Source organism: Cydia splendana, chromosome Z (genome assembly GCF_910591565.1).
Source record: "Cydia splendana chromosome Z, ilCydSple1.2, whole genome shotgun sequence".
NCBI classification, from domain to species: Eukaryota; Metazoa; Arthropoda; class Insecta; order Lepidoptera; family Tortricidae; genus Cydia; species Cydia splendana.
In genome coordinates, this window is record NC_085987.1 from 47,302,726 (window position 1) to 47,374,814 (window position 72,089).

Below are 72,089 nucleotides of genomic sequence, written 5' to 3' on the forward strand. Positions count from 1 at the left end.
AAATTCGAACATAAAATTAACATACTAGAGTCCATCAAATCTAACTCTGCAAGCGACATAGTGTATGTGAAAATATGAAATGTATAATAGTATTTCCGCACTTTGTCGCTGCAAAGTTGATACAGAGTTTAGACCAGTGGCTCTTCCTTTTATTGATAAAGCTAGGGATACACTGGGAGACAAACGTCCTGCGGCAACTCACGAGTTCGCGAAACTTCACCTGACATTTCTGGCGACATCCCACGACTCGTGTCCCGCGAAGTTGCCAGACACGACGAGTGAAGTGCGGCAACGTCGCGCCACTTTATCCGACGTCACTGGAGACACGTGGCCACAGTCGCTTTTCCCTGCATACGCGTTTTCCAATGTTACCGGTTACGCTCGTAGCGCGTAGCACGCGAAGGCACTGAATGTGTTTAGGGACCAAATGACTTGTTTTTTACCAGGGACCATCAACTGTTAGGTCGAATAAATTCAACAAAAGGCGATTCTGTGTACATCCGCTGTTAGGTCACAGAATAAATAATAGTACTGGGTACAGAAGGTTCACTCTCTAACAAAACGCGTCTATTACGACATATATGAGTTATGACAAGGTGGCGCAAGCGCGAGCAGGCGTCCGTTCCGTAGCGGTGCGCGGCAATTACTACTCCTAGGCACCAAAATTGGTGTGGGCCGCATGTACTTGTAGCGACGCACTGATTTAAATGGACCCTATCAAAATATTCAAGTGATGGGGTACAGTGTACTAACATAGTTAGTGTGAACCTAGTCGGCGCTCTTGAACTCCGTGTCAATGCGCCGCGCGAGCGCCTCGAGCTCCTCTTCCAATTCCTGCTAAAAACAAAAGATTTGAGTACAAAAACCGGGCAAGTGCGTGTCGGACTCGCGCACGAAGGGTTCCGTACCATAATGCAAAAAACGGCAAAAAAAACGGTCACCCATCCAAGTACCTCGCCCGACTTAACTTCAGTCAAAAATCACGTTTGTTGTATGGGAGCCCCACTTAAATCTTTATTTTATTCTGTTTTTAGTATTTGTTGCTATAGCGGCAACAGAAATACATCATCTGTGAAAATTTCAACACGGTTCGTGAGATACAGCCTGGTGACAGACGGACGGACGGACAGCGGAGTCTTGGTAATAGGGTCCCGTTTTACCCTTTGGGTACGGAACCCTAAAAAGCAACACTCTTAACTGTCCATCGGTGAACATTAGTACAAAAGGCATATGGTCTACCGATGGACAGTTACGAGTGCGGGCGATGGTACAAACGTAACAGAAACCATTGACATATCCGTTTAGAAACAAATCCACGTTGAAAAACATGTTGCGGCATGAATGGGTCAGCATTCTTTTCGTTGTAAAAGAATTTTGACCCAAATAGACAACCGGTATTTCGAATATTCTCAAGTGGAGATTTTACTTTTCCCAAAAAGCTCAAATGACGGGCAAAGTTAAAAGCGTGGGCAATGTTGCATTTGTTTTCAGGATTTAAAAGGGCCACTTAATTTTTTAATATTAATATTTGGGGACAATCTTATACAAATCGACCTAGCCCCAAACTAAGCAAAGCTTGTACTAGTAGGTAGGTACAGTCTACGTCAAAAATATGTTTACATTTTTTGCCTTATTACAAAGGAGTAAGGTGCAAAAGTGTAAACATATCTTTGACCTCGACTGTACTAGACGACGATATACATACGTATATAGATAAATACATACTTATATACATAGAAAACAGCCATGACTCAGGAACAAATATCTATGTTCATCACATAAATAAATGCCCTTACCGGGATTCGAACCCGGGACCATCGGCTTCATAGGCACCCACTAGGCCAGACCGGTCGTCAAACTTAAGACTATTATTGCGGTAGTTTCGGAACGAAGTTTGTAAGAACTTTTAAATGTTTAGGGCGAACACTAACGTCCCGTCATCTACACATTAGACTCATACAAAATATGTACAGTCGCCATCAGATATATCGGAGCGGCCAAGGCGCCCACAAATATCTGAACACGCCTCTATTTTCAAGTGCGTGTTCAGATGTTTTTGAGCACCTCGGCCGCTCCGATATATCTGATGGCGACTGCGGCTGTTTCAAAGCCTGGCTGCCTATACTTACTTCGTCTGCGCGGCAGTAGGCAGTAGAGTTCCGGTCGGGGTTGGCGAGACGGTCCGCGCCCACCACCCTGCGGTCTCCCGGACCGAACATCTGCCATATATACACGAGAATCAATAAAACGGTCGATGTCATCAAGCAAGCGCGGATATATCACAATACTATACTGCCGTGCTAACTCAAAAGGACGAAAAATCGAATTATACTTTTTAGCCTTTTTCGATAGATCAGATGTTAACACATTCAGTGCCGAAAACCCGACTATCGGGTATTTTATTTTATTTATTTAATATATTTATTAGTTTTATTACGGATAACAAGATCCATACATTGCAATAATTACATTACATACATAATTAATACAATAAATTAAATTAAACTAAAACTATTTCTTAAATAACTTTCCTAGCAGCACCTCTATGGTCCATGTGCATAGCGTTCCATTTGAGCACTATTGGACACTGTAAATTATCAATAACAGTGTTCAGAAGGCTGCTGGGGCTGTCCCTAACACGGCGCATCAGGGAGGCCACCCTCTTGCGCATTATGGCTTGGGAGCCATCCACGCGAGCTTCGGCAAACATCCCCGACGCACTGCAAAATCGAAGCAACCCCAACAACACTCTGAAACCGTTATCATACTGAAAGGCATTGTGAGATCTCTGCGTACACTTGACCCACAGGCTGCACGTATAAAAAGACTGACAAAACGCCTTAAAGAGAGTTATTTTGACGGCCTACGTGCAACGTGCAAACCTGCGAGCCAACATGTTGCTTCTCACCGCCTGTACTGACATTTTTTAACTCAATCCCTCCAAGTTTTAGTGGTGGTATGTACTTCGATTTATTTTATGATTTCGTTCCCAGGCCGGACGACTCGATAGTCGGGATCGTGGTACTACTGCTTTATATGACGACATTGTTGTGGCCTGGCGCGGACGTCTTGTTTGGCTGGGTGACAGCTTGCATCTTAAGTGACAACTTGCATCTTAAGCCCTCGTATGCCGGAGCGCGGATCCGCGTACGAGGAAAATATTAGAACAAAATAATCACGGCACACGAGAGGTTAAGTGACAACTTGCATCTTAAGTGATAAGTGATAACTTACATCTTCCGTGTTATTAGCAAACGGCTGCATCACATTGGTGACGCCCTCGAAGAACGCCTGGAACACAATTTACAATAAAATGAATATATGTATATATAATCCGCAATCCGCCGAAATCCGCATCAATATATATATATATATATATGCCGATGATACGACGGACGACTTGATATATATATATCAACAGAATGCGTCCAAGTCGTCCCGTCAGCTCCTTTTCGGTCTGCCTGAACCCCGGTCTGCACCGTCTATAGTGTTCCGTGGGTCCCACTCAGTAACCATATTTAAATACTTAATTAATTTTGAGCAAACCTAACCTATCTATAGAGTAACCTTACGAAAATCCTGAAAAGTTAACGGTTTCAGTTTTAGGACTAATGATAATATGACAAACAAAACAATACATTATGAGATTATGACTTAAAACTTTTTGTCAAACAAAGGGACCCCTATGCCTAAATTTTGATTTTTTTGCATCACACGAAACTATCCCGTCATATTTTGCATGTGCCTTAACAGTTCCCTCGTGAAACAAACGAGAAGTTCAAAAGGGCTATTTATTTCCAATATAAACTTTAATCGAAAAAACGAGAAAAACCTAAAACCTTATTTCCGGGTGTGTAATGATCGCTATAACAATAAATGATCTATTTTCATTCGATATAACAACATATGGTATAATAAAGCTCAATAAGGCTTGTGTTGTGGGTACTAGACGACGATATATATAATATACACACATGTATAAATACTTATATACATAGAAAACATCCATAACTCAGGAACAAATATTTGTGATGAACACAAATAAATGCCCTTACCAGGATTCGAACCCGGGACCTCCTACTTCGTAGGCAGGGTCACTACCGACTAGGCTAAGAGGTCGTTAAATATAAAATAAAATACGTTTTTGGCAAAAATTTCATTTTTGGTACAAGCTTTTATCGCTGACTGTACTTTTCTTACGACAGACAACTAATACTCATCGAGACAATTCTAAAAACCCGTAACACAATTAGGTTGCATTGTTTCATCACAGAGTTCCTATGGCCACCTCCTGTCTCCATCATCAGATCAGTTCGACAGTACCATATTATTGTCTTGTCATCAGAACTACATACAGCTGCCAATTTTCATGACGCTACGATCCTTGGAAGATGGTTAAATTAGTTACCTTAGATTCCATTACATAGTTAGTTACATACAGGTCGACCTAATAAAAGCTTGTTAATAAGCGTTTTGGTATACATCTGTAAGCTTGTGTGTTTGTATGAATGAACAATAAAACACGCCACTGTGTTCAAGGAGTTAAGAGTGCAAATTCGTGTGATGTTAAATGTGATAATACCTCGTTGACCGGCGGCCACGTCTCGAGCCTCCTCTGCTCCCTGTTCACCAGCACGTAGTTGGAGTCCATCCGGAAATCCGGACGTGGCTCTGGCGGCACTGTCAACAAAATTACATTTAATATCAAGCAAAGATAATTTGAAATAGAGAGTTACTGTCATGGTAAATTATGTAGCTACAGTACATTTACTGCCATCTTTCGACAGAAGATAAAACTGTTAGAACGCCATTTGACTTTGATCATTATTCTTTCACGGATATGTGTTAACTTGTTAAATATTAATTTAACGCCATCTACTCGAAAATAGGCTGAAGGTTATGGCGCCATCGCTCGAAAAGATTGCGCCATACCTTTGGCCTACAGTCGAGTAGATGACGTTAATATTAATATTTAATAAGTTAACACATATCCGTGAAAGAATAAGGATCAAAGTCAAATGGCGTTCCAACAGTTTTATCTTCTGTCGAAAGATGGCAGTAAATTTACAGTGGCTACAATTTACTTTGACAATCCGCCTCTATACACTCTTTGTTATCAAGCGTTTTTCTCAAAAAAAAATGTTTAACCATTTGACCGTCATAGACGTCATCTAACGCGCGCGGCTACAACCCAATATCAACCTTCGTGCATTTGGACAAGGTTCACGATGGCGATGGCGTTCAAAGTGCTAACTCTAGTGTCTACAACACTCTGAGTTTAGTAACACTCTTTAATCCATCCATCCATCGGTGGACCTTATGCCATTTGTAATAAGGTCCACCGATCGACAGTTAACAGTGTGGACGACGGTAGTTTTCCTTCAACATCTACAGTGACGACTTTAATAAACGAATACTCAATGAGTTCGAGTTGTTTTATCACCTACTCCCTACCTTTGGTTATCTTTGGTCTCCTTAATTCGACTCGACCTCATAATAAAACATTGTCCCTTATTCATAAACCTCAATTAGCTAATAATATATAGTATAATAGCAGATAGGGAATCTGTCATTTTGACTTGTAAGAAAGGGATAAAACATAATTTAACTAAGTAAATCAGGCCCGTAAAGTTTTATGAATAAGGGGTTATGTAATAGCTACGGGGGTGTGACAATAAGTACTCAAGCAGGCGTTGGCGAACACGGGCTCCGGGTACCCGGCCCGGTACACGGGCAGGTACTCGCGGTAGCACGTTGCGCGGGTAGTACTGCCGGTCGGTCATCAGTTGGTGGTACATCAACGAGTACTCACGCTCCCTTTGATCCGCGACGTTGTAGTTGGCGTTGTCGAACACGGGCTCCGGGTACCCGGCCCGGTACACGGGCAGGTACTCGCGGAACTCCGCGGGCGGTAGCACGTTGCGCGGGTAGTACTGCCGGTCGGGTAGCATCAGTTGCTGGTTGTGCATGTGATTGAAGTTTCTAGAAGGTTAAAACAGGCTAAGTTATTTTATTAATTTTATAACAATTTTAAAACGTCTACATTAATGCTGTGGAGGCGGTGCAGAAGCGTTTTCTTAGAGCCCTCCACTACAGACTCGAACATACAACAATGTCATATGACAAACTACTTGACAGGTATAAAGTGAAGACGCTGGCAAGCAGACGCCACGCCCAAGATGCCACAGTGTTATACAATATATGTGCAGGTCATTATAACTGCCCTGAGCTACTTGAGGCTATTAGTCTCCGAGCTTCTACCTATAGGACACGAAATCTGTCCCTATTCGCGGTCCCGATAGCTGCCACTAATGCTGGGGTGCGAGCCCCGCTGCGTAGGATATGTAATAATTACAACAAACGCCTAGTCTCGGTTGACATATTCAATAATACTAGAGTTAAATTTAAACGCAAAGTCAGCTCGTTACTATAACTTTAATTTTAAGCTTCTATTATATTGTGTAGCCTTGTTTCCTTTGTTTCTTTGATTGTTTCTTTTGTATCTCATATAGTACCTAATAGCTGTAATTTATATTTATGATAAAACTATGCGTTCACATATTTATACTTGGAACGTGTTAAGTGTCGTTATGTAAATTTTTAGTGTAAGTATAGTATAAGTCTGTTTAGTCCCGATCACACTGCTATCCTAAAACTATTGTCGTACATCCTAGTGGGAATTGTCTTAGGATGTAGGCTAGATCTAAATTTAGTAATTTTGCCTGTAAATATTATTGGCCTGTATCTGTTTTTTTCCCCAATAAAGAAAATAAAATAAAATAAAAACACTTACATTAAAAACGTATTAGGGTCATTCCACCGTTTCGGGTGTTACACTTGAACTCTTAAAATAAGGTTTTATTCGATATTGTAACAGGAACTAGGAGGTTATAACTATTGATTCATCTACTACTTTGATAATATTTTCTTTTCCTGTCCACACATAATTAAAGTATAAGAGCAATAACGAGAGAATCACTAAAAAGTAGCTGTTTCGGGCGTTACAGGAATTGGCCTATACCTTCTGACCATCAGTACCAAAATGCATAATTTAGCGAATTTTGTCAAGTAACCTCCAGTTTTATTTATGTCAAGGCATAATAGTTAGTATAGTCTACTGAAACACTGAAGTAACACTTAGTATCACTTTTCAATTAATTTTAATAAAATAAATTACCTGTTTCGGGTGTTACTCATGGTTCGTTTCGGGTGTTACGAGTACGAAATTAAGACAGATTTATACGAAATTATGGCTCATTTTATTGAAATTATTGTCGTTTTAATAAATTCGATGAAAAACATAAGTAATAAATGCTGAATTATTATAAAATACATTAATCTTAACAATAAAAACTGTTTCTCGAAGATATCATAATTATTTTTCTTTCGATGCGAATATTACCGAAAATATTCACTTAATCAAAAAATGGTTGATGGTGACACCTATTCATTTTGAAAGATCTATCCAACGACACCCCACATCACAGGATTAAAGTCGCAAAAAAATTAAAAATATTTTGTACAGGAGCAAACCTAAAAAAAAATTCTTTTTGTAGTTTTTGTGTTACTACTTTGTCGCCATGATTGATTTATGTATCCATGCCAAATTGCAGCTTTCTAGCACTAACCATCACGGAGAAAAGCCGGGGAATGACAGGCGGACGATCAACACGTTTCGGGTGTTACACAACTTCAAACTTTAAAACATACGACTAAAGCAGACGCTAAAACAACAACTATTACACATTTGCATAGGTTCACATCATAGCCTTTCTTTGGCAAAACATGTTTGGCTATAGTTAATTACGGGAAAAGTTACACATACTTTTATCTCTTTTTCGTTTCGGGTGTTACTTTGAGACCACAGTCTAGAATACTCTTCTAAAAACCGATTAATCCATGCTTTTTAATATTTTTAAAGACAAATTATAAAATTACGATATTTTACCTGAAATAACTGCGGGAAATTTGTAACAGTTTACAGTTACTTTCTTTTTAATTAGTCTTGCCAATATCGCTGTATAAAATTAGTTTTACGCCTATCATTTAAACGTTGCGATCAAGTACATGAAAAATATGTAAAAATTGATTTTTTTCCGGTTTTTTTTTCTGACATGAAGGTTTGGTATGTTTTCTATGGAAATAGGTTAGTGTTGACTTCTTAAACTATTTTTCATTTTTGAACCCTTGGTAGCGTTTATTATGGAATGACCCATTAATGAAAAATTTGACCAAAGTCGTAGTCGCTCGGTAGGCATTGCCCCGCCGTAATGATAACAGTTGATACGGTTTGTTTTGAGGGTCAAATATCTACATGGGTCCCGTGGCATTGAGGCGCTCGGTAATCCAGCTACCGAATTCTTCCTTTGCCGGATTATTAGAACTGCCGGATTAGTTATTTGTAGTCTCAGTATATGATAAGGGATTTTAAATATGGGTTTTGCCGTCGAGCAACAGCGACAAGGGAGTCAGCATTCGCACTATTTCCCCTCTGCCGAAGCACATGCCCAACTGGGAATGCACACAACTAGCGCGATGCGTGTTGTGACTCATCCGTACACAATAAGAGATTGAAGTGTGCAAGATTTGTCTTTGACGTGTTTCATTTTCTATTTATATTTGTAGTCGTCGTCCACGTGTCCCCCCGCAAAAATAGCACGACGTGGCTCACGTATCGGACCCCGATGTTGCTCGAAGACTTTTGCTGTTGATGGTTATTGTATAGAGTAACTCACGAAGGTTGCCCGGGCTCCCCGTGCGCGTTCTCCTGGTTATACTCGGCATTGGCCAGAATCTCGGGCTGCAAGTTTTGAGGCGGCATCGAAGGCATAGCTGGAACAAAGTCATCAATTATACTCCGGCAAACCCACTTTGTAAGTAGAAAAAGGCGCGAAAAACAAATTTTATTTTAACATGCCTACATATTTTAAATTTGCCCCCTTTTTGTACTGGCGGAAATGGCTTGCCAAACTATATTTAAGTGTTTTTTTCCGATTATTGGGATAAATTATTCTACAAATGAGGTAATTTATCTCATTTCATATCTTATTTTCAGGGTCATCACAGGCCTTTCCGTCTATTGCAGACGATTTATGCATTGCTGTTTAGACAACTGGTTTGGTGACTGTGGAGGCCGAAGCGTGAGCGGCACGACCTCCCACATAATCTTTGACATAGAAAGCTCATGCCACCTGAGCTTCCAGTACCGGTTTGTTTTCTGCGACACCTTCTGCTATCTAACGTATTAAACCAGGCTTGGTCGCATAGCCTTCTCCCCTCCAAAACATCATCAGTAATTATACAAGCGGTGTACAATACATGTGCATTTCTTGTTTAATCCACATACACAAATGAAAATAGTACAGGTCTGTTGATCACAAATATAAAAACCATAGTAAAATATTACTTCCAGAAGTAGTTTATGGAGGTTACCATTGCAGTTTAATTTTCCTGAGAACGGGATAATCTCCCGATTTTTTAATTATTTATTAGTGACCCGCCAAATGTGGTAATAAAAGGTGCAATTTTAAAAACAGACCTAAAAGAGGCACAATTGCCCCATTTTGTGCAAATCCCCAAATTTTCTCGGGTGATTTCTCTACTTTTACATTATAAAATCCACAATTAGGGTAATCCAATTGCATTTACAATAAACTTTGCGGATTCCAGGTAAAAATACTCCTTTTCGGGTAAGTTCCCCACTAATCGGGTAATCTCCCGAAACTCGGGTAATTTCACTCACTTGGCACGTAGGGCGCGGGGTGGTAGGGCGGGTAGACAGCCTGCGCGGGGAGCGCGGGGGGCAGCGCGGCCGGCGCGAGGAACAGCCCGTTGCCGTTCGTGCCCGGCGCGGAGCTCAGGTAGGCGCGGTACCTAGAAAATTTTAACAACAAAATAGTTATTTACGATACAAGTGCGGAAAAGAGGAAATTCGAAACGAGTGTCGATAAATAAAAAACACGACCGAAGGGAGTGTTTTAAATCGACACGAGTTGCGAATTACCTATTCGCACGTGTATCGTACAACGTTTTACAGTACATATGGCCCTTTAAACTTTTGACATCGCACGAAAAGTGCTATTTTACGCACTAGTGCGGGAAAATAGGACCATATGTACTGTAAAATTATTTTCATTTCTCATGCTCTGAAAGAGGGTCATTGTAGTTCTAAAAGGTGTGCTGAAAATGATACGTTTCTGCACTACATAGGGGCTATTCATAAATTACGTCATTTCAAATTAGGGGGGGGGGGGGTCTGGACATCGGATGACGGTAGCATGAAGTAGGAGGATTTGAAGCATGATTTTTGGAGGGGGGGGGGTCCAAAATCGTCAAAAATCGATGACGTAATTTATGGACAGCCCCATAGAGCATTTTACGTTCCAAGTAAGATTTCGATAAGCAATTGAAATTTGGGTTGAAATGGATTTGTTATACAATTTCCATTGTGATACTTTTGCCTAAATTGTTAATTGAAAGTAATACCCTCAAGAAAAACGATAAAAAATATGCTTTTCACCTCAGCAGCTCGAACAACGGTACTTAGCTATTTAAAACCAGTGAGCAAAATGCGATTTACTGAGTGAGACAAAATTACATTCAAATGACCTTCATATTCATATGCCATTTCAACATGCGGGGCCTAATACAAGTTCGAAATAATTGGATTCTATTCTCTCTGTCCCTATAACGTCGTTAGGAAAACGAAAGAGACAAAAAATAGTTCAAACGACATTCAACGGTACATTGCAGGTTTATAAATTATAATTTTAGACCCCTGAAAAACGTCATAACGCGTCGTTCCAGAACACTTACGAGGTCATTCTGGATTTTAAAATAACTGACAAATAGTTTTGATACTTTGCCATTTTAGACATGTAGGTATAATTTATTTTCAGCCTGCATATTATGGATGGTTTTATCCACGTGATAAAATAACCGTCACTTTTTAATACCGCGGGATTGAAAGTGTCATACACCGTTTTATCACGCCGTCACGTTGACAAGAACGACCATCATATCCGTGCAGGACTAAGTAAAAGTACCTACAGTATCTCGAATAAAATACCATTTATTAGATGAAATGCAATTATTTGTAATCCACATGTCAGATTCAAACACATCATCCAGCTTAGAAGAAGATAGTTCGATGAGTGTCTCTGGTTATTTTGAATCTAGCTCAATCATAAGTTACGCTGATTATTTTAGATTCAGACATAAGTTTTCATATAAATATTTCCTTATTTTTAAATTCGTATTGGACTGGGTTTTGTTGGTTACGAAATATTATTTCATATTTACCAGTGACTTTCGACGAAGTATACTCGTAATATCGGTACGGTACAGTAGGTACGGGCAGATTCTTAACTAATTTTAGTCGTTTTTTCAACCGAACTGTGACTGTGGTATCTGAGTCATAAAAACAAGAGTTGATTTTAACCTTTGGGTAGAAGGTGAAATGGCAGTCACTTACTAGTGCCTGTACTAATTCATAGGATTAGGTTGCCGAGGCGACACCGGGCTCCTTTAGTGAGATGTCGCAATAGCCGGAACAAAGGGATCAAGTATCCATGACCTTAGTGTCGTACTATAATTACGTGACAGTGTTGTCAGCATAACAAAAACCATAAAATAAAATAGCACTGGCACGCCCTCAAATCCCACGACTCTTCTCTTTCCGCACAGACTCTAAAGTACAGTACTTATTAAGTACTGATTCCCTAAGTAACCTAAGATCAGGCTGCAGTAAAAAACCCGGCTCAATTTTTTGCAAGCTTTCTAATGGTTACCCCTCACGATTCGTACAAATAATAAAAAATCAGCTTACCCCTCGCAACTCCCTAAATTTCCTCCTAAAATAAGAAACAAGCGGTTTTGACTTACTTACAATATAAGTGGTGGTAATTATTTTGCTATAACTGTTCCAAATTTTAGGTATCCACGTCAAACGGTCTCTGAGAAAAACGCATCTGATTTGCAAGACCGAAGTGATCCCATAAGTGTTCCGTGAACAAAGTTTTGTACGGAACACTAACAACACTTGCATTTCGTCGTATTCGCAATAAAAAGTAGTGTTTAACTCGGGTGAAAGGCATCATTTCAGCCTCGGACTATTGGCGCTCTCTCGGCTTAACACTTAAAACTTCGCGCCAATAAACAGGGACTCCTGTGCTGCCCCTTACAGTTCGCGCACGGACCTATTAAATCGAAATTATTTTTGTTGTCTGGTTCTGTCCCTAAAACATGTCCGGACTTATGGTGAAGGAAAACATCGTGGGGATACTTGCATATAATAAGAAAGATCTGCATCGAGCTTAGAGCGAGAACTACATTTGGCAGTATTAAAAAAAACCGAAGTGAAGTGCGAGTCGGACTCGCCCACCGAGGGTACGTCCGCCGTACATTTTAGTATTTGTTGTTATAGCGGCAACAGAAATACATCATCTGTGAAAATTTCAACTGTCTAGCTATCACGGTTCGTGAGATACAGCCTGGTGACAGACGGACGGACGGACAGCGGAGTCTTAGTAATAGGGTCCCGTTTTACCCTTTGGGTACGGAACCCTAAAAAATCACTAATAATGGATTCTTAAATATCAAATGATAATTCGTACATGACCTTCGTGAAAGAGATACATAATTTGTTTATTTGTTTGCCACAATACACACAGAATATTCGAATACAAAAATGACATACCAAAAAATTATCCAGAAAACAATAACAGGAAATACAAAAACAAATAAGAGTCGCACATCGCACAGATTTTTACAAAATAGGGGTCGTCCAGAAATCATGTGATCGTTTAGAGGGGGGTGGGGGTAAGAAAAATATCACAAACAATCACGATGGGGGAGGGGGGGTCAGAGAAGATATCACGTATTTTTTTTTTTTCAAAGCGGGAATGCCAAAAACAACAATATTACCTAATCAAAAATTTAATCAGATCAAACAATCCGCTCTATTTTATTTATATGCGTATTTACCTAATTAAAAACATTTATCGCACCAAGTTTAAAACATTAATAATAAAAGTTCGCATCGGCGCCATGGCATTGATTGCTTAGCGTCTAAAGGTACCCGCATCACGTGAACTTGTGGCAGGGGGGGGGTCCGTTTAATCACCAAATATCACCAAGGGGGAGGGGGGATAGGCCAAATATGATCACATGATTTCTGGACGACCCCATAGAAAAAGAAAGAAAAAATACATATAAATACCGTTTCATACAAATAAAAATGTAGTGCGCGTCGCAGCAAAACAATAGGGTTTGGCTCAGTAGTTATTACGCTTGACCCATTATTAGGAGAAGCACTGATATTCATGTCTATTATAAACTGAAATAAATGTCATATACTAAGAAAAAGTGACCAAGGCCTCTAGTGCCCCAGGCTGGAATCGAACCAGCGTCCTCTGCTATCGCGGCAGGTGCCTAAGCCACTCGGCCACCGGGTCACAGCGGCATAGGTCAAATTTTCCAAGTATATGCACTTCTTACTGAAGGCTTATGGCGCCCCCTAGGCTTAGGACGCTGGTTCGATTCCAGCCTGGGGCACTAGAGGCCTTGGTCACTTTTTCTTAGTATATGACATTTATTTCAGTTTATAATTTATATAGTAGTGTTTCTACTTGATAAAAACAAATTAAAATATTTTTCAGAAATAATTCGATTTGTTCAAATACTTTAGTATGTCTATTATACTCGCCGTTCTCATATTATGTGCATGGCCTATGTTGCGTAGTTTATATGCCCTTTACATATAAAGATATCAATGCGATGTGTACAGGTACGCATAATATGTCAATACCGGGCACGGCCTTTCAAGGTTAAGCTACGATATTTATGAACCACCAGGCGAGTAGCGAGTCATACGCCTATATGCTTGTGTACAAGTAAAATTATTACACGGATCCAAAAATATTCGCCTTTGCACATTTATCGCATTTTTCAAACTCGATGGATACGATATCATTTTTAGGGTTCCGTACCCAAAGGGTAAAACGGGACCCTATTACTAAGACTCCGCTGTCCGTCCGTCCGTCCGTCTGTCACCAGGCTGTATCTCACGAACCGTGATAGTCTAGACAGTTGAAATTTTCACAGATGATGTATTTCGGTTGCCGCTATAACAACAAATACTAAAAAGTATGGAACCCTCGGTGGGCGAGTCCGACTCGCACTTGACCGGTTTTAATACAATTTTGCGAAATTTGGCGTTTTTAGGGTATACATTACTAGCGACCCGCCCCGGCTTCGCACGGGTGAGCTTTTACAAAGATATACCTAAACCTACCTCAAGAATCACTCTATCGATAGGTGATAACCACATGAAAATAGTTTTTGAGTTAATCGCGAACATACAGACAGACAGAGGCGGCGGAGTACTTTGTTTTATAAGATATATGGAGATAACACCTGGAGTTAATTTGAAAAATACTATAATATTTGTTTTCAAAAATTGTAATCGCAGTTTACCGGAATCAGCAACAGATTGGATAACATTTCGCAAGCCAAGCATTATGAAAGGAAAGTCTAAACTTATAAGATAATATAATAGTTATTTACGATACAAGTGCGGAAAAGTGGAAATTCGAAACGAATGGCGATAAATCAAAACACGACGGAAAGGAGTGTTTTAAATCAACACGCGTTACGATTACCTATTCGCACGTGTATCGTACAACGTTTTACAGTACATATGGCCCTTTAAACTTTTGACATCGCACGAAAAGTGCTATTTTACGCACGAGTGCGGGAAAATAGGACCATATGTACTGTAAAGATAGTTTATTATTCAAGTAGGCATATTACAATGCGTTTATGAACGACAAATATAGGTACACCGGCTTTCACTCTACACAACTGCCTCGAGAAGAATTTAGCCAAATTAACCGCTATGTTACCAATTCCTATTAATACTTAATTTAATTATTTAGGAGTAATCTAATTGTTATTTTGTATCTGTGTAACTTTTACTAGTTTACGAGTAAAGCGTAGTACATACATACCTTTACATAAATAATTACGTTCGTTCTTCTCTACAGTTCTTTCAATATCCATTGTAGTTGTTTAGGGCTAAAAATTATATTTTATTAACAAAAGATATTATGCTGTTCAGTTTTATTGACTAGCCCCCTTATTAATAAAACTTTACGGGCCTGATTTAGTTAAATTATGTTTTATCCCTTTCTTACAAATACATAAGTCAAAATAACAGATAAGGAGAAACGATTATTAGCTAATTGAGGTTTAGCGCGTTTATGAATGAGGAGGTAAATTTATACCTACCCCCCACACTAATAAACAAAAAAAACATTACTTTAAACATAGGCTCGTCCCTCCATTTTTATTATGTAGGTAATTGTTCTCAAAACATAAACGTAAAGAAATAATACTGTAGGTATAAATTAAATATATACCTTAATGTAAAAATAATACATCGATTAAATTTCGAGTGCAATTCGCTGTAACTGGTACCTACTTAAACTTTTTCTTGTTTTATCCAGATATTTTTGTAACAACTCTTATATAGGTACTATGGTCCGCATTAGCATACCAACTATACAGACACGTCCAAGAAAGTTTTTTTAGCATTCGGAGTTGAAACTCTAGGTCCGTGGGGTCGCGAAGCGTCTAGCTGACGTAACGGTGACCGAAGAGCTGGAGCCCATTTTTCGAACGGTATTAGACTCATATTATTAGTCCACAAACTGTCAATACGTATGGGTTGCTATGACAACACACTAGATAAAAGATAAAAGATAAAAAATAGTTTATTCAAGTAGGCATATTACAATGCGCTTATGAACGTCAAATAAACCTTTACCGGCTCCAACCGTACACCTCTGCCCCGAGAAGATTTAAATCCCCCCTCAATTGGAGGAGGGTATCCCAATATGGGACCGGCAACAAACTCGGCGGGACACATCTTTTCAAAACATTATTACATCTTATAATTAACATGCATTACGAGTAATTAAGAAAAATACAATTTAAATTACTATAGAATTCATGCAATTATACTCAGTGAGTACATAACTTTATACAAATACGTATAATATTATCACTAATAATATTAGACTAATATCGTTCGAAAAATGGGCTCCTGGCGGCGTCCTAGCACAACGTATCAGCATTGCGATACAGCGAGGAAAAGCCGCCAGCATCCTTGATACAATGCCTCAAGGGCCTATTTTAGATTTAAGCTAGTTATCAATTTAGTATTTGTACAGTTACTTACCTCTGTATATATCTATTATATAAATAAATGATTTTATTATTATAAGTTGAACCAACTCACCATTTCAGAAAATGTTCATTGATTTCCAAAACGCTCAGACACCGCCACTCGGTGTTATATGATAGTGTACGATAGTACATCATTTTCAACATTGTAATAAACTTTGAAAACAAAAACTTAACAAACATTAACAAACAATGATGCGACGCGGCGCAAGTCAGTCAGGGAATTGGACGAAGAAAAAATTAATATGTCGGTAGGTCGATTTATTCGCTTAAGTATCAAAATAGGGTAGATAGTTATTTAGTGCCATAACAGACGGTCAAGCGCAACTTGCCGAAGTTGTAACAGATGATCAAACTTGACGGGCAACGGATTTTATCCGTTCCGGATCAAATCATAACGCCTCAATAGTAAATACAATGCCATTTAAATATGTATAAAGAAGCACGCAGAGCACAGCGCAGCGCATAGGTTAGTGGGGTTATGGTACTGTTAGCCACTTGTTGCCACTTGCACCATTCCACTATCCCGGGGTTAACCGGTTAAACCTGGAGTGACCATGGTTACCAGTACAATTTGACACTAGGTTAACGGTTTAACCGCTTAACCCCGGGATAGTGGGATGGTGCAAGTGGGCCTTAGTATACTCGTACACCAATTTATACTGTGTAATCCAACTTCGAAGAAAAAAAGTGAGCGGATCTCGGGTAAAAACAAGTGACGAGATTGTGCGCAGGTTTAAACAGGCTTTCTTCCTTCCCACTTACCCTGGGTTAACCGCTTAAAACTGGAGTTACCATGGTTACCAGTACAATATGACACTGGGTTAACGGTTTAACGGATTAACCCCGGGTTAGTGGAATGGTGAACGCCCGGGCGGACCATCACGCGCAAGCAAAAGAATTCGAGATTTTGAATTTCGAACGAGAATTATAAATTGTTCGAAGTTGGACTACTGGGTCTAAACTAAACTAAAAGACGACATCCTTATACTGTGGTACTGTTGTTATAATAAAATATGTCTTCTATGCCCAAATAAAAAACCGGCCAAGTGCGAGTTGGACTCGAGCACGAAGGGTTCCGTACCATTATCAAAAAATTTGTTGTATGGGAGCCCCACTTAAATATATTTTATTTTATTCTGTTTTTAGTATTTGTTGTTATAGCGGCAACAGAAATATATCATCTATGAAAATTTCTCACATTACGGTTCTTGGGATACAGCCTGGTGACAGACAGACAGGCGGACAGTGTAGTTTTAGTAATAGGGTCCTGTTTTTACCCTTTGGGTACGTTAAAATCAGTTAACCTAATCCAAGCGGTCTGTCATTCTCATTTTAGTAAAAAACCGGACAAGTGCGAGTCGGACTCGCCCACCGAGGGTTCCGTACTTTTTAGTATTTGTTGTTATAGCGGCAACGGAAATACATCATCTGTGAAAATTTCAACTGCCTAGCTATCACGGTTCATGAGATACAGCCTGGTGACAGACGGACGGACGGACGGCCGGACAGCGGAGTCTTAGTAATAGGGTAGGGTAGTTTTTACCCTTTGGGTACGGAACCCTAAAAAGTGGTACAGTCACCTCGAATAAAATGTTACTCTTCTAAGGTCGCAAAAATATGTGACACGTTCTTATGGCTTACAAATAAGATCGAGTCAGATATTTTTGTACAATTGATAACATTGTGCAATTACTGTAATATAATATATATAATTAAGGACTGTACAATTGGCCAATCCATCTGTACGTTTAGTATAGGATATAATATAACAATACCGTTTTGTACTATTCATGCTGTGTAGAAAATATATTTAGACACAAAGGCTATGGCAGAAACATTGTAAAGAACACGCATAGATCATTAATACCTAATCTTAATTAAAAATTCGCTGCAGCAAATAACTGTATAATTGTATATCGTGGAATTAAAACACATTTATTAATAGGGAATATTACGCAAAACACTGCGTAGAGGGCGTCACAGGGCCAATCACAGGGCCTACCGTGAAACACGACAATCGAAAACTCGGTTTCTGCCCCTCTATCACTCTTGCCTATTCGATCGATAGAGAGGCAAATAAAGACATTTCGATTTTCGCGTTTCGCGGTAGGCCACCTGTAAACAAATCGCCTTGATGCATCAATGTCATAGTGAAAACTTGTCAAAAAACTCTTTAAGGCCTAGTATGTTTAAGTTACTCTATGGTTTACTAAACAAATTAGTGCTGCACTCTGGCGGCAGAATATTGCAGCAATACTCCCTATTCGTTCATAATTCACAGTATTCTAGCAATTATTTATACTCTATGAAAGGTCGTAGCAAGAGTGAAAGAATTAAAATAAAATATTAAATCTATCAATCAATCAATCGTTAATCATTTTCTTTAAATCCCCTGACGACACTTACAGCAAAGACATATGTAACTTCGTATAAGATGAATAAACTCGAAGGATAGAACGTGCCTCGGAAATCAAGAACAAGTCATTCTATGATAGATGGCGCACACACCTTTGGCCTATGCTCGGCTAGATGGCGTGACGACACCGTTTCATATTTAACAATTTTAACACATAGATATCAGTGAATAAACATGGGTCAAAATGATATAAAAATAATAAAATCATTTATCCATATATATACATTTTTTTGGTAATTTTATACGTTTTCATTATGAGTTTTAGTCGTGTGTCGATAGATGGCAGTTAATTTACTGTGACTACAAAATTTACTACGACAGGACCCCTCTATACTATCTATTCTCTTTGCTTATAGGGAGCGTGCTTGAACTATAGGGGGCACCATAGGAGCCATCAGATTATTGGCGCGAGGCGTAAATGTGAAGTTTGTGCTTCCAGTGTAGCCCGCAAGATGGCAGAACCAACTATGCACAAGAAAACGTACGAGAGCGGCAGATGGTAGCACTCCCAAGTAGCACAAATTAGCTGTATAGCAGCCGCATAATGAAGTACGAATACGCTTGAAGCTGGAATATAAAAGCTGCATAAGAGCTGTATAAGCGTCTTTTCAGCTTTTATAACTCTTAAATGGGCACAAATTAGGCAGCCTTAAGTTCACATAGCTACTTAAGAGCGTTGTAGCAGCAATTTAACTGAATTATAAGGGGTAACAGGAGTTATAAGACGTGTATATTGACTGGGTAAGAGACCACCAGTTACCCTTTATTCAGCTAATATGTCACATGTGCGCCCTAATACCGGGAAAGATTGACGTTGGGCTGAATAAAAGATAATTAATAACATACTTTTACACCTCTGCCTTAAAAATCAGCTATTATATTTAGTATAGTGACGACGAACGCAGAGGTGAACATATTTATATTGAAGCAAAAACGTTAAGCGCAACGACACCATAAGTCATTTTGTTAAAGTGTTTAGTTAAATGTTTGTACATGATCTTTTATATATTAATGCGAGAAAGATGTTTGGGAATGCAAGTTTATTGACATTATATATATACATTATCTAAGAAAATTTCAGTGCGCCACGAAAATAATCAGTATTTATTTAAATTAATGATATAAATAAGCTATGTGTAAAAACTAGTTCAGTGGTTTGGACAGAATTATGAGATAAAAAGTTAATAATACGTTATAGCAAGTACTAAACTAATGATTTAGGTTAAGAACTCAGGCACAAAACCTTATTGTTACCCTTAAAAGTTGGAAAAGCAATTTCAATTTTGTAGGTTATATACAATAAAATGGCGGTCAATGTTAAAAAGCAACGTGAACCGTTAAAATTCTTATATGCAGCATACGACTGTTATATATCTGATAAAGATACTTAAGTGAACCACTATAAAGTCCAAGTCGTTATTTCGATACACTAGTGAAACTCTAAACAGTTATAAGGCATCTTGTGAACGTCTTAACAGCCGCTATGCAGACAGTCCCAATGGTAGTATAATAGGCTGCTTAGCGGTAAATATGTTCAGCGCTAAGCCGTATTATGCGCCACATGTGTTCGATTATACGTCTATTGGTTTCATAATAGTTCACTCGTCCTCCCTTATAATAAGTTAGCGAAATAAAAGCTGCTTTAGCGGTAAACATGTTCAGCGATAAGCTGTATTATGCGCCCCATGTGTTCCATTATACGTCTATTGGCTTCATAATAGTTCATTCGTGCTTCCTCAAAAAGTCAGAATAATAAAAGCTGCTTAGCGGTTAACATGTTCAGCTATAAGCTGTATTATGCGCCCCATGTGTTCCATTTATACGTCTATTGGCTTCATATTAGTTCACTCGTGCTCCCTTAAAAGACAGCGTAATAAAAGCTGCTTAGCGGTAAACATGTTCAACGATAGGCTGTATTATGCGCCACGTGTGTTCCATTATACGTCTATTGGCTTCTTAATAGTTCATTCGTGCTTCCTTAAAAAGTCAGCGTAATAAAAGCTGCTTAGCGGTAAACATGTTCAGCGATACGCTGTATTATGCGCCACGTGTGTTCCATTATACGTCTATTGGCTTCATATTAGTTCACTCGTGCTCCCTTAAAAGTCAGTGTAATAAAAGCTGCTTAGCGGTAAACATATTAAGCGACAAGCTGTATTATGTGCCACATGTGTTCCATTATACGTCTATTAGCTTCATAATAGATCACTTGTGCTCCCTTAATAAGTCAACGTAATAAAAGTCCACAATTACCTCCTTATACAGAACATGGCGTAATTTTATCCACTAAACAGACCTTATAACGGTTAAAGCATTTGATAACCCTTAAAGCTGTATAGGGTCGTAGCAAATATACCTTTATATCACTCTTTGCGTATTAATGGTAGTTTTCAGAGCCGTAATGCAGCTTTTAATCAGCCCTAAGCTGTATAAATATCACTGAGATCTATTATACAGCTGTAGGACCACGAGTGTGCACTTATAAGTGTCTTAATACGCACAGAGCGTTAGATAGAACTAAAAGTGAGTAGTTATAGAGCTATCTGTGCTACTTGGGACTTGCTTTGGCAATGTACCATCACGCTCCGCGATTGTTGCGCCATTCAGGGTCCTTGCTAAATCGGTTGTTCAATACTTACCCCCTTGTTCATTAACGCGCTACAAACCTCAATAGGGAATATTAGGCATAGCTCGGCGTAGGTGACACCTTTGTGGCACATACAGTAAACAAACCACATTGACACATCACACGTCACGTCAATCACATGGCCTACCGCGAAACAAGAAAATCGAAATTTCGTTATCTAATCTCTCTATCACTCTTGCATATTCGAGCGATAAAGAGGCAGATAACTAAATTTCAATTTTCGCGTTTACCGGTAGGCCCTTGTTAACAAACCGCCTTGATGCATCAATGTCATATTTTATTGTCTGTGAAAACTTGTCAAAAAACAGTTTAAGGCACAGTATGTATAAGTTAGTCTATGAATTTACTGAGTCGGTAGTGCTGCACTCTGGCGGCAGAACATTGCAGTAATATCCCCTATTAGGTAATAATTAGCCTCATGCATTAAGTTAATATTTAAACGAAATATTTTTTATTCGGATGTTTGTCGCCGTTATATCATGTTACAAATGCATTTCCGTAATTAAATTATGATTTAATTGCTTAAAATAATAAATAAAACCCGGCCAAGAGTCGGACTCGCGCACGAAGGGTTCCGCACCATGACGCAAAAACGGCAAAAAATATCACGTTTGTTGTATGGGAGCCCCACTTAAATATTTATTATATTCTGTTTTTAGTATTTGTTGTTATAGTGGCAACAGAAATACATCATCTGTGTAGATTTAAACTGCCTAGCTATCACGGTTCATGGAATACAGCCTGGTGACAGACAGACAAACGGACCGGACAGCGGAGTCTTGCCCTTTGGGAACGGAACCCTAAAAAGTGCAATAATTTGCCCGCGAAAAGCTAGTGAGCGAAACGCAACGCCATTAGTCGAAACGTCACGTGACGTCACTCGTTGTAGCAAACGTCAGTTGCGTTCACACCGAGTGACGTTATCATGCTCTGTAGAAATCGCGCCAAAAAATATGAGCGTTTCAACCGCTCAAAATTGTTCAACATTTTAAATATTTTGTTTTGTATTATCGGTGTTCAAACGATATGAATAATGATTTAAAGAATTAAAAAAAAGTCATGCATGAGGCTAAATGTCTTTATCTATCATTTGACTTATGCATTTGTAAGGGGTAATACATAATTTAACTAAATCAGGCCCGCAAAGTTTTATGAATTAAGGAGTTTAATTGCACTATAGAATTTACAATTTAGCAAGAACCCTAAATGGCATAAAAATCCCGTGTGGTGACTGTACATGTGTATGTTTCCGATTCAGGCCACAAGATGGCAGACCCTCCAACGCCGTCCCTATACATGGTTTATTTATATTTTATTTTATTTATTTGGAAAGCAAACAGAAATAAGTGAGCAGGAGATAAGGTTACAGAGACACACTAAGGACATTCACTTATTTCCTTAACAGCTCTCACTAAAACATGTATAACAGAATAGGGTATTATACTGTATTCAAAATAAATTATTTTACACCATGCATGAAATAAAGCACCAGATAATTATTAGAAAAACACAGACAGAAGTTATTTTTAAACACAAGTTCTATTTAATAAATCGGATAGAAATATGAAAAGTAGGTGAGTTGACCGTGACGTCACGATGTAATGTTTCATATAAATTCCATATTAGCAAATCGTTTTGACAGTTCTAAAAAAGTAACTGATTTGACTAGTAGGAAAATACCCTATTATACTACACTTAACTACTCATAAGGTACTAAATACAATTATTAATTTACTAACACTACATAGATGCTAAGCTTATCAAACAGAAAGATGATTACTAAGAGAGAAAGAGACACAGTAAAAACAGGTTTAAGAGAAAAAGTAGAAAAATAATACCTTTCCAATTCCTCCTCAGAGTGGGCAAAAGTGCAGGCGTTGCCGCGCGGGCAAAACGAGCGGGCGGCGGCGTCGCGGCACATGGACACCTTGTACTTGGAGTGGGTGGGGGTGGTCGCCGCGGCTTGGGGGGAGGGTTGACCTGCAACGAGGGTCACGTATTAGGGCCTTTCCACGGGTATATTGGCTACTGAAATGCTATGATGACTTTAAGATATTATGTCAAATAGTTTGTACAGTTGGTCAAGCAGATCTTGTCAGTAGAAAAAGGCGGCTATTTGAAAAATGTAGGCGCGAAGGGATATCGTGTCATAGAAAATTTGAGTTTCGCGCCTTTTTCTACTGACAAGATTTGCTTGGCCTTCTGTAAAATAACGTACAGTATAATATTGTACTGATAGGCTAAAAAAAATAATAATTTGTATGCCTAGATTATTGGCGAAATGTGCTGAACTCGGAAAATTGCATGTTAACACCTTATTGTACCTATCACATTTCTAGCAAATACATTTCTATTTTTATAATATACAGTCGCCATCAGATCAGCCGTTTTTAAAACTGATCTGACAGCAATATATTTTTGTTCATCACAATAGGAATGTTCTGCAGATCGATTAAATGACACCCCTTGAAAGTTCAATTTTCATGTTCATTTGTTTTCGAGATGCCGCCTTTTACCTTAGGAGCTCTGTAATAGCTTCGTCTATATGTCGGCCGATCGTAAAATCAGGCCTATCGTAAAGTTTCTGTGTAATGTTTTGACTGTACATAGTTAGTTACATAAAACATAAACCAATAGATAGGTAGGATAGGTTCGTTAGGTTGCTTCAGATGCCCGGTATCGTCTTGGGTCGTCCCATTCGTTTTTCGTCAAGTTCTTAAATTAGTCCTATTCTGCTTTCGTCACTCATTCTATCGACGATTGTGACGAATGTAGAATGAGTGACGAAAGCAGAATAGGACTAATTTAAGAACTTGACGAAAAACGAATGGGACGACCCAAGACGATACCAGATGCCCGAAGGGCAAACTGTCCAGGTATAAGAATCCCGTAGCGGGGGCTCTGTCAAATCAGGGTATGAGACAATGATTTTCACGATTCACGATATGTGTGTAGAGTATGAGCACGGAGACTTCCTTCAGTGTGGCTACAGTCGTGCGCATAGCCAATACTCACTAGTGGAGGGCTCCGGGGGCTTCTGGTTGTGGAAGGTGCTCCGCTGCAGGTAGTGTATGAGCCCGGAGACCACTTCCTTAAGGGAGGTCATCACTTCCGCCAGCTGCTGCCATGAGGGGCTCTTGGCGTCTAAAAATAATTTGAAAATCACTACACCTTATAAAACAAAGTCCCCCGCCGCGTCAGTCTGTTTGTGTGTTTGTATGTTCGCAATCAACTCAAAAACTACGGAACGGATTTTCATGCGGTTTTCACCTACCAATAGTGGTTCTTGAGGAAGGTTCTGCGGGTCGCTAGTTTACAATAAGATGAACTTAATTATTATTCTGCTGTCTTGGCTTATTACTTATGTACTCAGCATAAGGCTATTATGCGCCTTGTCTCCTAGAGTTGCGATACAGTAGCACAATTGGCTAAGTTGGCTATTCACACTACTAGTGACCCACCCCAGCTTCGCACGGGTTACACAAAACCTTATCAAATTATACACCAAAACCATACTCAAGAATCACTCTATTGATAGGTGAACGCTGCGTGGAAATACGCTCAGTAGTTTTCGAGTTTATCGCGAACATACATACAGACAGACGCGGCGGGGGACTTTGTTTTATAAGATGTAGTGATTAACCCGTGGAGCGCCCTACTGTCACACGTGTGATAGTGATTACTGATTAGTATAGGAGTTCCATACTACTGTGATTCTGGGGCGCTCCACGGGTTAAGGAGTTTTATTACAAAAATAGCAAATTTCATTTAGAACTTTCTGGCTCATGGCCCTTTAGGCGCCTGATTTTCTAAGGGCCACTTGCACCATCCCACTAAACCGGGGTTAGCCCGTTAAACCGTTAACCAAGTGTCAAATTGTACTGGTAACCATGGTAACTCCAGGTTTAACCGGTTAACCCTGGGTTAGTGGGATGGTGCAAGTGGCGCTAACGCAGCGATACAGTAGCGCACTTTGGTCGGTGACTTTGGCTGTGTTGGCTACACACGCTATTGATAATATAGTATGTTTAGTCAAAAATTGCAAGCTTTACCTATAGTTTGAAATTTTTAGACATTAATGTCTTGGGTGAGACTTGAACTCACGGCCTCTGGATCGATACCCCAGCGCTCTGCCATCTGAGCTACCAAGACCTCATCCATAGCCAGCAAATCTTTCCACCATATTATGGGTCAAGGGACCCTCCACTTTTCCACTTTTTAAATTTATTCTAAGCTTAATAGCATCGTTCGCAGACGTTTCTGCTTGTTAGAAATTAAAATTTTAAGACCATACCGTCAATCGGGGTGAACAGGGATGGCTGGGGTGAATATGGACAATACTTATAATGTGATTCCTCGACCTATTTTTAATAACTACCCACACAAATGGTATCATACAAAATCTAATATTATTTTCAATCGAATGATACAATTTGAGTGGGTATTATTTCAAGACATTGTCAGGTAAATCATAAAATAAGTTAAGTCCTAATTCACCCCAGCCATCCCTATTCACCCCGATTGTAGGTATTAAATCAATTCTTAAGCCATTTTAAGAGCATAAAAATGCCATGCATATGACGATGGATATTTATTGAAAAACACGTTTACATGGCATTAGTGTATAACTATAGTTCGTTTTTTTAGCATTAGAAATAAGGTAAACAATCTTGATGTGTCTTTTAATTGAAATACACATTTTAAAAATAAGTTACGGCAAATATGTAACAATTATGAATCTAATACGATCATTTATATTCTTTTGCTTTCATAAGTAATAGTTCCTGATTTTTAAAATGCGTTTTTCAATTAAAAGGCATGTCAAAATCGCTTACCTTCTTTCAAGTTCTTTCTAATGCTAAAAAAACGAACTATAGTGCGCAATTCCAAAAAAAAAGTTTCACTTAAAAAATATATATATTGACCTGGGCTGGCGTCTATGGTGGCGAGCCTGTCCAGGTGCATGCTCATGACTACCAGCTGCTGCGGGTCCCCGGTACGCTGGAGCGCTATGAACAGCTCCTGGACTGACTGCGCGAACGACTGCGGCGTTTGAAGCTTATCTGTTCAAAGAGAATTGTCACACATTTAACACTATGCGACATCTGACCTGCTCTCGCGCGCGAGAACGCAACTCATGGTAGACCGCCTGTTAGACTTTGAACACAATGCGACATACAGTAGGGCCTCGATAATCTGAACCCGAAAAATATAACCTCTATTTGGACTCACGTAGCGTTCCGATTATAGTAATTTTTGATATAAAACATAAGTATGTAAATTCTGAAAAAATAAATTAAATAGACTCCAGAATTACAAAAACGAAAGAAACTTATTAATAAAGTAACTCAACACTACGTAATTGCCATGTAATTTGTGAAATCATTTCAAGAACTAGTCTATTTAGTCTGCCAAGTTCTATTTATTGACCAAGCAAAGGCTTTGTCCCTCAAAGAAAGGGGTCGGCGGTTCGGATTACAGGGACGTTCGGATTAGCCTGTGTCAGCGAAATGCTATACATGGAAGTATTCTGTCCGCTCAATTATGACCCAACGCAAACTACCCCGCGATAGGCGGTACTTACAAACTGCTCGATTGGCAATCTCAGTACCACCGAGATGACAGTCAGTGACAAATGGCTAAATTGATTTATAAAAACAACGTTTTTTTGTAATTAAAAATATATTCATGTGTCGTGAAGTGGTGCAGAAGTTATTTTAGTTCATACCAAGGACAGTGGAATCACTTTTCACTTGTAGTAAACAGATAACTTCAGTAGAATTTGGAAAAAACATGACGATTTGTTTTCAATACTACCGTGCTAAGCTAAAACGTAACAACTGCATACGACTTTCATAACAACATACGACTTTTTAAATTGCGAGGATAATAGGGGATGGTGTTATGCTAAATGAAGTAGACTATTTTATTAACTTGTGTTTGGTTTAGGTATTTTCTATATAATTATAAATGTAGTAATAAATTCCTTCTTACAGATTTGTATTTTCCTTTTTTATTTCATGAGATGGAGCTATAAAAAAACTACCTAGTTATTTCAAATTAATAATCAAATTTGGTATTGTCATTTTACATTACTTTCCATTCAGATTTCCACAAGATGCTATTCGCAGAGAACTATGGAAAAAAGCTGTCCAATTAGAGAGACATGAAATTGAGTGGATGCCTGGCAAGATATCTAGAATATGTTCTATTCATGAGATATAACCCGTGAGATAATCATACCCGGTCTCCTATATGTAGATACATTTTTCCTATCATGCTTTCACTGAATTAATTTATCAAATACACACATTATCTGAAAATGTTGATCATTTGAATCCACCCTCTACTGTCACATATATGTAGGTTCTCTCTCAAGCCATTTCCGTCAGTAGAAAAGAGCGGCAAACATATTAACTCACATTATAGACGGGTCTAACGCGAATTATATTCAATTACCTTGATTTACCGACGTAAATCATATGTAATATGTGTTCAAAACGCGAAAGTTTAAAATATTATAAGAGCGGCAAATTTAGAAAATGTAAGCGCGCGAACGGCTGTGGTCATATACAAAATTTTAATTTTGCACCTTTTTCTACTGACAAACTTGCTTGACCGGCTATATACATATAAAATATTCTGAACTGAAAGTGGGGATTTATTGTGACTCCGCCTTTTCAAATATTTTTGACCCGATTCGTGTACCCATGTAAATTTAGCAGACTGTATAGCCAGTCCGATTTCTAAGATCAAGTTCGCCATACATTTACTATGGCGTACTTGATCTTAGAAAAACGGACAGACTATACCTAAACGTGACTTCGCACTGCCATGCAGATTGATAATAAAATATACAAAATACTTATTATAGCGGAATACATTTATACAACAATGATATATTTACTTATGTTGAGTTAGTCCGTCATGTCATAACAACATTTTAACTAGTTATCTTTTAATCTGCATTAAATTATTATACGTGAATTATTTGACTGGTGCTTCACTGTATGGCATAAACCTATCCCTGTCCAAGTCATATTCTAATCAAATATGAACCGCGAACTCTCAGCGGCCAGTATGTACAGCAAGAAGGTTATTAGCGGATTAATGTCGCTGATTGGTAGTTATTGACATTATATGCATTTCATCTACACTTAGCTATGTACCATTAGTGTAATAAAGATGACTCTTATTTTGTTTACGAGCTTTGATTACAGGCTCTGTAAACGCGTCGTCTTATTTGAATGTAGGCGTAATTGTGTATGTGTGCTAATTTGGCCCGAGAATTTGAACGGTAATGTTCCTAAAGGCGGTATCCATGGTTATATATGATCGCAGGCCTGTGTACGGATAATCGAGGCCCTACTGTAATTGTATAGAGCCCGTGCATGATCTATAGGGGGCAGCATAGGCGCCGTGAGATTTTTGGCGCGAGGCGTAAATGTGTCGTTTATGCTTCCGATGTAGCCCACAAGATGGCAGAACCTACTATACACAAGGAAACGTGCCGACGAGAACGGTAGATGGTAGCACTTGCATTGGCAATGTACATGTGCACATATGTTTCCGATTCAGGCCAAAAGATGGCAGACCCTCCAACGCGCACGGTCCAAGGTATTTACCTGCGGTAATTCTCTTGAAAGTAGCTCAAGCTCAAGATTAGGGTTTATTCTGAGACCAGAAGCGGTATCATGGTCGCGTTTTTATCACCTGTCATGCCATGCGTCACTTTAGCACTTACAAATGATAAAGAGCCGACCATCTTAGCACTACAGATTCGGTGGCTATTTGTACCATTAATTACCTATGAAGCTTCTTTGACTATTAGTTACCTATCATGCTTTGCTTTGCATGTAGCTATTCTGACGTATTTATAGATTAGCGCTCTCTAGTCTATATTAAGGCTATCTTGGTTATTGCTTACCTATAATGCTCTGCATACCTATATGGGTCTCCGTACAACAGCGCGCTCCACTAGTCCGGGGCTATTCTGAGCCCCGCTTCGGTGGCTATTGGCACTATGTTGCTATAGGGCTATCTTGGCTATTTGGACTGTTGCTTACCTATAATGCTCTGCATGTGGCTCTTATGTGCCTTGTCTCCGTACAACAGCGCGCTCCACTGGTCCGGGGCTATCCTGAGCCCCGCTTCGGTGGCTATTGGCACTATATTGCTATAGAGCTATCTTGGCTATTTGGACTGTTGCTTACCTATAATGCTCTGCATGTGGCTCTTATGCGCCGTGTCTCCGTACAACAGCGCGCTCCACTGGTCCGGGGCTATCCTGAGCCCCGCTTCGGTGGCTATTGGCACTATATTGCTATAGAGCTATCTTGGCTATTTGGACTGTTGCTTACCTATAATGCTCTGCATGTGGCTCTTATGCGCCGTGTCTCCGTACAACAGCGCGCTCCACTGGTCCGGGGCTATCCTGAGCCCCGCTTCGGTGGCTATTGGCACTATATTGCTATAGAGCTATCTTGGCTATTTGGACTGTTGCTTACCTATAATGCTCTGCATGTGGCTCTTATGTGCCGTGTCTCCGTACAACAGCGCGCTCCACTGATCCGGGGCCATCCTGAGCCCCGCTTCGGTGGCTATTGGCACTATATTGCTATAGAGCTATCTTGGCTATTTGGACTGTTGCTTACCTATAATGCTCTGCATGTGGCTCTTATGTGCCTTGTCTCCGTACAACAGCGCGCTCGACTGGTCCGGGGCTATCCTGAGCCCCGCTTCGGTGGCTATTGGCACTATATTGCTATAGAGCTATCTTGGCTATTTGGACTGTTGCTTACCTATAATGCTCTGCATGTGGCTCTTATGCGCCGTGTCTCCGTACAACAGCGCGCTCCACTGGTCCGGGGCTATCCTGAGCCCCGCTTCGGTGGCTATTTGGACTATCTGCGCGTCGTGCTCGCGCCGAAGCGACTCGTACGTGCGAAACTCTTCTTTTAGTTGCATTAGGGATGAATCCGATTCGCGTTTTGAGACCTGTTCGATAATAGTACATTACGATACAAGTGCCAAAAGTAGGAAATTCGCAACGAGTGGCGATAAATTGAAACACGACCGAAGGGAGACAAGGGAGCAAATTACCTTTTCGCATGTGTATTGTACAACGTTTTACAGTACATATGGCCCTTTAAATTTTCGACATAGGCACTGTGCTAATTACCGCACTAGGGCGGTAAACTAGCACCATATGTACTGTAAAGATAAGAGTTTGGGGTTTTAAAAATTATTAGTGGTAAGAAAAGTAGAGTCGGCGATAAAAGATTGTACCAATAATTAAAATATATTGCCAAAATCTCATTATGTATACCTTGAAACACGACGCGCGGTACAGCAGTTGAACCACGTGGCCGATGCTCGTCTTCGACGCCTGAGGGAACTGGGGCTCTAATCGCTGCACGACGAACATCACCAACACCTACAATAAAAGGTAAATAAGTGAAAAAAAGTTTTAGTTTAGGGTTCTCTGATGGAGTAAATCAGGATTTGGCTCACTCTAAAACTAAAATACCTTATAAAACTATTAAATAAGAAATTTAAATACCCCCTACGCCAAAATAAATCCATTTTATTCCAAAAATGCCTTACTTCATTTCGGAAGAGCTAATACTCTTCAAACTGCTGGATTGATATCCATTAAACATAGCTAAGAACCACCGCAACCAAGTTCGTGAATGAAAGATTCAAATGAAGTACTTCACTTGATGTCACTCTTTCATTCACTAGTTCAGTTCGGATTTGTTTAGTTCTTTACTTGAGCAGTTCAATATATTCATCTTGTAATTTACTTGCTCATTCGCACAGAGTGACAAGGACACCATGTTTAAACCTTGGATTCATAAATTCATTTATTTGATTGATTCATATTGAATGAAACTATTTATCAAATCCTTCATTCAACTCAATAATTCAATATATCCGCGAATGAGTGATATGAAACCAGCACTGTTGATATAGAAGGATCTGTTGAGCTACTGAACTAGTGAACTCAACGAGTGAAGTACTTCACAGCGTACGAAAGATGCATATCAATCTTTTCTTCAGTAATACATTTTGCGCATGACTACACAACAAGGAAAATCGCTTTCACGTTAAAAAAACCGCATCGAAATTAGTCCATCCATCTGAGAGTTACGATGCCACAGACAGACATACAGACAGGCGTTGGCGTCAAACGCATTATAGTATTAACACCTCTCTTTTAGCGTCGAGGGTTAAAAAAATACCTTATAAAACTACGAGAAACAAACGCTTGCGCGTTGTACGATCCGCTCAGCGCGGAACGGCGACATCTAACGAGAAATTGGGTAAACTCGAAGCACTTATAGAAGTACCTTTCTGGACAGTGCTGATCCGTCCTCAAGGGCCAGTAGAACTAGTTTCAGGACCTCTTCTTGCATGGCGGGCCCTAGGAACTGGCAGCCCCTCGCTCTCACGGCGGCCCATAGGTTCGCACTCAGTTGTTGTGGATTCTAGAATACAAATATAATATTTTTCTCAAACATGCAATGAAATATTGATGTTATGTTCTTCATAATATTAGGCTGGGAAGTATCACGTCTCGGGCGCGGCCAGATGAGAGGTCTTTAATGAAATACATACAAAGTTGCAGACCTAGGCCTCTTGGCTGTTTTTAAATTTTTATAATTTCCATTTCACAGATATTTGTGACACAGCATCATGGCATTCAGCCATTATAAAAAACTATAGGCAGTATTTGCTTTATGGTTCGTTTTTTTTTTCATCTTTATAGGGCTGTATCTCCGAGACCGTGCGACGTAGCGCAAAGATAATCAAATTTTCGTTTCCCTTTAAGAAACCCCTAAGTAATATTAAAAAAACACGAAAAAGAAAAAAAAAGAAAAATCTTTATAGGGCTGTGGCGCAAAGATAATCTAATTTTCGTTCCCATTTAAGAAGCCCCTAATTAATATTAAGCCCTGCTTCGTAGGCAGGGCCACTATCACTACCAACTAGTAGGGTGTTTCATTTTTCCGAATTTTCGATTTTCATCCGACTTTGCTCGAATTCTTGTTCTAACTGATAAAAATATATTATACGTTAAAAAAAATTAAAATCGGTCAACATTAAGAGGTTGCACACCATCAACAAAGATTTTTCAAATAACCAACGACTCTACATCGGAGGGTAGAAAATGGTTTAAGCGGCTACCATCAAAGCGGACAGTAGTGTGATACTGAACCTTCTACATATAAATATATTTTAAAATTAGTAGTAAACTTGGATTTTGGTTACTCGATAAATGTTCTAATTAAGATTTTTCAGTTTTTCCACCTGTTTCCAAAGGAAAAGTGCTTTTATCGTGTTTTAGACGCAAAATTCAGTTTTCTCATTCGATTTTAGTATCAGTTCATTATATTTTATCATTTTAGAACATAGTTTATTTTCACGCAATGTATGGGGTTCTCACTCTACCTTTTCAACTTGTGCAACCTCTAAACGTTATTCGATTCTTTTGAAAATTGAAATAGATAGTTTTTAGTGTGGGGAGACTCCATTGGTGAGCAAAGTCAGGAAAAATATTACATCTTTTTTTTCTCCATACAAAAGTGAATCACCCTACCAACTAGGCTAGGAGGCTAGGCATCCTGTTTATAATAGAACAGCCCTTATTTATTATTAAATACATTACATGGACTTAATGTAGATATTTTTAATTTACACGAGCACAGTTCTCAAGCGCGGATGCGACTGTTAGAAGCGATCAGTCCTCTTCATCTATGACGCAACACCATATAAGTATCACTAACCTAGTGTTGTAGTATCAGGTCAGAGACGCTTCTTCTCTCACCTAATGACCTGTCCGCTCTCGCTCGCGCGCACCGCCCCCGCTCTTCCTCATCTATGTAGCAACATTGTAAAATCGTCACTCACCTGATGTTGCTGTATCAGCTTAGTGACGCTTCTCTCACCTAGCGACCGCATCGCCCGCACCTCTTCTCATCTATGACGCAACATTATATGGGCATTTTCACTTAACCTTTAACGGCCGGTTAGCAATCGTTACAAAACTGACAGTCAATGTCAAATCCCATACATTTTGTCAGGAATGTAACGGTTAGACGTTACTGAAACACGACTTAAGTCGCGCTTTAAAGTACAAGTTAAATGAAAATGCCCATATAACCGTCACTAACCTGATGTTGTAGTATGAGTTCAGTCACGCTTCGCTCGCCTAATGATCTCGCCGCCCGCGCGCACCGCCCCCGCCCCTCCTCGTCTGTGACGCAACATTGCAGAAGCGTCACAAGCTTGCGTTGCATCGGCCGGGAGAGGCGGCCGGCTACGGTGTTGTTGGATACTGTTAATTAAAAATGTACAAGTCGCATTCAAATAAAAACCTAAATTATTTAATTTCATTTAAAGAATGAAGTAAACAGTGACTTTGCTAAGCCTTTAACAAAAGCCATTGTTTATTTTATGCGAGCGGTTTAGCTACCGTATTAGCCACGTGCCAAAGCAACAAAAAGCAACTGTATCGTGATAGTATTAAGGTTCATTTCTATGTATTCATATGAGCGCTCGCCTACATTGAGGTGGTCAATCGTCCTACATTACCAAAACATGTTAACTCGTATGAGCTGTTACATAGATTTGGGCCTTAATACTATCACGATACAGTTGATTTTTAAACCACATAGTTGCTTTGCCAACGGGAGCCGACCGCTCACACAAAAGCAACAATGGCTTTTGTTTAAAAGATTAGGGACGTAGGCGTAAAAATCATTTGAGAAAATTCATACTATAACATAATATATGCTATTGCTATGCACATACAAGGTGGGTAAGTAAGACAAGGATGTACATATATATCGGATCAGATATATCAGAGCGGTCACGGTGCTCACAAATATCTGAACACGCCTATATTGTCAACGTTTTAGAGTGCGTGTTCAGATATTTTTGAGCACCTCGGCCGCTACGATATACCGATATGATGGCGACTGTATAAACTGACCATTGCCTGTATATTTCAGTATGACGGCCAAGTTCTCCATACATCGCACGACGGAGTCGTACGCTCTCCTGTCTCGCTCGCACAGCGCCGCTATACAGGGGGGGTGGTACGGCTGGGAGGGGGGCGTGTAGCCGGCCAGCTGGAGGAGCGCTGTGTTGACTACCAGCTCTTCGGGCTCCACTTGTATAACTGTCTGTAAATAATTATAAAAATATTAATTTGTGTCGAATATACAAACGTAACCTAAATATTAAGCGATACTCCTTAGAAGAAGACAGCGTCGAAGACGGGGAGCGCTGGTGGCGTAGCGGTAAGAGCGTGCGACTTTCAATCCGGATGTCGCGGGTTCAAACCCCGGCTCGTACCAAAGAGTTTTTCGGAACTTACATATGTACGAAATATCATTTGATATTTACCATGCGCTTTTCGGTGAAGGAAAGACATCGTGAGGAAACCGGACTAATCCCGATAGGCCCTAGTTTACCCTCTGGGTTGGAAGGTCAGATGGCAGTCGCTTTCGTAAAAACTAGTGCTTACGCCAATTCTTGGGATTAGTTGCCAAGCAGACCCCAGGCTCCCATGAGCCGTGGCAAAATGCCGGGACAACGCGAGGAAGATGATGAAAAGCGGTTTTATGACATTTTTTTCAACGATTTTAGCAAGTCTACGAGTACAAGAGTTTCGGTTTCGGCCGAAACAAGAACCAAAGTCGAACCTTCGGTTTCGTCAAAATAACGGCTTGTGCACAAATCACGCGAGGACCGATAGGGGGAAGGGGGATCACGAAAAAATCACGATAGATCACGTTGGGGGTGGGGGGTATAAGGAATCCTCACGTGTATTTTTACTATTTTTCTACAGTGAACGAAAATAAGAAAAAAAAACCTACCACATGAGTAGATACTTTTTCTCGGTTTCGTTAAACATAAATCTTCACTCTGCACTTCAAAATAGCGAGTCTATTTAACGAAAATAGTAAAATAAACAAGATTTTCTATATAAATTACTATTTATCTTAAAATTAGGTTGAATGAAAAAAAAATCAAAAAAATACACGTGAGGTTGTGTGGGGGGAGGGGGGTAGCCAAAAACCTCACCAAATATCACCAAGGGGGAGGGGGGGTCAAAAAGTAGCCGAAAACACCTCGCGTGTCGTGCACAACCCTAACATGTTTCGGTCGGACAAAAAAAGTAATCTACAACAGTAACTGTTGCCCGTCGGATAAACACTACAAGCGTCTCCTAGCTAGGTACTAAATAGGGTGGCGCTAATTACACAAATCAATACGCCTATTTGTAGTTCTGTTTCTGTGTTGATGTCGACTGCACAGCCCTTCGTCTGATGGAATTATATTTTTTCTACATTAATTAACTTTTCTTCTGTCGGAGTGCTATTCCATTATCGTTGCCATTTGTTGTGTAAACATTGTAACGTGAATTTGTATTTATAACGTACCAGCTTTTATAAAAACGCTTAGAATGTTTCTTGAAATGTTTGCGTGCTACTAGCATCATTGTAAACTTCATATTTTCATTCAAATTGGACTTTAATGAAGACATTGCCAAATTTGTCATTGCAAAAGCCGCGCAGAGTACCCGAGATAAAGGGTCTTGACTGAGAGACGGACGGACGGGCGGACGGGCAAGAAAGTGATCCTATAAGGGTTCCGCTTTTTCCTTTTCAGGTACGGAACCCTAAAAAGCGAACTGTGTTTTAAATATTTATTGCGATAATGTTTTAGATTTTGGATGCAGGAAAGATTTCGTGTATTAAACGTTGGTTATTGTAAAATAGTTAAGAAAGTAATATGACAATAACACAATGAAGTGACCGCGCCGGCGAATCAACACTATAGTTCGTTCTTTTAGCATTAGAAAGAAGGTAAGCAATCTTGAAGTGTCTTTTAATTGAAAAACGCTTTTTAAAAATCAGTATCTATTACTTATGAAAGCAAAAGAATGTAAATAATCGTATATGATTCATAATTGTTACATATTTGCCGTGACTTATTTTTCAAGTGTTTTTCAATAAAAAGACACGTCAAGATTTTTTGCCTTTTTTCTAATGCTAAAAAACGAACTATAAGATAAGGTTGACCTCGCTTAGAATTACACATTCGCCAGGGGTATCAAATAGCTATTTATCTTACCTGATCGAAGCGGTATTGTTTCTTATGCAGATGCTTTAGGCAGTGCCTACAGAGCGTCACGACTTTGTAAAGACCGATGTAATAGTTCTTACAAACATGACATCTATTTAGCGCGTGTGACATTCAACTTGCTTTCGTACCGCCGGCGGTACGCGACGAGTACCAAGAGCTTACCTGGTCGAAAGGGCATTGTTTCTTATGCAGGTGCTTGAGGCAGTGCCTACAGAGGGTGTGGCCGCAGCCGAGGCTGATGGGGCTCTGGGGCGGAGCGCCGAACTCGCGCCGGCAGACCGGACAATTCCGGTAGTCGGTCCATTGTGGCGCCTGGATTGGCATTCTGGAGATGATGAAACAATGTTAGGAATCATAAAAGTAACGATAGGGTGGGTCTTTATTTTCTTGTTGACATTCTGTTCCGTTGTACAGCCACGTCTGAAAATATCGATACGGACAAAGTACCAAAATGTATACACGACCTTATTACCCATATATTAAGGTAGTGGATAAGGAAGCGATGACTTTTAGTGATATGTCAGATAAGTGGCAGTTATATGCACCGTTTTTCGAAATCAAAAATGTGCTGAGAGCTTCGTCTATATACGTACACCTATGTATGTATTCCGTCGCTGGGTTATACTCTAATATTAATAATAATCTATAGCTAAACCTATTTAGCTTTAGATTATTAATTATTATTTATTGTCGTTAATCAAAGAATAAATTAGTTAGCCATACAGTGAATAGAATCAGGCGTTACTTTGCGGAAATCCATAAAAATTAACGAAAAGATCACTTCGCGGATTAGCAAAGTAATATTTTAGTTTTTATTAATATATAATAGAAAAAGGCGATTCGGTAGAGGCCTAGGTCAAAAAGACCTTACATGCATATAGAAATGTACATAACAATAAATAATTGTTAATAGCCCAGTCTCATTGTCCACCCAAACTTCAATCCATAGACCGGTATACTATTCACTTTTTATACAATAGTCCCAATGCCTACTGAGACCGGTTCATGGGTCTTTATTGTTGCACCTGTGAACGGGTTCCAGCAGGCGTTCTACATGACATTAAAGCTCTCCAAAGGGCTTCTACGTGTTGGATCTATATCCACGCAAGCCTATCAAAAGACCGGGATTTATAGGCCCGTGAAATCCAAAATAATTGTTAAATAAAATGTTAACAGTTCGTATAATAAAGACTTTAATAATAATAATACAGGTCAGCACAGCAGGTAGCGTCAGGATTCTCGCTGTTTCTTCATACTCGTATATTACAGCCAAATCGTGCGTTCGGCGGGCAGAAGCTGAGTTGGCGTCGCTTCGAAAGCAATAGGAACTACATATTTGTCCTGTTTGCCATGGAAACCACTGGCTTTGGTGCATCGAGGCCGAGGCATTTATAGGGGAACTGGGCAGAGACATGCTGGAGAGTGGTCACGACCCTCCGGGTTGTTCCTGATGCAGAGATTGCAGAAATTGCAGAGATTGTCCATCGCCGTTCAACGCTAACGTGATGGGCTCCTTTGCGTCTGCAGGGACGCGGGGCGAGTGTAGCGAATAGTTATTGTGTGTGTTAGTTAGATTTAGATTAAGATTTTTGTGTTAATGTTTAAATGTATTTGGTGTTTAAATGTAAAATATCTGGGAGACCGAGCTTTGCTCGGAAAACATATGAAAACTCATAAATGCGCGTTTTCCCAGAGATAAGACCTAGCTAGATCGATTTATCGCCCCCGAAAGCCCCCATATAGCAAATTTCATCGAAATCGTTAGAGCCATTATAAATTATAATATATATATTATAAATAAACAAGAATTCCTCGTTTAAAGGTATTAGATAGATTAATAATGAAATAGCCATATTAGCTCTCTGTATACATTCCATGTATATTTCGACACTACAATTCGTAACGTTTCATAAGTAATTAAAGCTATAATCAATATCGTCTACAAACAGCAACACTCTCCATCGGTGGATCTTGTGCCTTTGAAATAAGGTTTACAAACTGTCAATTAACAGTGTGGGCGGCGGTAAATTGGATTAGGTTATGATAATATTGTCATTACAGTCGGACAACGCGTCAGACACTTGACTATACGTCTATTAGGGTTCCGTACCCAAAGGGACCCTATTACTAATAAGACTCCGCTGTCTGTCCGTCCGTCTGTCACCAGGCTGTATCTCACGAACCGTGATAGCTAGGCAGTTGAAATTTTCACAGATGATGTATTTCTGTTGCCGGTATAACAACAAATACTAAAAAGTACGGAACCCTCGGTGGGCGAGTCCGACTCGCACTTGTCCGGTTTTTTTCTTTACGTCTTTGGAATCACCACTGATACAGTCAGCAGCAGAAGTTGCTAAGCGGGCGAGGTGCTCAAAATTACCTTGACACGCTCTTATTCTCGTAACAATAAAGTCGCGTCAAGATCATTTTGAACCCGCCCGCATGGCAACTTATGCTGCTGACTGTACCAGTAGCCTTACCACGAGCTTGACACTGACCTGACACTGACGTATTCGCTAACGTCGGTGTAATTTATTTTCTATGCATTTCGCTCATACGTACCTACTCGCATTTACAAAATGATGACGATGCTTAATAAAAACCACCTCCTTCATCTTCCAAATTTCATCAAAACTGGTTCAGAGGCTTAGTAAGTTTTTGGCAAAAATTTCATTTTTGGTACAAGCTGTTATTGCTGACTGTACTTTTCTTACGACAGACAACTAATACTCATCGAGACAATTCTAAAAACCCCTACACAATTAGGTTGCGCTGTTTCATCACAGAGTTCCTATGGCGACCTCCTGTCTCCATCATCAGATCAGTTCGATGGTACCATAATATTGCAATGTCATCCGATTTATACATGCATGGAAAGCTTGTAAATAAAAGCTTGTAAAAATGACACAGTTTAAGAACAAGCAGATAAAGTTACTTATTTCGTATCCAAACTAATATTATACAGGATGATTCATGAGACGTGAGCAGGACTAATCCTGCACACTCAGTAACTGATAATTGATCGATCACCGTCGTATTTAGGTGAAACAATCACACTTTTTCCTATTTTTTTACTTTTTGGTGAGGGCAAATTTAATTCTCAATAATCATGGTCACCCTACAGGACCTAATTAATAAACATAAAACCTCTTTAACCGTAATGGCATTTTGATTACGAAGAAAATAAACTGTCAAACTTGAGTGAGATACGAGTTTTCAAAAGTAACCAGACCGTGATGACAGTAATGACATTCAATTTGACACAGAATATCGGTAGTTTAGTATTCTAATTTTAGGGTGACCATGCATGTCGTAAAAAAATTAATAACTTTTTTTTTCAACACGACTAGAAAATTAACGTTAACCTCACTAATACCAAAAAGAATAGATAGTATAGAGGGGTCCTGTCATTGTCAATTTTGTAGTCACGGTACATTTACTGCCATCTGTCGACACACGATTAAAACTTAAAATAAAATTGAAAATGTATAAAATAATCGAAATATGTTTACGGATAAATGATTCTTAATTTTTATTGTTCCATACTGACCCATGTTCCTTCACTGATATGTGTTAAAACTGTTAAATACCAAGCGGTGTCGTTAACGCCATCTAGCTGAGAATAGGCCAAAGGTAATGGCGCCATCTATTCGAGAATGACTTTTTCTTGGCCGTCCGAGGCACGTTTTTTTCTTAGACTTTATTTATCTTATACGGAGTTATATGTATCTCTGCTAATACTGATACGAAACAGTTGCTTATAATTAACGATATGCGCAGTGTTAGTCCTGCTCACGTCTCCTGAATCACCCTGTATATGCGAAAGTGTATCTGTCTGTTTGTTACCTCTTCCATCTTGAGCAGCTGAACCAATGCAATTCAAATTTGTTATAAATTCAATCAACAAAGCGTCAAGTGTACCTAATTTCGAGCACAGATGTAATTGTTATGGATATAATTGTGCCACCCTCCGACCGTCCTAGTCTGGGACCGGTCTGAAAACCAGCGCCCGGCATCTCGCCCGGCAGCCAAACATCTTGGATCCCCGAGAGACATCCCCCAGGTTCTACTTAACATCAAAGGTTTGATAGGATTCCTCGAGGAGCTGGGCTGGCAGGACTAGCCCACCCCCCTATCACGCAAAATAGGCGCAGGAAGTCCAGTTGCGGAAAATCGCCCGTACTACAATACAATAGTAGATCTGTACCTACTTATAACTCTTATAAGTTAATAATTGTTTTCCTTTTCATCTATTATGTAATTAATATATGTAATAAATACAAATTTATTATAGGTAGTAAAAAAAACAAGGCAACTAAAATACATTAATTAGTTACAGAGTAGCCCAAAAATATGTTGTCAACGTTTTTTCTAATTATTTTATTAAGTTCTTACGTAACTAGTACAAAATAAGTTAAAAATTAAAACTAAACTCTTTTCATGCAAAAAAAATAATTGTCTTCAAAATAACCTCCTTTCGCCTTGATACACAAATGCAAACATATGTTAAAATTTTCAATGAAATGCTGCAGCTCCTCCGAGGATATTTTGTCCCATTCTTTGGTAAGGGTTGATTTAGAGCGTTTACTCTTTTGTGTTTAGTACCACATGCCCTTTTCTCTAAGATTGACCGCAAACTATAATCCATTGGATTTAGATCAGGCGAGTAGGGTGGCCATTCTTTTGAACTTTTGAATATGGGGAAATTAGCAGTGGAGCAAAGATAATTTTCCTGGATTCATAAGTTCAAAAGAGTGGTCACCCTACTGTATCAAAGCGAAAGGAGGCTATTTTGAAGGCAATTGATTTTTGTTGCTTAAATAGTGTAGTTTTAATTTTTAACTTATTTTGTACTAGTTACGTAAGTACTTTAATAAAATAATTATAAAAAACGTTGTCAACGTATTTTTGGGCTACCCTGTAAAAAAAATTATATGTTAGGTATAAATATATTTATATGTATAGTCCACAACACATGCCTTACTGGGATCACTGTGGGACTAGGTTGAACTGTGTTAAATTATCCTTTTCTATGTTGTGCATGTACATGCCATAATTATATTCACTATTTTCTAATACGTTTGTATTTTCCTCATTGTATAACAATTACATTTATTTTAGTCATTAGTGCTATATAATAATTTTATAAGGCATATTTGAATCTCAATAGTATTTAAGAATGGTGCAATGTTTAATTTGCCAGGTATTTTTTATTTCTTTTCTACAAGCACATTTTCATAATTGATATTATTCAAAATATGTGTAGTTAAATCAATCAAAGAGCACAGCTGTTTTAGGGATGTTATGTCAGAAGGGTTCAGGCAATGTTATTGTTTTAGAATGACACGCAAGAGCCGACCATCGCCAAGCAGATATACATAACAAATATGTACGTATTCACACTAAATATTAGCCAGTGACTAACTCAAGGTCCTCCATATAATTGGATAAAGAAAAGTACGTACAAAGTAACCTCTGACATCTGTGCTAGCAGCTGTATGTTCCCACAGCATAGGGATAAATCATCATCACAACACTCTACTTCCATCGCCGTGTCCCCGTAACCACGCAAAACGTCCAATCATCCATTTAAACAGCATATAAATCTACAATGTTTGCACTTTGCATCGCAATCTACACGACAAATATGCTAACATAATAGTGATATGATCAAAACCCAGAATATTCCAAAATTTCTGACATCAAAAATGCCACCTAGGCAGGCCATCGGCGCGCTGACCAAATACATCGTCATCGGCCGCAATCCGAGCATAATATAAATGTGTATTTACAAAGGGTACTTTGGAGTGGAAATAAATCGTATTTACCTTAAAAATGACACGAACACTCATCACAAAAATAACACATTTGGCTTCTACCCACTTCAAAACATCATCCGTCAGCAGCCCTTTAGTACCACAGATTATGGATTTATGACAATCAAAACCACAGATAAAGTTAACCATAATGTCATATGTTGAGTTTTAATTACTAATGCGTTCATAATTTTGTTTTTAATTCTCATTCATTTTATTAGAGTCGGACCAAAAAAAGTCTGCAGCAGATTTGATAGCCCACGCAGTGCAGGTCATTTATACGTAATAATTTCATAGAAGTTTGACGTTTAAAATAACACTTTCACTGCGTGGGCTATCAAATCCGCTGCAGACTATTCTTGGTCTGACTCTAGAAAAATAACGGTTTTTTTAAAGTTAAGTTTGTTTTATTAATCACACACAATTGAACCTACTATTTTAAATAAAAATAATAAATATTATAGGACATTCTTAAGGCCCCAGTACACAATGGGCCATTGCCGGCCACTCCAAGGGACGCAGGCATGCGGTAGAATGAGATAGAAATATCACTTGCTCCCTCTCACGCATAAATGCGTCCCTTGGAGTGGCCGGCGATGGCCCATTGTGTACTGGGGTGGGGCCTTTACACAGATTGACTAGATATTTGGTTAATATTTATCATAGTGCACTTCCTTAGTGGTCCTATATTATATACTACTCTTTAACGCATTCACTGCCAGGGGGCGTGGCCTAGGAACCAACTTATATGACGCTGAACGCACATGTGCGTTGGGGGCAGTGAATGTGTTAATGTACATATAGTCAGACCGTGAAAAGTCTGCAGCGGATTTGATAGCCCACGCAGTGCAAGTGTTATTTTAAACGTCAAACTTCTATGAAATTATGACGTATGAATAACATTTACACTGCGTGGGCTATCAAATCCGCTGCAGACTTATTGGTGCGACTATATGTACTTAGAGTTAGACCAAAAAAAGTTTGCACCGATTTTGATAGCCCACGCAGTGCAAGTGTCATTTTAAACGTCAAACTTCTATGAAATGATGATGTATAAATAACACTTGCACTGCGTGGGCTATCAAAATCGCTACAGACTTTTCTTGGTCTAACTCTATTTATTTTACATTCTACCCAACAATACTCATTCTCAGTATAAATGGTATAAATATAAAACACTGAACGCAGTCGCTGGCTACTGTCATGTCACTGTCAGTGTCATGACATTTTGACATTTGACAGTTTGTACCTGTTGGCTTATGGATGGAAGGGAAGGTAAAGGCTGTGGTGGTTGGCTGTGTTTGTGCGGTATTGCATAAAAATGTAATCGAAAAACCAGCCCTTATAAGGAGCGAACGTGTAAAGATTTATCCTTACAATTTTAATTTTGGATTATGAATAAATACAGTGTGTTTTGGTATGACTGGACTCAACTTGGGCCGTTTTGAAAAAACAACTATTTATTGCTTAAAGTTTACAACTTTATATTAACTTTTTGATCTTTCAAAATGATAACGTATGCAGTGATTTTTATGGCTCTTATTTTAGGAACTTTGGTAAGTACATAATATTATGTTATGAATATTGCCTTTTATTACCTTTTAAAAACATTTAATGACATTTCAAGAAGTCATTTACTTATATACATACATTTTTTAATTATCATAATTTTAATTTTGTATAAGGAAACTTTGATTATACTCTATAATTTGCACGCGCTTGTTTAAATTAAAAAAAATACTGTCTATGATTTATTTTTTCCTAAATTGTGTAAAATGGTGTTTATTATATTAATGTAGTAATGTTTAATGTTTATTATAGTTTAAAAATATATCATCAAGGCCAGATAAATACTATAGTTTGTCAAAGGACTGTCTCATTGCAATCATACTTAGACAGAGAGAATCATACTATCTTTGTCTTACTCTATTACTAGCACCCAAAAGAAAAGGATGAGTATAGTTTTCCTGGTTCTTACTGACTGACAAATTGGTTTGACAAACTATATAAAAAAGTGGCCAAGTGCGAGTCAGACTCGCCCATGAAGGGTTCCGTAGCAGCAAGTAATATAATAAAATTACAGTTTACGATTCCTGACGTATTAAAAAATCTACTTACTAGATCTCGTTCAAACCAATTTTCGGTGGAAGTTTGCATGGTAATATACATCATTTGTTTTCTATTTTTGTGTGAAAATCTTAATGCGGTTCACAGAATACATCTACTTACCAAGTTTCAACAGTCAGTCATAGTTCTTATAGTTTCGGAAAAAAGTGGCTGTGACATACGGACGGACAGACAGACAGACAGACATGACAAATCCATATGGGTTCCGTTTTCTGCCATTTGGCTACGGAACCCTAAAAAGTACAGCTTAATGTATGACATACTTTTTTTGAAATTTTATTTAATGGCTACCTTTGAGTTTTCAGCAAAGTTTTCAGTATCAGTGTACCTGTACAAAACTATTCAAAACATACTAAGATATGATATCATCCTCTAAGAACAAATTAAATTATAGATGTTCAAGCAAATCTTGTCAGTAGAAAAATGCGCGTAATTCAAATTTTCTATGAGACGATATCCTTTCTCGCCTACATTTTTTAAAATTTGCCGCCTTTTTCTACTGACAAGATCTGCTGGACCCAGTTTACTTTCTATGAAAATATTATATTGTGAAAATATTTTGCCCTTCATATAATGACATTTATTACGGTTCATATGATATCATATTTGTGCCATGAAGCCCATAAGTAAAGTAAAGTAAAGTAAAGTAAATTTTATTTGTAGAACACAGGTGATACAGGTCTTAAGTAAAAATAGTTGAATACAGAGCTCTGTGTTTTGCCTATTGGCGTACAAATGTTATAAAACTTAAAAACTATGGTGACTCTATGGTATTAATAAATGAACAATAATTATACTATAATGTACCTACACATTATTTGTATTAAACTTATGAATCAAAAGGATATAACAGTCAGTCAGTACTAAATTAGAAGTTGTTTATTAATTATTTTTTCCTTATATTAATTTTCCTTAACCTCATTATTTTAACAATGGTATTTGGCCGTGTTCTCACTGGAAGTAAGGAACCATGGCAGTATGGCTTCAGCGTTACGGCCTTCAGCGCATCAGCTGACAGTTTTTCCACTGCAATACAGCCAGCAATAAAGTTTCAAGCGGGATGCGATAGGTTTTTTTCACGTGAGTGGGTAGTTGCCATTCAATAAACCAACGGAGCGCCAGCTGCCGTACCGGGGCGAATGGGCAACGTTTAACACAGTTAAAACACGCGATTGAACTGTCCCAATGGCATTCACGGTGGGCAACGTGTGATGCACTTGAAAGTTTTTACACAATTTATTATTATGAAATAAATCTAAATCATACGTTAGTTATATACGTACTAGCTGCTAAATATGTGTAGAATATGGTAATCTTTTGACCGCCACAGACGGCTGTGGCCGTAATCGGAAAGTCTGGCTAAGGACGCCAACGATGGCCACAGCCGTCAGCTTCATCGTCAATGCCAGTGGCGTAGCGTGAACTAATCTAGCCGTGGGCGAAATCGCATTCTGCGAGGCCCTTTTCTTTCACTGTGCCTGAAGGACTCGCGCGAGGCCCCTCTTGGTGCGCGAGGCCGTGGGAGACGGCCCACTTCGCCCACGCCTAGCTACGCCACTGGTCAATGCAATAGAGACGCGGGACTCCGTAAAGTTCAATTTCGCTTAAATAAACGCGAACGCCTGGCGATGGCGTCCGGTGCACGTTATATTCCTTCGCTGCCTAGCTTTCAAAACGTCAAAATGATGGTGTACTGTTTTGGAAGTTGGTTCTTTCTTTGCTAAAGTTTTTCATGGCCTATTTCCAGGGTCAAGTGTACGAAGACAAGCGTTGTAAGTGCGTGTGCCCGAGCCCTGCCATGGTGTTCAACAGCACTGTGAGTCCGCAACGAAAGCTGTACATAGCTGACGTGCCGCCCAGCAAGTGGTATGTCGCGCACACACACAGACACCCCCCCCCCCCCACACACACACACACACACCGACACACACAACACACACACACACACCGACACACACACACACACACACACACACACACACACACACACACACACACACACACACATCGTGTAGCGCTAACATTTTACAAAGAGCAAACACGGGGTGCCTACACTAAAAGTATTATAAGTATAAGTCAGGAGCTGAGGTGATGATTGATGGGATCCTGAAGAAATCGATGAAACTCTTCAAATAATTGAAATAATGCAGGCACCTACAAAGATTTGGGTATTATAATAGAAACTTTTTCATGTTTTGTGATACTGATTTTTTATTTATTTGCAGCAACTGCATAGAAGTGGTACTGCCGCGGCTCGGCGACTTGAAAGGTCGGGAGGCCGAGTACTGCCCGCGCTGCGAGTGCAAATACGAGACAAGAAACACCACTGTTATTAAAGTAAGTTAAAAAAAAACCGGGCAAGTGCGAGTCGGACTCGCGCACGAAGGGTTCCGTACCATCATGCAAAAAACGGCAAAAAAAAAACGGTCATCCATCCAAGTACTGACCCCGCCCGACGTTGCTTAACTTCGGTCTTCCAGATAACCTCCTATTACTTATTGTCTGTCTGTCTGTCTGTCTGTAATCAAATCTTGCAAGTTAAATTTGATCCACTTCCCGGTTTCCGATTGAGCTAAAATTTTGCATGCATGTATAAATCGGATGACAATGCAATATTATGGTACCATCGAGCTAATCTGATGATGGAGACAGGAGGTGGCCATAGGAACTCTGTGATGAAACAACGCAACCTAATTGTGTTAGGGGTTTTTAGAATTGTCTCGATGAGTATTAGTTGTCTGTCGTAAGAAAAGTACAGTCAGCGATAAAAGCTTGTACCAAAAATGAAATTTTTGCCAAAAACTTATTCAGTGACATGTTATTCCAGGTGGTGGTAATAACGGTTGTCTGGCTAATAGCCTTACTGCTCGGCTACGCTGGGTTCCTGGCTTGTTTGAGGCCGCTCATGCGCCGAAAGCGGACCTACAAGAACCACTCTGAAGAGGTAACATCTTGTAGTTTTATTTTTACTATTTGCCTGCATACATCTGCGAAGAAATTCGAAAGGTGTAGCGTGGGGACTATAGCCCAAACCCATGCGCGCATGAGAGGAGGCCTATGCCCAGCAGTGTGGCGTATATAGGCTGAATTATTATTATTTGTCCTTTCCACATCTCGGGACCATGGGGTCCCGGATTTTTAGGAGGCGTGCGTGGGGCCGAAGCCAACAGCGCAGAGGCCCTTTAAGACAATTTAATCTAAAAGCAAGGGATACACGTGGCGGATTCCATCCCCGAGCGCACAATATGATACACCCGGAGATGGTCCCCGGCTGCAGCACTTCTGTGCTGCGATGGGAACTAAGAGGTCATAGGCTATTATTATTATATTTTTAGGGAACGGTGGGCAATGTTGAAGAGGTTTCGTTTTTAATTGTCCATTAATGACACCCATGTTTCAGGCTCGACACCTAATGCAAAGTTACGACGACGAAGACTGAACAGCGGATGCTTTAAACCAGAGAGCCTACCGCGAGCCACGTTCGCTGTGTCCTATGCGATTACTTTACTCTGAACTGACATCGGCCTTATGTCCCTACACCATAGACTAGGAATCCTCTAGACCGAGTTTAGAACAATTATTTCATGCAACCGATGATGCCAAAAATGCGGGGGTGCGCGGGACGAGGTGAGCGAAATCCCGTGCCGTGATTGGTCCGTTCAAAGTGTCTTTGTGTGACGTCCGTGTCACACAAAGACACTTTCGACTCGAACATGGAGTAAAATTACCGTATGCATGGCAGAGGGGGAGCGCGACTATGCTAAGTCTGGAGGATGTTTTGTCTGTGCCCTACTCTAAGGCTATTAGCCTCAAAGCCTCATTCATGACTTTTTTTTTCTAAATCATTATTTACTCAATATCGTCTAAACACCAGAAAAAATAAAAATACTTTTATAAATCTTCCCATAATATTATTAAAGAATATTTAAAATGTTGAAAATTATTAAGCGGTAGAAGCCGCTCATAATTTTTGGCGCGAATACGATAGAACTGATGACGTCACTCGGTGTGAACGCAACTGACGTTTGCTACTTAAATAGTGGCGAGTCAGGTCATAATGCCATCTCTTTCACTCTTGGTTGGTTTTAACAATTTGTTGAAACGAGTGACGTCACGTGACGTTTCGACTAATGGCGTTGCGTTTCGCTCACTACCTTTTCGCGGGCAAATTCATGCACTTTTTAGATATTATTTTAAGCATTTTAAATGATAATTTAATAACGGATTTGTAACATGATATAACGCCAACGAACATCCGAATAAAAAATATTTCGTTCAAATATGAACTTCATGCATGAGGCTAATTGTATTCCATCGTAACTTCTCGGAGACGCTCGTATTTGTCATGCTACTTCAGTCAACCCCAGTACTTTGTACCGATACTGACTGAAATAGCAAGACACGTTCGTACGTTTCCGTGAAAATTCGAAGGATAATAATTATGCACTACATCCGTACTAACAGTAATGACACTAATATAATGAATGGTCCTACACTGGCTGTTAAGCCGACCACTGACTAACAGGCCGCCGGACGATATCGGCCTGTCAGTTAGAACAAAAATTTGACAGTCCGAACAACTGACCGGCCGATATCGTCCGGCGGACTGTTAGTCAGTGGTCGGCTTTATATACCCAAGGTTGTATAATTGCCAGTGTGAGAGCACCACTCCCTGGAGGAAAGTGGACGACCGCGCTACATGACGGCTATGCCCCTTCGTTTGCTATAAACTTGCGTTTAGTCGTAAATGTATGAACTCGCAATAAACACTAATCAATGTGTAAACAGGCCCCAATGTGGAGGCCAGCCGCACTTATCCGTATTAACATTAGCATATAAAACGGAATATAAAACCCTCAACTCTCGGGGGTAAATAAAATATGCCAGCCAATAAACTCACTCATCAAAGATGATATTATTAATTTAGATTTAGATATGAAATTTGATTAAATTTTAGTCGATGGTAAAGATTGTCAAGCAGTCAATGTTGTAGAGCATTTCAAAAAAAGTTTCTAAATAAATCTTTACTCACTCACTGTTCGAGTAAAAACGTGATTGACCCGTTTTAATATGTCTTACGAAAGTTTTGTTATTAAAATGATAATATATGATGAGGTTGGTAACTATCAAAGGTTTTTACAGATGGCGCCAGTATAGGTACTCAGTCTATAGTTTTTTCTAGAGATGCCCCGAATAGTGATTTTGGCCGAATACCGAATATTCGGCACCTCTCTCGGCCGAAGCACCGAATATTCGGCGACGGAATATTCGGCAAGACAGGCGAACATTTTGAGTCATAATTATTGTGAAAACTTTTCGGCAACAAAGTACAACGTTTGCTAAGATATATTTTTTGTTGAACAGAATTAATGAATGTAGTTAGAGTCAATCAAATCAGACCCATGATAAAAATATAATTTTTTGTAATCAACAAATGCTCAAAAAAGGGTCTTCGTATTTAACACCTTTCCAAGAATACAGTTTAAATATTAAATATATCTAGTTTTTGGTTATTTTTATTGTGTAAATTTTCTTTTTCGGTCGAAACAGATATTCAGTATTCGGCCGAATACCAAATATTCGGCAATATGGCCGAATACCGAATAGTTGCCGAATATTCGTGGCATCACTTTTTTCTATGAGATTTGGCTTAAAAGGGTTTTTTGGGAATTTGGGCAATTCGGCTTAAGGGGAATTTGACACTATTCGTATCTTCTTACGATTGACAGTTAAAATTTGCTGGCGACATCTGTAAAATGCTTCGACCGGCCAAATCGATTGCATTCAATGTTTTATATACAATATCAATAGTCGTATCTGTCAAAATATACCAGTCTGGGAATTCCTCGCTTTAAGTTAAATGAATTGTAAAAAAAGACTTGATAACGAACAACACACATTTAAACTCAATTAAAAAGTATTTACTTACTAACTTTTTTGGAAAGGTTCAGTTTGTTTTGTTTTATTATTTTATATTTTTGTACTTTGTAATAGGCACTAATTTTAAGCTAGTTATAATCTCTTCTAAAATGCCTGTATGTCATACATATTGTTTATTTTAATACATACTTTGTATTTTATAATATTTAAATATATTTATATACATATAAGTATGTTTATATAAATTTACTATACAATTCAACAAAAGGTAGTGGTTGTGAAACACGAATATGTCGAATATATCATCAAAATTATACACTAATGGTATATTTTAGATCGCTAAATTGACGAAAATATTTAATCGATATTCTAATAAAAAAAGTATACGACGAAGAAAAAACTACAATTTGTATTGGCACTGAAAAATATTAACCAAGCGACTAGCGACCTCCACCCTCCACCAAGGAAGAGTTTTGGCCGAAGGGTGTCAAGTTTCGGCGGTTCCGCGGCCGGCTCCCTGACACTGTGGGGTTGCGTTGCATCGTAGCCATAATGTGATTTGTAGTGTTTAGTTTTCAAATATATTTTTATAATATGTATGCTAATTTTAAGGTATTTATGTATGCGCCACACAGTGGCCTGAAATAAAATTTTTCATTAATTCATTAATCTATTGGACGCCGAGAATACTTAAAGGCGCCGTGATTTGACGTGCCAAATTATAGTTCGTTTTTTTAGCATTAGAAATAAGGTAAACAATCTTGATGTGTCTTTTAATTGAAAAACACATTTTAAAAATAAGTTACGGCAAATATGTAACAATTATGAATCTAATACGATCATTTATATTCTTCTGCTTTCATAAGTAATAGTTATTGATTTTTAAAAAGCGTTTTTCAATTAAAAGACACATCAAGATCGCTTACCTTCTTTCAAGTTCTTTCTAATGCTAAAAAAATACGAACTATAAGTTAAAAAATTGCCTAATCTTCTCGCTTAAAAGGAGCTTATAAATTGACAGCAAAGGCCGGTGGACATTGAAATATAAAATTCGTGTAACATTATTTAAAAATATTACCAGTCCTAAATGTTGTCATAATTGCCTTTTAATAGTAGTTTATGTGACTTCTAAATAATGAAAGACATTAATACTCGAGTGTGGGTTTATGAAACGAACGAAGTGAGTTTCATAATAGCATCACACGAGTGTTTTAATGCCTAATCTAATTATGTACAGTTAATTACACTGCTTTATCTACACACATATTATAAACATTCTATGATATATTCACTAACCTCGTATTTTACAGCCGACATTGGGGCACTTTGTTCTCTGGTGGAACTCGCGGATATGAGGTGGCGTCTCCGAATTATCTTTATTTTACACGAAAGTTTTGCTATAGTTACTTTAAAAACAACAAAACAAATTATTTTTTTACTTTCATACTAATTAATTACTGTACGTCGAATGGCGGCAAATGAAAACTTTTTTCACGCACGTCTCGCACCCGTAGTTTTTTTAAATTTCAGAGACAAACTTAGAGTTCGTTCGGGTCGATTGCCGTATCGATCGATACCAAAGATAATGGACTGTTCGATACCAACTAACATGCTAGATTTGTCAAAATTGTATGCAATTGACATTTCATATCGAATAAAACGTCATCTCGACTGATATTAGAATAGGGGCCAAATCAAATTGCTCTTTTTTTCAGAGATGTTCGAAATTTGAATGTCATTACCAAATCGATCTTGTAGTGAAGCAAAGCAAAGTGAAGTAGGGCAACACTCAAAGAGCAGTATTGCGCTAAGAAAATGAACCTCAAATTAAAAAAATATTTACGAACAACGGGCATGACGGTCATTGTAGGCACCTTGACTTTGCTTAAGTTCATGCACAATCTTATTTAATATATTGGTATTTAATGACGACAGCAAATTTGTCTTGAAATAGCAACGATTTAGAATGTAAACAAACAATATGGCTGTCATTCACGGTCCACATTCCACAGATAAAATACAAATGACACGCGATTTTGGAATTATTCGAAAATAGTGTTGCTGACCCGCGATTTTTTGAAATTTGCCGCCTTTTGCTACTGACAAGATTTGCTTTGACCAAGTAGGCAAGTATAGTAATTAATGAACTTCGAGCAACACCGGCTTCCAAGGTAATGAAGCTTCATCCAGGGATCGGATACCGGTATTTTTAGTATGACGAAAACGGTCTTTTTTCGTTCTTTGTTAATTATTTCATTTCTAATTGGGCAATCTAATAATACAAAGTCGTTACCTAAATACACAACTGAGTTCTACATTTCGAGTATAAAATAATTCGAAAAATATGGTTATTTCGATGTTTTTGCAAAAAACCGGTTCCGATCCCTGGCTTCATCATTACAAAATTTTCACAGATAAGAAATATGCTGTAACAAAACAGTGTATCTTAATGTTGGCCATTATTTACGGATTTTGAAGGTATCATAGAGGGTTTATGATATGTGTGTAGATAAAAAATATTACGGCAGTGCTCGAATGAAATGACGGGCTGTGATTGGATGATAGAGTCTGTGCGGAAAGAGAAGAGTCGTGAAATGTATTACATACATTCCACGACTCTTTCGTACATTACATAGCAAAAACATGTGTGACCGAAAACATTGCGTGTAACTCCGGGGGCATCAATATTGCAAACTCGGGTCTTTATTTATCCAGCCTGCGGCTGGTATGAATCTGAATCTATAGATTCGTTTACATTTCACTTACCCCCTCATTCCACAATATAACTGCTATTATGTATCATTGTGTTTGTATAATATGTATTTACACTGGCGATTTGCAGGAGAGTTGAGAGCGAGGCGAGTGCAGCAAATTTTCAATTCAATTGATTATATATTTTTGTAAGTTCACAGAATCTCCGTACGCAGCGAATTCGTCGCGCGCTTGCCTCGCTTTCTCCTGCAAAAAATTGTGATAGGTTCTATAACGCCGAAACAATTTTAAATTATTATAACAAGTGGTGGTAAAGGTATGTATACATACTCATATTTATTTTGAGGAGGATGATTGTCTCATACAACTTATCATATCATTTCCAAGTGTTTAAAATTATATACTTATAATAAAACTGATGTATCCTTTCGTAAACGGTAAATAGTTTTTTTGGTAAAAAGTTAATATATGTAATATTCATGGTACTAATTAATAACAAATATTGTATGTATACGGTATACGTTCTGGTTCTTAAGAACAAAACTTTACATAATGCGGCCTAATATTTGTGAAGAAAACTACCTTGTATTTAAACTCTGTGATACCACACCACAATAATTATGTTTGTCATTAGCTTTACAATGTTAAAACTTTACTGGAGTATTAAATATTTAAAATTAACGGCATTTTTTTTTGGTACAAATGGCGGACTTAATGCTTAAAGGCATTCTCTAGCTGTCCAACCATAGGGCAAAACAGAGGTGACTTATGACTTCGAGAGTATTTTATCTTAAACGAGCAATTCTTGTATACAGGCTGATTCAGGAGACGTGAGCAGGACTAACACTGCGCATATCGTTCATTATAAGCAACTGTTTCGTATTAGTATTAGTGAGGTTAACGTTAATTTTCTAGTCGTGTTGAAAAAAAAAGTTATTATTTTTTTTACGACATGCATGGTCACCCGAAATTTAGAATACTAAACTACCGATATTTTGTGTCAAATTGAATGTCATTACTGTCATCACGGTCTGGTTACTTTTGAAAACACGTATCTCACTCAAGTTTGACAGTTTATTTTCTTCGTAATCAAAAATTAAAGAGGTTTTATGCTTATTAATTAGGTCTTGTAGGGTGACCATGATTGTAGAGGATTAAATTTGCCCTCACCAAAAAGTTAAAAAATAGGAAAAAATCTGGCTGTTTCACCTAAATACGACGGTGATCGATCAATTATCAGTTACTGAGTGTGCAGGATTAGTCCTGCTCACGTCTCATGAATCACCCGTATAGTGTGCTACCTTATTAGTTGCAGATATATATACAGCTGATAGTACTCGGTTCCTGGAGTATATTTAAGTATAAAACATTATAGCTATTACGATGTTTTTTTGGAGAAAACTGAAAAACATATTTGCTACGTAAAACACACTGATAATGTGATTATTAAATATGAATTTGAACTTATTGAACAGATCCTAGTACCTCTTTTACCTAACACCTAAGTAACTGTCTGGCCACAGTTTTCCCGCCGAACCATAATGAAATTTATTTTTTTGTTCGGTAAATTTAAACAAAAAAAAATTAAATATTCTTAATTTCTATTTAAAGTTAATTGTTTTCAAATCATAAAATAAAGTTGAATTGAGCAGATTTGCTTTTCCTTTGTACCTATTGTTGTGTGTGTGAAAATGGTGCAAAAGCCGATATTTGAGATATGCGGCGTGAGAGAAAGTTTCAGTGGGGGCTTCTTTGCCAAATTTCCCAAGGATGAACTGCGGTAAGTCAACAAGTTCCTAAATATACAACTAGGGAATAAATCAAATTACTTTATTAAACATTTTGATTTGTTAGCCGCGTAAGCTGAAGGCCGACTGAGAAGCCGGTTCGAATCCTTCACTCCGTAATGCCGTAAGGGATTCAAATAGGTGGAGCTGGAGCAAGCACGTACTGCTCACCCAATAGAACTTTCTAGGGTGACATCATAAGACCGTAGTATGTTCCTATATGAAGTTTAATTACTTACCTACTACAAAAGCTTTGATGTAATTCACTTTCATATTTAGCTACCTTTCTGAAGTAGGTACTTAAATTATTTGTTTACAGGTGTAAAACTTGGCTTAGAGTGGTTGGAAAAGAAGATCTCATTCATGTGCCCATAGAGAAGTTGCATGAGCTTCGTCATGTTTGTGGTTACCACTTTGACCGGAGAGACTTTGGGAAGACAGGAAATAAGCTAAAAAAAAGAGCATACCAAAATTAAATCTTGCCGCACCTCCACTGTCAGAACATTAATTAAGAGATTTGCTACATGTTGAGGGAATCCTCAACATGTAGCAATAGCAAGTAGACGAGCTAATGCGTATGTGTTCAAAACGCGAAGTTTTAAATATTATATTGCAGTTTTTCTTGTTACTAAAATCGATGACATGGTTCCTAAGAAGAGATCGTCGTATGTCTTATAGTTTCAGATTTTCCCGATCTAAATGGGCCACCCTGTATATTTCGGGGATCTCTGAAACGGCTCTAATAAAGATTGTGATGAAATTTGCTATATGGGGGTTTTCGGGGGCGAAAAATCGATCTAGCTGGGTCTTATCTCTGGGAAAACGTGCATTTTTGAGTTTTTATATATTTTCCGAGCAAAGTTCGGTCTCCCATATATTGAATTGATCCATTCCAAGGACTTTTAGACGTCCCCTCGTAGCACTTGGTACCTATACGTTCGAAACGTCAGGACAAATAAATATTAGTCAAAATCTCTTCACATTCCATACAAATACGCCCATAACTCTTTTTTGTTAATTAATTTTTTTTATTACTCTCCTACTAATTTTAACCTTTTTGAACGCGTCGCCTATCGTGAGCAGAGTGTCATTGTGTACTTACCTTGCCGGAACGCACGAACGTTTACAAAAAAAAAATAAAAAAACATAGCTGGTCAAGCAGATCTTGTCAGTAAAAAAAGGCGGCAAATTTGAAAAATGTAGGCGCGAAGGGATATCGTCCCATAGAAAAATTGATTTCGCGCCTTTTTTTACTGACAAGATCTGCTTGACCAGCTATAGTTGGTTGGCATAAATATTGGTTTATATTGGGCTGCAGTCAACGCGCGTCAGTTGACATCTTTGGTGGTCAAACTAAAAAGATTAAAGGAGCAAGTTTTTGAAAGCAATATATGGCGGTATATTGGGAAGCATAGATAAGATTGTCCTCAGATGAATAAGTAGTGGTAGTGTAGGTATCAGGTATCAGGCGATGATATGCATTCTTAAACAGTTAGATTTACAAAACATCCATAACTCAAGAACAAATATCAGAAACTGTAAACTTTTTTTTAACCCATAAAACACTTCCCCCTAAAATCAAATCACGAAATTAACGAGCTAACTGGGCACGAATAAAAACACTATTACATTTAACCCCATCAATAACCTTGGTGACGTCATAATACAGTATAGGGGAGGGGGGTTACGCAGGTGTGCAACGGTATTTGTAGTAGAAATGGTATTAATAGTACAGTGGTGTAAGAATGGTAATGGCGTGGGAACGCGGGGGATTATTAACGGTCAAAAAAAATCTTACGAGTTTACGTTTAATGTATTGACACGCGTTGAAGTTTTCCTCGATTTTCTCATTAAAAATAACGGGTCACTCACGTTTTTAAAAATGGAATGTTTCGCTTCGAGAACGTGAGTGACCCGTTTTAATAAACAGATTGTTTCCTGTAATGCAATAAATTAAAATATAATAAATAATTAAATCCAAATAATTTCTGAAGTTAGTAATAGGTTTGGTAAGTTCTGAAGCAGAAGTAGCAAAGCGAACAAAGTGTTCATAATGACAAGGATGCTGATAGTGATAAGCAATAATGTGGCAACTCACATCCATTTTGCAATAATAAGTCAACTCAAAAAAATGACGCTTAGACATCGGTTACACGCTAATTCTAGCGTCATTTCATTCATAAAGGTGGGATCAGACGGTTCACTCGGATGAACGTTCACTTGAGTGAATGGTTCATTTTCCTTTCATTCCACGTTCACACGGCTGCTGGAAAGATTATTCATTTTTTCTTTTCTTTCACTATGGCGTCGAATGAAGTTGTGCGTCTTGGTATACGTTTTTTATTTATATATAGGTATTTTGGTCAATTTTGTTGTATATCGGGTCCGTGTCGTCTTTATTTTAAGTTTAATTTCTTCTTCACTAACCTCTAAGTTTAAATCACTAATTAGAGATTTTATAGAATTGGCCCGGATTGTTCTGTCTTTATACTCATCAATTTTGTGGTTCCAGAGGCAATGGTAATTTTTAAAATGCTCCAAAAATAAAAGAGTATAATTTTGTTCGTTCCACTTGAACACCATTTAATGATTTTACGTTATCCGTGTCTAGTAGTAATAGTAGTATACCCACAGGATTCGAGAAAAATATACATAATCCGAATGAACGTTCATTTCTGTGTTCACACTGTTCATTTTGTGTTCATTCGGAGTGCGAGTGAAAGATGCCGAATGAAAATATCCAACATTGTTGGAACCTTTCACTAATGAATTCATTTCTCACTTTTGGTTCATTTTGTGTTCAGACGTGTCACTTTGAGTGAAAGATGAATAGTGAAACTAGAAAATGAACAGAAAATGAACCGTCTGATCCCACCTTAAGGCGTGCTTTTCCCGTACGAGCTAAGCGAACCAGTTTTTTGAATCCATCGGAAATATAAGAAACAATGTTTTAAAATTGTGAAAAAAATATATCTTATACTTAAGGATCTGGCAGATATGTTTTGGATCTCAAAAACATGATTAGATAAACTTTGCTCGATAGAAAAAAAATCCAAAGTTACGCCTTTTTTTAACAATAAATCAATCTCAGAGCTACAATACAAACTTTTTTGACTTGTTTTTTACATAAATGTATAGGTAATAAGATAATCTAGATGATTTGGATCACTTTGTCTCGGTAACATCATTAAAATAATTTCTATGTTTCAATACCTACTAAATCCGCAACCGCCATCACTCGCGAACGCACTTACGCCCTCTTCAGTCGCGCGGCAGCGCTTGTAGAGGACGGACCTGCGTCAGTGTGTTCCGCGCGGTCACGTGATTTTACCATTTACAAACAATGGGAAACAAAGCATATGAAACGTAAGAAAAAGTCACTAAGTGCTATAAAAACACACTTTCTGATAACAGAAGCATCTAATACTTTACGAGGTGCTTGAAAGCGCCTAGCTTTCCTACATCAACAGTTAAAATATTTCAGTATTTTCACTAGGTCAGCAACCAATTTCAATGTAGGTAAATAATATTATATTCCTAGATAATATAATTGTGAGTATGTAAGTATGATATATTTACAGTATTTCACCTTTACTGATATACCTACGTCCGATCTGCAAAATGATTACATTCCTTCGTGCTCTTTGACTCCTTTGAAAATCAGAAATTATTTATTTGGATTGATACAGTATGGGGATGTTACAATATATGTATAGTGTTACGCTTTTAGTATGAGGGTGCTGAAGGCGCCTGGCTTTGGATCGCATGCAACGCGCCACGCCCGTCAAGCGTGCAAATTCATCATCATAATCATAAATTTAAATAAATATAAAATGTCAAATTGAAATAATTGAAAAAATTACCCTAATAGGCATATCGCAATACAATTATTTAAGAACTAAATACATATCACTAATTTTAATATTTGACCACGGTCGACATGAATTAAATATAATTGAGAGTTCAAGGTACAGGCAGTTCATCTTGCGCTTGGTTGTATTAGTCTTGTTCGAGAAACTGAACACGGTGAAAAATAGAGATAATACTCCTAAAAATACGTGTGATACCTCATTAGATTCGTCATAATGCCTAGAAAAATGCATTCGAAGCGTGTAGTAGCACACACAAAATATCAAAAGTTATAAGCAAAAAAAGGGGGAAAAAGTAGAGATCTTTAATTTCCCCAATATCTCAAAAAGTATTCATATTACGGTGCGAGATGGGTGGGGGGTGCTCGACCAAATGTCATAGAGAGCCCCAAGACAAAACAAACTGCATTTAAAATTTTTCAAAATGGCCGACTTTTTTTTTAATTTTTTTCAAGTTGGTCCGAGCGCGCTGAGATTTGACATGCGGCGAGCTTGGGTGCCCAAGATTACCATGTGAAAAAAAATTTTTGGAAAAATCCAAAATGGCGGCGGACACGGGCCAAATTCAAATTTCCAAGTAGGTTAGGCGAGCCCGAAGGGCGAGCTTCAGGCTGGGAGGCCGAAGACCGACCCCGCGGAGGGCCGTCAGGCCCGGAGCTTTATCTTGAATGTCCAAGCATGCTCCACCCCCAATAATTTCGGGCGAGGCCGAAGGCCGAGCTGCGGGAATGACGAACAAAGCAAAATCCTATACAAAAAGTGTGTTAAGCGAGCCCGAAGGGCGAGCTTCAGGCAGGGAGGCCAAAGGCCGACCCCAGTGGATGGCCGAAGGCCCGGAGCCTCCACCCCGACTCCCAAAACGCGAGGCCGAAAGCCGAGCTGCGTGAATGCAGTTCCTCCAAACGTCCTACAAAGTCAACTTTCTTGATAAGCGGAGCCGGCGGGCCGAAGGCCCGACAGCGAAGCGTCAAGGCTCGCGAAGGCCGAAGGCCGAGCTCCGCGTTGGGCCGAAGGCCCGAAGCGTCACACGTGAGGAGGAAGTTGGAGCTGAAACACGACCCAATAGGAAAAGTTACGATTTCCCAAGCACGCGAGGCCGAAGGCCGAGCTGCGGGAATGAAGTTCTCGCATGCGGATCTTTTCTTTCTATCAAAAGTACAACTTTATTTATTTCTCCCTTTGGAAAACAAACTACTACACAACAATAACAACAGCAGGAATGGACTGCTACCAACAATGTGGGTTAGGTTAGGTTAGAACTGCGACCCTCACAGGAACAGACTGCTACCAGAAAAGTGGGTTAGGTTAGGTTACAAATGCGACCCTCACAGAAACGGACTGCTACCAGAAAAGTGGGTTAGGTTAGGTTAGGTTAGAACCGCGACCCTCACAGAAACGGACTGCTACCAGAAAAGTGGGTTAGGTTAGGTTAGAACTGCGACCCTCACATAACCAAGCAAGCGCAGCGTAGGACGTCCACCCACAAGATGGACAGACGACCTTGTTAAGGCCGTCGGAAGCAGGGGCGTATTTACCATAGGGCCAAGGGGGCCATGGCCCGGGGCGGCAGGCCGCAGGGGGGCGGCGAAGCCGCCCCCTTGCGGCTTTTTCTGGGCGCCTTTTATAATCAAACTTAGCTATATTTTTTATTATATTTTAATTGACATTTAAATTAATAAACAAACGAACGCTTCAAACCCCACCAATTGCTAAAAATATCTACCAACAAGTACCTAAATTAAGCAACATTTTCGTTCAAGAAGTATTAGTACGGCGCAGTGCCGGATTTACCACTAGGCTGAGTAGGCTGAAGCCTATGGCGGCAGATTTTAGGGGGCGGCAAATTTGGGTCAAAAAAATATTTTATTAGCTGTTCAGATAGGGTCGACCAGAATTTTGTCGCTCCCTATTTATTTGTAAAATTTAAATAACAAGCCTTGTCGATTTTGCCGACCTCTGTCATGTCAAGACCCTTTATATTGAGACAGACAGACGGCCGGACGGACAACAAAGTAATCTTATATGGGTTCCGTTTTTTTCCTTTTAAAGTACGAAACCCTAAAAATTTACCTACTATTTTCTCGAAAAAATTTCGCGCTCGCTACGCTCGCGTTTTCACTTACGTACCTAACATTATTTGTGACCCATCTGACTATATATGTACATACGGGCGGTTCTTGTGTCTTCGTGGTATTGAATCTCACTAAAGTGTTCCGATCCCATGCCGAAACTCAGTACAGATAGAGTGCTCTCGATATCAGGTACAAATACAATACTTTTCATGACTTTCCAGCACCACAGAATGAGGGATAATGGTACGGCCTGTGTAATACGCATCCCTACTACTGTCATCTGCATAGCAATGATTATCATTGATATGCAACAATGACAGCACAGAACCTAGTGCAACGCCAGCGGTAATGTCCACATTATCGGAGCAGCTTCCGTCTACTATACGGCTCATGTGCGTCTACCGGAAAAAAAGCTAGCGATCCATTTGTATAACATAGTCCCTCGAGCAGACTCGATGCCAGACCCGACTGAACTCCTTAGCTATATCCAGCCTGACTGCCATGTCTCACCTTGATTCTCAATGGCCAAAACCCAGCAGTACCCACCGGTCACCGATCAGATCAGGCAAATATAACGAGGTCGCATCGTCATTGAGTGACAAAAACGGCCCATATAAAATAAATCTGTATCTAGAATAGTGACATTAGTGACGTCACCTTTCTGCACTCAAAAGAATAAAAAATTATCTACGTTCCACTATCAGCGGAGAGCGCCTGAATAACTTAGCTCTTCTTAATATAGAAGCTGAGCTGACAAACGTTTTAAATTACGACAGCGTTATTGATGATTTTGTCAACCAATTTGTACATAGGAAAACAATGTAAATGCCTATGTGAGTAAATGGTAAATGTTTAGTTTTTTTTTATTTCACACCCCAAAGGTACATGTTGCAGGTTTTTTTTTTCTTAAATAAAATACTTTATCATCACTGATGAAGGGGGGCGGCAAATCAAAATGGCCCGGGGCGCCAAATTTGTAAATACGCCTCTGGTCGGAAGACGCTGGATGCGGGTCGCTTCCGACCGGAATGGAGGTCCAAGGGGAAGGCCTATGTTCAGCAGTGGACGTCTTATGGCTGAGATGATGATGATGAGTCAGTTACAACTTAATTAAAAAATATATATATAATGTACTTAATAAAATGTAGGTACCATCGGTGCGCGAGTTTGACTCGCACTTAATTGAATTATTTTCTTGAAAACATTGTTTCGTTAAAATTGTGTGATCATTAAAGTAGGTATAAAGTCGATAGGTATTGTAAACAATAATTTATTAAGTTAGGCAACAAAAGTATTGGAAATTGTGATAATGAGACCCACCAAAAACATTTTCATGTAAAATGTTGCCAAGACGAAACCATAAGGCTTGCACTGACAAAAAGTTATCAGAAATATACTTTGAAACTGTTTTTTTTAAGTACTACTGATCAGTAACAAGTAACAACGTTTTAATTTCACGGCAGCGTTATTGAGTTAAAGGAATCTGTAAAGTAAAATTATTGATTAAGGTTAATATTCTTTATAAATAGAACCCTTAATTGACCGTCTCCTTTAAAATTGTTACTTTCCTTTAGGTACTTTAACTCGAACACGCTGCCATGAAATTAAAACGTTCTTTACTGATCAATAATAAGTACACATGTCTATATACAAATAATAATTCTACATGAAATGATCAGAAATACGTAATGCAAAAAATACATACGTACATATACAATAAAAACTCTAAAACGTGACCATTTTCCGGTCTAGTTAAAATACTGCCATCATAAGATCATTATACTGTGACCCGTCTGCTATGTTTACCGTGCGCGGCGCGCGCTCACGATCTCGGCGAGCGGGTCGCGGGACGCGCGGGCGGGGCTTCACGGTTTGCCGCGCACCTCACCCCCTCAGATTCGTTGATGAGTCGAATCATATCGCCTTAAGTCTTATTCGAGTTTTGACTGATGCCAGAATGATGGAAAATGGACACGGTTACTGTCCGACTCTACACGATCAGTCCAGACTGACAAAATTACGACACAGTCGCCGTTTGGACACAGAGGGGCTACCGCCAAAACCGAAATTCGTCAATTGCGGGGATCTTTCTCTTTTACTCTCATTAAGACGTAATTAGAGTGACAGAGAAAAATGCCCGCATTTGACGAACTTCGATTTTCGCGGTTATAGCCCAGAACGCAACACAGTCATTTAGTCTTATCTAATATGGTGAATTGGTGACTGACGCGAGAATGACATAAACAGGTTACACGATCAGTCTCCTAGCAGTTTTCTGTCATTCAAAATGGACTGACGAATATTATCTAAAATATTAATTTTTCATCAGTCCAGTCCAGACCATCAGTCCGAGTGTTACACAATAATTCTCTCGTCATTCTGACCAGAATGATGGACTGAACTGACACCAGAATTAGCGTGTAACCGATGTCTTAGCGTGTAACCGATGTCTTAAAGTTGACATTTTATTGAGAAATGGTTGACACATTTTTGCTAAACAGTATCATTAGGGTTCCGTACCCGAAGGGTAAAAACGGGACCCTGTTACTAAGACTTCGCTGTCCGTCTGTCTGTCTGTCCGTCTGTCAGTCACCAGGCTGTATCTCATGAACCGTGATAGCTAGGCAGTTGAAATTTTCACTGATGATGTATTTCTGTTGCCGCTATAACAAGAAATACTAAAAACAGAATAAAATAAATATTTAAGTGGGGCTCCCATACAACAAACCTGTTTTTTTTTGCGTAATGGTACGGAATCCTTCGTGCGCGAGTACGACACGCACTTGGTCGGTTTTTTTAAAGAGGACCTTTCTTATGTCAGCGGTGGTCAAAAACCGTTGGTTCAAAAATCGTTCTCGAATAAAAATGCAAAAATATGACTAAAAGTCTTTATCGTACACATTCAAGAGGTTAAACCTTAACTGTATCTGCTTCTCTTCGCTGTCTGTACATTAACAAACATTAAACCTAAAAAAACTTGTAAAAGTCCCTTTTTATCTATCCCATTTTCAAAGGAACCATTCAATATTGTTTAATAGTTTTTGCCAGTTTTAGTAAGTACATATTTGCTTTGATAATGATATTGATAACGCACGTGAACGAGCGGTTTGCTTTTGTACTTACCTCATACTTACCTATTTAAAAATTGCGAATAAACTTTAGTGCTTATCATTTGCGTATGTTATGTTATTCTCCTGCCATACCAAATTTCATCTAAACGGAAGAAATACCTAGATAGAGTTAGACCAAGAAAAGTCTGCAACAATTTTGATAGAACACTCAGTGCAAGTGTTATTTTAAACTTCAAACTTCTATGAAATTATGACGTAGAATAACACTTGCACTGCTTACCTATGCTATAAAAATCGTTGCAGACTTTTCATGGTCTAACTCTAAAATCTAGAATCCTAGATTGAGTTAGCTATCTTAGTGTATAATGAGAATGAGACCACCCTCTGACTTTACAAGCGCTCTGAATCGTGGGATGATGGAAAATACTTAGTTTGTTTTGTTTACAACCTTTTCAACACATGCTCGTAAAGGGGCCCACTGATTAACAGTCCGCCGAACGGTATCGGCCTGTCAGTTAGAACAAAATTTTGACAGTTCCGAACAACTGACAGGCCGGTACCGTCCGGCGGACTGTTAATTAATCAGTGGGCCACTTAACGTGGATGTTATTGAACCGCTTTTGAGGCTAATAAAATAATCCTAGATACATATTAAACACGCGTGCTTTTTCATTATATGTATTACATTACGATTTTCTTTTAATATTGGCGTACATTCCGAATACTAGAGGATGGCCTAAAATACGCTGTTTTTTTACTATGGTTGATATTGTTGATAATTTTCATTGTATCATAGCTAAAGAAGAATATTTTTAAGACTATACGTTTTATTTAGTCAACTAAAATTTCTTATTTATAATGTAGTAGGTATGTAGTTGATATCAATTATATTCTGTTAAAATTATAGCCGCATCATCAGTATTTTGTATTTCTCTGAAGATCCCCACGAAACAGGCTGAGCCTAATTTTTTGAATTTAATTTGAATTTACCCAGCAGATAATTGGAATTTGTTTTAATTAAATAACTGTAAGGGAGAAGTTGAAGTGGGAGTTAGAAGGGGTAGACCTCGGCGGACTTTCTCTGAACAGATCGGGGAAATCCTCAAGAAAGGCCAGGTTAGGGTGCTCTTATAAGAGCACCCTAAACCGGCGAGCGTGTATGAGGAATGTTATGAAAGTGAAGGAAGTGAAAGAGTATGTCAGGGTCGTAGGAAGTGGGAGTCCATGGTCTCTGCCTACCCCTCCGGGAAATAGGCGTGATTATATGTATATGTATGTATGTAAATAACTGTAGTTTAAAGCAAGATAACAATATGATATGATATATCTTATGAGATATCTTTACGTACACCTTATAAAACAAAGTCCCCCGCCGCCGCGTCTGTCTGTGTGTTTGTATGTTTGTTCGCGATAAACTCAAAACCTTCATGCGGTTTTCACCTATCGATAGAGTGATTCTTGAGGAAGGTTTGTGTATAATTTATTAAGCCCTTGCTACACGGTCGCCGACAAGCCTTCTAACCGTCTGACCTTGGTCTGTCCTTGGTCAGTTTTGGTCAAATTTTGTTGGAAACAACTCTAGCTGTCTACACGGTCCGGGACGGACAAAGGCCACGCGTTCTGGGGGCTTGTCGCTAGTAGATGATATAAAAGGCCTACCGAAACCTAAATACTCGTAATGTATGTAAATAGTCACGTGACCCATCGTCCCATCTGTCATCCCGGTATGTTTTTACATTTTGTTTCGCGTTTAGTCTATGTGCGAATGTCATCTTGGCTAGGCCCCAGCAATTTAAGGTGACACGGGTGAGTTATTAGCACTTCGTGGCTCACATCTCTGTTACGCTCAATACTCATTCCAAATTAAGATTAAATTATTTCACTTTCAATCTTCAAAATCGCAGCAAAAATTGTACTGTCGCACAAATAGGTAACTATTATTTGACTACAAAGTGCATTGACCAAAAGTCACCAACAAATTTGAAGGGAGGGCCGAAGCAATTCCCTCATGCCATTGCCATGAATCAGCCAGTATAACTAAGATATATAAATCCGTAACAATTGCAAGTAATCAAAGGGCTATTTATACTGGTAAGGTATGGGCTATGGAAACAACGTGCCAGGTGTTACGTGAGAAACTCCCCTAAGGAGGGAGATTTGCGAATAATGATTTGTAACTATACGTTTTATAACTGTAAGATTTTAATGAGTGTTGTGACGTTTTTGAATTGAGATATGGAGAGCCCTTTTGCGTTCCCACGGCGTTGATAAAGAATAGCGTAGGTCGCAAAAGTTGACAAAGAGGGTTGTTCTCTTTAAAATATTAGGTCCTTACCTATGAAATTGGCGTTTTTGTTCATAGATATAAGTCTGATCCTAGTTTTTTTTTTTTACAAAAGTACATACACAATTACAATAAAACTACAGTGCACTCAATAAACAACGATTTTACATACAATTAATTGTTATTTTTTATTGTTAAGTGTTCAGAATTAAGCCTTGAAAATAGGTCTTTTCATGTGCTGTCGGTTCGAGTATTAAAATTACTTATATTTTTCTAATGGTACCAATTTTCAAGAAATGGAGATATTGAAAACATACCTTAAAGGTGTCAAAAATTACTGGAAAAATTTTGTTTGGTTTGAATTAGCCATCAAAAAAATATCCGCAAAATTAATTGTATGGAAATTCGTGTTTCGTTGAAATTCTCCGAACAAAACGCCAATTTCATAGGTAATGACCTAATAATAGGTACAATAAGGGTCTATGTGCCTCACGGTAACAACCACTCTTGTGAGGAAAGTAAAAGTAGTTCCGATTTTCCTCTCTGGAGAAACATTATATGTCCCTTGGTTTAATTTTCTGATCTTTAAGAGTCCCTAGCAAGCTCGGCGGAATTTCACCTTCCCATACAAACGGAGTTTCGTTGTCATTTTAAAACTACGTATTAGATTGTACTTAATGAAACTTTGCACATTCGCTACGTGCACGACTGTCACGGAACCTAGCATCCGCAAATCTAGGGGAAAACGTCAATTCACTACACTACACCTTATAATACACTGCACCACTCAACCTATTGCAGCTTATCAATATGGATCTTCCAATTTAATTGAGTATCAAGTGTGAAACCTAAAAAGCGACACTCATCACACATGGGCATAGGGAAGCTTTTCACCAAAGAATATAATACTCACTAGGAGCTTTTCACACACAGTGGCATTATATTGAGACTTCGACATGAAAATAACATATAACCTGTTATGACGCTATCCTTCGTTAGTTCCAATTTTCACTACCGCATGTGCTGCGATCGCTTTACTTACCCCCACCATGCACTTCGCACGTAGCCAATAAATACAATGACGTAAAAATAAACGAAATAGAGCAAAAACAAGTTTTGTATTATAAACTTAAAGCCTGACAACAGTTTATTTGACCCTCGCCATTTTGCGGACTTTCAATGGTACTAATTTCTTTACTGGCAACAAGTACTCTTTGACAACGAACGTTGGATGTCATCGAATGACACGGATGTAAACAAATAGAAAATATCTACGAATATATTCAAATATAAACGGTTTTATGACAAAAATGCCAAAAAAATATTCCAAAATGCCAAAAAATGTTTAGTGAATGCAATCAAATACTTACAGCTTAAAAAAGACGAAGGATTACATAGCATTCCAATAAACAATGTTTTAAATTTTTTGTTGACATGACCGGTATTGACGTTTTATAGTGCGGTTGTATTGAACTGGTTATCGTATCGTATAGAAAGTAACTCAAGAAAATTGGAGCAATTGCTGTGACCATGTTAAAAGAATTGAAGACGATTATAGGAATAAAGGTCCTATAATCGAATTGGAGACTGAACGTTTTATAATCGAGGTTGGTGGTCCTGAAAGCGACACAACATCTGATGAAAATCAGACTTCGTCAGTGTCAGAAAACGAAGAATATTAAATATTTCATATTTAGAATCAGATTTTGACGAATAGGTAAATTGAAAGAACCGAATTTTCTGTAAGCTATGTTTCTGACATTATACGAATATCAACATGAAGCCAATGCCCACTACCCCAACTATATATTATTATGACGTACGCACATTATTGCCATACGTAAGCTGTTTGCAGCGACTAGGGAATGCAAATCGGTTATTTTTGGTTAAATAAACTGTTGTCAGGCTTTAGAGTCTGGCTACTGAAATATTACACAAATGTTTGGCGGGAAATTCAAAAAATCTTGGGCTGGTCACACTTTGTGTAGTAGGAAATATAGTTTTGATACTAGAAAATATTTTTGATTTTCTGTGCACACGTAAGGTACCTAAGGTTATAAGTTAAATATACGTTGACGTGCACTTAAAGTCAGCTCACATAATTTCTACAACTATGTAAAGTACAGTCAACGATAAACACACATGTTAACACTTTCTCACCATATACCATTGTAACAAGGCGAAAAATGAAATGTAGTGTAAATAAGTCTATAATACCGTAATATTAATCCATCACCAAAAAATACATAAGTACTATGCCAAATTTGCTAAATGCTAAGTATCAAAATATTTATAGAGCACCAACCTCCTAATTTGTTTACATTTGTTTAGGAGTTGTAAACATTGCAGTTTTTCGTTATACAACGCTACACGTCGACTTCGCACATTGTCGTAATTATTTACGAGCTTAAATAATAGTTTGCGAACCACACTCAGTATAGACATTATTAATATAATTTAAAATAAACCCCTTATAAACCGCAAACAATTTGAATTAATGACATAAATTGACAACTGAATTTTAGCTTTTTTTTAAATCATAGACAATTGGTGATACAACAACGAAATATCTGTCAACCATTTTTGGTTAGCCAGACTCTAATATCGCTGTATTTTTAGGGTTCCGTACCTCAAAAGGAAAAAACGGAACCCTTATAAGATCACTCGTGCGTCTGTCTGTCTGTCTGTCTGTCCGTCTGTCACAGCCTATTTTCTCCGAAACTACTGAAACAATTAAGATGAAATTTGGTACACATATGTAAGTTTGTGACCCAAAGATGGACATGTAACCTAAACAAATGAATTTTAAACATGAGGGCCGCTTTTGGGGGGTAAATGAGAAAATTAAAAAATAAAGTTTTTCAGTCTATATCGTGTTACATATCAAATGAAAGAACTCAATGTAAAAATCTCAATTTTTTTTTTATAATTTTAGAATAAACATTAATTTTTTATTTTCTTTATTGGAGAAACAACAGAAGTAAGTACATAATAGTTAATGCTAAGTTATACAGTTCAAAAGATGTGCACCTACCTCCTAAAACGCTCTCACTTAGAACTATACATAATATTGTATAGGTAAAGGTATGCTACGGTAAACTTAACTAAGCTAACGCACACTAGCGACAAGATGCAATGAAACCAGCTAAATACACAAAGAAATTAAGTTGTCTCAGCTAAAATATCAAGAATTTGTTTTTGGAATCGTGCTCTGTTTGTGTTGAAAATGTCCACGGCCGTGAATAATTTATTGTAAGTATTGCAAAGGCGGCGCAAAGGTGCGCGGATCCCAGCGTTAGATGAACAAGTTGGGACGGCGAACAAGGCATTAGAGCGGGCGGTACTGTGTGAGGGGACCCTAAAGCAAATGTTGTCAAGCAGCTCTGAGCAGTCGTACCTGTCATGGCAGATGTTGTGGAGAACCATCATATCAGAACACATGCGCCTTGAGGCGAGGGAGGGTAGCTTATAATGTTTTAATAAATTACAATAGGACATACGTTTGCCAGTTACGCGTCTATGTGTAGCCCGCAAAGAAGAGTTTAGAAGTAATTCAAGAAAATAGGCAAAAAATTACCATCCTCCTCCCCCCCTTTATCTCCGAAACTACTGGGTTTAAAATATTGAAAAAAATACCTATAGATGACAGGAAAACCTATGAGAAATATGTAGTTATATATACGGACTAATTACTTAGTTTTTGATCCGACCCCTACGGGTTTTTTAAAGGTAATTCACTCGCGTTTCACATATAAAAAATACATTGTTAAAAATTGAGTAATGTACGGAACCCTTGGAACGCGAGTCCTACTCGCACTTGACCGGTTTTTTTAACTATGGTACCTATCTGAAGCTACATAAACTAGATATACCTTATCCTATTGAAAGTACATACAAAGTTTCAGAGTAATCTAGCTAGTCGTTTTAAAACATCGAAGCACTTTTAAAATGACATCGTAAACTACGGTTGTAGAATCGACCTTCCTGCGGACTTTTAATAAAACATTTAAAACAAATGTCATGACTGTTGTAAAATAATTTAATTTAAGTATCTTTATTAGACAACAGCCAATTAGTTATTATGATGTAGGCTGTAGAATGTAGGTGGGACCTGTTTATATCGATGACTCTTGAGTAGTTATTTTAGGCCCTCAGACTTGGACGGTATCTATAAAAGAACTAGCGACGCAGCGGCCGTGTGTGTGAATATTACATGAACCATTTGGAGCCACTTTTAACCCCTGCGTAACTCGTAATCTATTAAGCATAAACATATGAAATTTGGTTCATTTAATAAGACCCTTACGGCTAACTAGTAGAGATGCAACGGATAGTTGTTTGGCCGGATACCGCGGATACCGGATATCCGGCCTACACCTCGGCCGAATATCCGGTATCCGGCCGCCAGATATTCGGCCGGAACTATACACCTACATTTTGGTATTTCAGGTGCACATTGTGCAGGCTTTGATATTTAATTTATTTTTAATTTGACCTGTGTCCTAGTGAACATTCGCGCGGTCTTATTTCTAAGTTCGAAGTTCGAAATGAGTGCGCGTCCAATTCAGTGAAATGTTTAAATTGTTTTATAATAATAAACGAGTACGATTATGACCGTGACTGTTTCTTAAATCCAATTTTGTTTACTCCGAAATCAAGCAATGTTACTATGCGGTATTCGGCCGGATAGTAGGTCACTATCCGGTATCCGGCCGGATATTAAAATAAAGGCCGGATAGTCCGGATACCGGATAGTAACCGAATATCCAGTGCATCTCTACTAACTAGAACCTCAAATTTCATAGCTCAACCGGTTGTTCAGATACAAACATATAAAATACGGGATTTTTCTTACTAACTCACGTACGCACCGCACCTGCCAAACGCAAAACAACTGTCTAAAAATTTAATTTAGCGCGGAGCAAGTACCAGGGCCTCATGAGTTACGATACGAGAAGGTGTTGTTGACCAACCGTTGGGCGCGTACCAGTATGAAGGTATCGCGGCTGCTCGCGTATCTTAGCTGTATACTTTTGGTTTGTTTACCTATATGATTCTACTAGTTTAAAGTATTATTTTTGTTAACTCGTAGAAAAAGTATTTTATACAATAGTGATATAATCAAGCTTTTCAATCTCGTACCTTACTTAGGCAACTCAGCAAGCTTCGTTGCCTAAACATGGAAACTAAAAAGCTCTCTATTGCAGTGTTGGCCGAAATGTTAATGCAATTAACCATTATTGGCAATTAACCATTATAAATTGAACCGTTAACTGTAACCGTCCGTTAAGGTTTACGGTTCAATTTATAATGGTGAATAAACACTGAACGCGAGTCACTCACGTTTTTTTTAAGTCAATATTTATCGACTTGGTTCGTATAAGTACTTATAACGAGGAGGAGTCGAGTTTATTTTGTTATCAAAAAACTCTTCGTAAAACCTATGAAATTTCTTCAAATTGTACCTAAACATAGCTATTTAATATATATAGTCTGAACAGCAAATAAAATATATTATAACCCAAATTTGCCGCCCCCTAAAATCTGCCGCCCTAGGCTTCAGCCTACTCAGCCTAGTGGTAAACCCGGCACTGGAAAACCCACAGTGCCGTCATTCATTTATAGATTTAATTTAATTTTAATAAATAAATAAATTATCTCAAACAGTGAAAAAAAACGGGTTGCACTACGGGAGTGCCGACAGAAGTGAAAACTCAATGACTAGTCCAAAATGTCTGCAGCACTATGTATAATTGACCCATCCTCCTTTCTATTGAAAAACATTAGTTCCGAAATTGCTGGTCAGTGAGCTTGTTTAAAATTCGAAATTCAAATTTGTAGCGGTTATTGTTTAAAATTCGAATAGAAATTGTAAAGTTACCTTGCAGACCTCGCATCTAAATATATTTGGTCATGATATTTTGAGTTTTATTCCTCAATACTAGAGTTCACTTTTATTAGCGATTTCATCAAGATGTAGCTTTATTGAATTATATTTAAG

At 38.6% G+C, this 72,089-nt stretch overlaps 2 protein-coding genes across 2 annotated transcripts; one reads left to right on the forward strand and one right to left on the reverse strand.

Annotated features, from left to right (window-relative positions):
* Nucleotides 1-768: 768 nt before the first annotated feature.
* Nucleotides 769-42,196, reverse strand: LOC134805163 (roquin-1). The gene is made up of 17 exons (XM_063778461.1): nt 41,936-42,196; nt 36,633-36,795; nt 34,309-34,501; nt 33,488-33,651; nt 31,664-31,801; nt 30,640-30,747; nt 30,113-30,308; nt 26,237-26,374; nt 24,327-24,455; nt 23,150-23,291; nt 9,743-9,873; nt 8,736-8,832; nt 5,813-5,982; nt 4,583-4,680; nt 3,235-3,291; nt 2,130-2,219; nt 769-837 (listed from the first exon to the last, which is right to left on the reverse strand). The coding sequence occupies exons 1-17, from the start codon at nt 42,016-42,018 to the stop codon at nt 769-771; spliced, it is 2,166 nt and encodes a 721-aa protein (XP_063634531.1). The 5' UTR covers nt 42,019-42,196.
* Nucleotides 42,197-43,594: 1,398 nt separating this feature from the next.
* Nucleotides 43,595-48,051, forward strand: LOC134804959 (transmembrane protein 9B-like). The gene is made up of 5 exons (XM_063778253.1): nt 43,595-43,842; nt 46,161-46,279; nt 46,639-46,750; nt 47,241-47,357; nt 47,814-48,051. The coding sequence occupies exons 1-5, from the start codon at nt 43,795-43,797 to the stop codon at nt 47,850-47,852; spliced, it is 435 nt and encodes a 144-aa protein (XP_063634323.1). The 5' UTR covers nt 43,595-43,794; the 3' UTR covers nt 47,853-48,051.
* Nucleotides 48,052-72,089: the final 24,038 nt, after the last annotated feature.

Excerpts from the sequence above, each read along its gene's own strand:
- LOC134805163 (XM_063778461.1), bottom strand. The coding sequence starts at position 42,018 with ATGGAAGTAGAGTGTTGTGATGATGATTTATCCCTATGCTGTGGGAAC. Across the intron at positions 34,502-36,632 it reads AACAATGCCCTTTCGACCAG|ACAGTTATACAAGTGGAGCC; the intron begins GTAAGCTCTTGG and ends AATTATTTACAG. Across the intron at positions 838-2,129 it reads CCTACTGCCGCGCAGACGAA|CAGGAATTGGAAGAGGAGCT; the intron begins GTAAGTATAGGC and ends TTTTGTTTTTAG.
- LOC134804959 (XM_063778253.1), top strand. The coding sequence starts at position 43,795 with ATGATAACGTATGCAGTGATTTTTATGGCTCTTATTTTAGGAACTTTG. Across the intron at positions 43,843-46,160 it reads CTCTTATTTTAGGAACTTTG|GGTCAAGTGTACGAAGACAA; the intron begins GTAAGTACATAA and ends GCCTATTTCCAG. Across the intron at positions 46,751-47,240 it reads GAAACACCACTGTTATTAAA|GTGGTGGTAATAACGGTTGT; the intron begins GTAAGTTAAAAA and ends ATGTTATTCCAG.